Genomic DNA, 72,089 nt, shown 5'->3' on the forward strand with positions numbered 1-72,089 from the left:
CTTTCCTTTCAGTTTTGTGTTTCAATGTTTGTTTCTATGTTATTTTTTTTTTTTTAGTTTTGTTTTCTACTCCAAGAGGTGAAGGGAGCTAGGATCCTCATATCTCAGCTCAATTCACCGTTGGTTTAGCTATGAACAGGTTAAAAGAACCTAACATAAGTCCATGGTTATGAAAACCAAAAGGAGTAACCATAGGGTAGGTCGATGCTTATGATGATCAAAAGGAGCAATCACTATCATGGAGATAAAATGATATGTCACTCTGGTTATGAAGGTTACAAGTCAAGTAACCTTGGCACATACCTGGGCTTCACCATGATAGGTCTCATAAACTAAACATAAGCCCTTTAACATGAAGGAGGACTCCACTTAAATCATCTAATTGCGAGGACCCAAAAAGGATCAATTAGATTGAGTTGATCTTTTATTGAAGCAGTTACTACTCATGTCAACTAGAACCCCTTTGGTATAAGCCCCTGGCCTGGTCCTAAAGCCACAAGCACATATTCATAGCTCTATTGGTGAGTTGAGCCTAAGAGAAGGAATTTAAGTGAATTTTTACTTTTGGAGCTTATTTTCCTTTAGTTTTCTAGTCTTTAGGTTTCTCCCTCTCAAATTTTAGAAAGTTTAAAAAAAAATTATTTCTTCTATCCAACACTCACACCCCAAAAGTCTTGTACCTCTAGCATAGTTAATATAAAGTTCCCTATGGAAATGACCTAACCACTATACAACTATTAGTTATTTTTATTTTTTATTCAAGAGCTAAGAGTTACAATGACTAATCTAGTTTAATTTTGTCTTGTAAAACTTCATCACCAAATTTATTTTCAAATTTTTCTTTGAACTAGAGACAAACCATGTTGAACCACTAGTTAATGTCAATGTATTTGCCTAGCAACACTTCGATATGACTGGTCGTGATCCCTTTATGGCTAACTAAGCACCACTTAAACATGAGGCTAGGAAACCAATCGTACAGTAGAAAGTATGACAATTCCATCCCCAACAGGAAGAAATCATTCAACGAGAAGTAAAATGACTTCTACAAGCTGGGTTTATACAAGAAAAGTCAATACATAGAATGGCTAGCCAATATCGTGGTGGTCCTAAAGGAAAACAAGAAATGGAGGGTTTGCATAAACTACACGAATTTGAAAGAGGCTTGTCCAAAAGACTACTTCCCATTACCTAAAATCGATCACATTGTAGACACTACAATAGGGCAAAGAAGATTGCTTATCAACTAGATAATCAATTTAACATCATGCATATCACCCAATTGAATTTGAGTATTAATAAAGATGTTAGTAAACCAACTAAATCGGTCCAAAAAAATCTTGACAAGATGCCAATTGAGCCCGATACGATCCTAACCCAAAGCTTGGGGCGAGGATATTTTTGTAGGATTCTTTTTGTGTTCAATCTAATTTGAAGCTTGACCCCTTGGGTCTAGCCCGACCCTTTGCTTAAAATCCCCCAAATTCACCACCCCGCAAACACTATCACCGATTCACCACCTTAACACCATCAAGACATTAAGGCAAAGAATTGTTAAAAGTTATGTAGTGATACGAGTTGACGATGACAATGATAATAATGATGTGCAACCATATATACATATACCTGTGTTATTAAATACACTTTTGTTATTATAATTTAATTTTATGTATGCCATTTAATATTATAGTATAGAAATTTGTAATTGTAATTACAATTTCTAATCAAATTAATAGGGTATTGCAAATAATCAAAGTTATTGCATACTTCTAATATAATGCAAAAATATTTATCATAGATATGTTTATCTATCTTGGATTGTAAATCTCTTAGTTTATTTTTTTAATTTCCAAGAGATTTATTGAACAATATGTAAATGGAATTTAAAATTAAAAAATAAATAAAAATCACACTTACTTTAAGACCCAAAGCCTGACAAGTGACAAGGCTTGGGGCCAAATGCAGAATGGACCCAAGCCGACCCAAAATCATCTCTTCTGTCCGAAAACCCGCTCGAGCTGGCCCAAATCCGAAAATTCTGGTTTCAACTGAGCCCAACAGGTGGGGGTAAAATGGTCTTTTCTTACCTGGATTTCCATTTTCTTTGCCATCCCATTCAAAAGATTAATAGATTAATCTATAATTGCATAATGATAAAGATTTTTACCACTGCTCATACCACATATATGAGTAATGTTTAGGGTGAATAATAATATAAAAATTATAAAAATAAATAAACGAAACTCAAACAAGGGAATCCATCTCAACCAATATAGATAGATAGGACACCCAGTGAGACAGCACTCCAGGGAACCATACTAACAAAATGTCAACATTAAAATTTTATAAGCAACAATTTGATAGTTATCAGTAATATCATTCTCTGCAGTCTATCTTGCAAAATTGCATCACCAAAAGCTGCAAAAATCTAAAATAAGCAATACCCAAAGGCCATTATCGAAACAAGGAAAAAGTTTTGAGGTTCTTCACTTAAGCCGCGGCACCAGCACCCTTGCCTTTCTTCCTCTGAATCTTCCTCGTGTAGAACTCCAGCTCCTTGCCTTCCAAAATGTATCTACCAAAAGAAAGAGAATACACAAACCAAAGTAAAACATACTGAACAGGGAGTAACGAGGGCAATGCACTACAAATTTTTTGGCCTAGCTTAAGCTTACCCGTCGGCTCTGCCACATTGACCGGGACGAGAGGAAATGCAGGCCAGCAACCTACCAGAACTGAACTGCTCCTCAATGTGGGGATCAAGTTTACGATCCGCTTGACGCTTCTCAAGCTTCCTCAGGACATGGCTGCTCTTCTTAGTTTCCTCAACTGGAGCTTCTCCCTCCTGCTAGCCATTACCAAAAATATTATTATCAAATAAGAAAGTCAATTGGCAGCAAACGATTTCAGTACTTTGGGGGAATATAGAATAACTATACCATAAGCAAGTAGGGAAGAAACATTCAAGAATAAAGTTAGGCAGCAGAAAAATGAGAAGAGGAAATTACGTTATCATTGTCAATTTTTTTAGTTAGTCTAAAAACTAGGTCATTTAAACTTGATGAAATTGCTCAGAGTCCATTCACGATGCCAGTAAGATTGGAAATTCTAACAAACAAAACAAGTTTAGGTTAAATAACTAAATAAACAAAATAAAGCTGAGTTGCTCAAATATCAATAATCTCGGGGAGACAATGCAGGGCAAAAACAAATAATCAGTTATTGAATCCACATTAAACAGTGAGAGCAGATCAATATGGGGAAAGAAGAGAATGCACTGGAGTATAAGCCAGGTCATATTCAGGATATTTGTCCCATAAGAGACATCTTTTAAATTTCAGTATGAAACATTATCTAACAAAAAAAGCTTCGTACTCGTGGGAAAATTTTGGTGAGGAAGGAACTAGTGAGATACACAGGACAGCTAATAGAGTACAAAAAGGTAACAGATACATAATTACAAATTTATAAACCTAAATAATAACATAAGCAAGCATGCTCATGCAAACAAACTTCTGAAACAGTAAAGCTACTAAAGAAAGTGACAATACTCAGAAAGCTAAATTAAAGCTGTGATGTAGAATATCTAATGGGAATCGAAGAAAAATAAACTCATTCTCATTAATAAGTAAAACATCCACAGCCCACATTAAGTCAAAGTATCTAATCTATACTGATTTCAGGAGGTTTAGTTTTCAACTCAGATCAGTTTCAGGTAGACAGTGCCAGCTGAAGTGGGTCCATCTAAAATTCTTGACTGAACAATAACTAACCTGAAGCCTATTATTCACCAGCTCCAGGTTTCTATATTATAACAATTTTTTCAAAAGAAAAAAAAAATGTAACAACTTTCTACGAACATTTGCAAAGAGCAGTCAAAAGAAAACAGCACCTCCAATCATCATTAAAGTTTACGTATAGATAATGGCAATAGAAAATATTTTCAATTAATATCACCTCAGTAGTTTCCTTCTTAGCTGCTGCCTTCTTCTTCCTACCAATATCTACACCATAATGCTGGAGGTACCACTGCTTAAATGGGGCTGCATCCACCTGAACAATTGCACTCTTCACTAGAGTTTGCGTCCTGACAAGTTCATTGTTTGAAGCATTGTAAACGACATCAAGAATACGAGTTTTACGAGTGACAGCCTCGCTACCCCACGAGTAATTCCCAGTGTCCAATCTAAGGGCCCTCCATTTCACATTGCCTCCTCTAACACGTACTCTCCTTACTGTTTTGTTGCTTGAGAGCTTAGTGTTTGCTGGCTGGCGACCAAGTTCATACCTTCAAAATAAAGTGAGCAAATAAGCATGAAGCATAGAACTGAACTGAGAAATTACAACAAATCCGCAGCCCCAGCATTCACACATGCACAAGGTCCAGTTAAAATAGGTTCATCATCTTAACAACCCAATGGAAGTGAGCCTAATAAAAATTCCAAAGGCAATATAACCAAACCACATGTTCACCCTCATTAATAATCTTCTCTCTATTCACCCTTGTTTCTCTTTTTGTTTCTTGCAACTGATTAATACAAAATTTTTGGGTGGGCTTATCTAAGAGAGCAAATTCAACACAATCCATTCAAAATAACTCAAGCCATTTTCCAGAATCAATCTTTTTAGTAAAATATTCAACAGAGAGCTCTACATTTTGAAAATGTTGACTATTCCTGACCAGATACTGACAACTCTAACCTTCCAGTTCACAGTCATAATACGCTGACAAAAACTCACAATGATGGAGTAAACATTGAGTAAAGCAAGAAGATTGAATAGCAGATGACTTGGGAAAAGGGAACTAAACTGAGAAAGAAAAAAACAAGAGAACTATTGGAAACATACATACACAAACACACATTATTTAAAGCTTGCAAGCTTGAGATTCGAAAAGCTTAGGTGTTATTTGGATACACTTTTTTGCTTTCCGTTTTTGAAAACAAAAAATGATTGCTTTTCCTTTTTAAAAAACAAAAAATGATATTAAATCCTATATAAATGTAAGAATTCTTTGAGACTCACCATGGAAGATAATGAATTTTAAAAACCGCTTAAAAAATCGAGGTATTAAAAAAAATTACCACAAATTTTAAAAAAATTTAAATAATGTAAGGACATAAGGTAAGTCCATACTTTTTATATAAGAATTACTATAGTAAAATGATAGTAAATCCTATATAAATGTAAGAATTCTTTGAGACTCACTGTAAGAAGATAATTAAAAAATTTTAAGTAATTTAAGGACATAGGGTCAGTCCATACTTTTCATATAAGAATTACCACATTTTATATAGAAGTTACTATATTTTCTAATTTTAAAAACAGAAAACAAGAAACGTATCCAAACAAGCACTTAGTTCCCTTCTCCAATAAAATAGTTAAAAAATAAATTAAACTGTAAAACAAAAATATTGCCCACAAGCACTACTCTAATTTCGAAGGGACAAAATATAAAATCCCAGATGCCCCTATGTATAGTAAGATCAAAAATCATAAGCAGTTTGTTGATTATATTGCTTAATTTTATCCAGGAATTGATTCAGAAGGTAGCTGCCTTCCACAGGAGGAAGAGTCGAATAACTTAGCATTAGATAATACCACTTGCTGTAACTTGGCTTCAGAAGGTGGAAAACCATACCAGAAGCACTGACTAACAATGAAAAACAATTGTTCAATAGAACAGACTAAGACATTTTTCATTGAGCATGCAACATGCACAAACCTTCAGACAAAACAAACAATTAGCAATAGCCAAAAGAAATCAAATATTTTTTTCCTTTCAATCTATCAATAGAACCCCATATCCTGCAAATAAAATCCCTACAATGGGAAGTGTAGGGTCCAAGTTACGACATCTAAAGCATCCAAAAGATTTTCTAGGCGTGCTTTGAGATCCATTGGCCAAAAGGCTAGAAAAACCCCAAAACAGGGCTTGATGGTTGAAGAAACATCATCTGATGGCACTAATATAATGCTGTAGGGCATTATTTGAATCTGAATTTTCTACATCTGGTAATAAGAACATCTCCAAACAAATCACCCCTTACAGCAGTGTAGGATACAAGAAAGTGAATGGTTCCACTGAGTCTGGTATATCATCCTAAGCAAAAAACTAAACTGTAAACTGAGTTGTAACATAAAATGAATGTCATCTCTCATGTTGTCAAAGTACTGAAATATGGGATCTTATTATGGATGGATCAACTGTCATAATGACATTGGACACCCATACCAAAGAGACGGACCCAATGTTCTTTCACAGGTTCCATGATGAATTATGCATCTTTAACCTGTAATTTTCCAAAATTCGTAGTGCATCCATCTCTCAAATACTTAGAACGAAGGATGATAGCATACAAAAGGGCGTCAATATTTTCTAATTTGGATGGCCCAACCTTGGATCTAAAATCCATATAGACAGCATGAAGGTGGGGTTGTGTTGTATCCACAAATAAGACAACCAAAATGAAAACTTAACTTTATCATATTCATCTCCCACTTTATTTAAGTAAAAAAAACAAACAAACAAAAACCAAATATCTGTAGCTGAGAAAATGAAATAAATTCAAAGAAACTGTTACTCTCTATAATACATATATATATATATATATATAGATAGGAATCCAAAATGTAAATCTCACTGAAGATTTCATCCCTTAATGACATTTTACAAATATCAAAAAACAATGCACCGTTTGGTAGCTGGGAAATAAACAGAACTAAACAAATATCTCGGCACTATTTCTAGCCTAACTTTTAATCCCCTCATGACATTCTACAAATAAACAGAAACAATGACCATTTGGTAGCTATGCAGGAAAATCGAAGAAATCAAACACAACAAGATAAAAAATCTCCCTGCAACAATGCCCAGTTAGGAAGGAGAAAAAAAAAACATAATTCAATTTTCCATATGTTTCGAGAGTTTCCTGAGCAACCAAACAAAGGGGCTTACTTGCGCTTCTTCCTCCAAGCCTTCTTCTTGCCACCAGTGGCGCGCCTCTTGTGCATGGAATCACGAGAAATTCCTGGCGAGGAAATAAAAGAAAATCCATGAGAGAAGAGAGGATCGAAGACGGAGGAGAACTAGGGTTTAAGGTTCGTACCCATCTTTGCTGAGCGGCGAAGACACCCACGGCCACGGCTTCGGAGCTCTCTATTGTCCTCTCCTCATTTATATATGTATAAAACCCTACATCTCAATGAGGGTATATTAGTCATTTACTACAATTTTATTGCCAATTTATTTTTGTTTTGCTTATTTTTATTTATTTATTTTGCTAGATTTTAGCTAATGAGTCCATCACCAGAGAAAAAGGATATTTTGTTGATGTTCCATTACAAATTCGGCTAAATTTACATATATAATGGAAAATATAAAAAGAGTATACGACAAAAACTTGGATTTTTTTATAAAATTACAATGAATTTAAAATTAATTTTTTAAAGAAATCTTTAGTTAAAAATGTTGAAATAATCCCCAAATCAAAAATCTAACACATCCTACTTTTTTTGTGAAAAAATAACTCATTTTTTTATATAAATATCATTTTCTATTTCAAGTATTTGATCAGACCTTGGATTTACTCCCCAATGGTCACCAGTTCGAATCCTCTCAGGGTCACTAGAAGCTTAGCCGGTCGTTAACTTTAGGATCTCATGGGATTAGTCGAAATGCGCGTAAGTTGACCCTAACATCCACAGTTATCCAAAAAAAAAAAAAAAAGTTTTAAAAGAAAAGATATAACAAAAGTATTTTGTCCAAATGATCCCAAAAAATGATGGAATATTAAATTTCAAAAATTAGGTTTTGAGCAGGGATTGAAAAATCGGAAAATATCGCCGATATTTCGAAGAAATATCGGATATCGGGCAGCATCGAAACGATAATCGTCACCGATTATCGATCGACGGAAAAATCGGCAAAAAATCGGCAAAATCGTCGATATATCGGCGAAATATCGGTGAAGCACCGATTTATCGAAGAAAAATCGCGAGTGGACTGACGCGCGGAGCAATCGGAGGAGAATTTTAAAATATCGCCGATATTTCGGTATTTTTTACCGATTTTTCGGAAAATTTCCCGATATTTCCTACCAATCCAGCCCGCACACAGGATACAAAATCTGGCTCAAAAATCGTGGATTTAGGGTTCGTGAAATTTAAATCCAATGGCACAACAGCAAAGAGACCCTTAAAACAGATCCAGAAATCACAGGGAGCAAAAAAAAAGCAAATTTTTTGGTTTTCTTTGGGGGTTTTGAATGGATTTTCTCGGAAATCAAACGAGGATGAATTTTCCCGGAAATCGAATGGGGGATGGATTTTCTTGGAAATCAAACGGGGGTTGCAAAAAAAAATAATATCAACGTGATTAGATTAGTACCTGCGAGGATTGAGAGTGGCAGAGGAAGAAAGTCTCTCGGCTGGAGGGCAACTTCAGAAAAGGGGAGAGAAAAGGGGAATTCTCTCGGCTGGAGGGCAACTTCAAAAGTGGTGGCCTTTTTAATTTTTAGATTTAGTAAAGGTAAAAAAAAAAACCAAATCATGAACAATTTTCCTCTATCCATATAAATAATTATAAATTATCAAATTTTATTTTGATTATTAAATAAATTAATATTAATAAAAAAAGTTATTACTATATATTTTTAATAAAATTTTAAAAATTAAATCTCAAATAAAATATTTATATAAATTAATTTAATTTTCATTTAAAATATAATAAAACATGTTTTTAAGAAAAATATTTTAAAATTTTTTAAATAAATATTATCTTCAACAAATTAGGTCATCTTCATCTAACAATATAATGAAATCACATCGATCTCTTCCTTAATATAAGGACTATTGTAATATCATATGTATTATATTTATGTATAAATTATTTTTATTCAATAAAATCAAATATTTTTTAACTCAATTCTAACTCTATATACTTTCAAAATTCATATATATTATTTTTAAAATTCAAATATCCAATCTACCAATATATCTTCGTTTACGATATTTTTCTTCTTAATTATATATATGTCAATTACACTTACAAGATAACTTTAAAATGTGTATTTTTACTTATTTTATCATTTTTTAAAGTTTTTTTAAGCATTCCTATTAATTTTAAATAATTTTCACTTTATCGATATTTGTGAAAAAATATCCACCGATATTTCTCCGATATTTCCGATATATCCGTAAAATCGAAGTACCGATATATCCGTAAAAACCGATATTTCAATCCTTGGTTTTGAGAAACCTTTTAATCAAATAAACCTTTTTTAAAACTCAGCATATTGAAAAATATTTTCAATTTTATAACAACTTAAGAGATACCTTTCATAGTTTTTATTTCAATCACACATCAAAAATAAATAAATTTTGTAAAACGATAAAAAATATACCTCTAAGACAAAATTTATAAAAGATGTCTTTTCAAAAGATCCTTCAGTATAAATTCAATCATATGAAATCATAGAAAATGTCAAAAAATATAATAAATTTTCATTTTTATAGATCTCCAGGGCCTATTATTAAAAAGGAAAAATAAAGGAGAAAAATGCAGTTATCTACAAAACTGACTCCATAAATCAACACTAGCTGTTCAAAGCTTCTCTGCTGCTTTGTTTTCCTAAAGGCCTTTCCACTGAGAACTAAGATGTAAAACATAACAATAATCCTGAGAAACCCACGCCTGTTACAAAGGATGTATAGAATTAAACCATGGAAAACTATGAACGGAAATCTGAGAATTAGAAGGGCACATAATCTCTATATTATGTTAGGCCTCTCTTTTTTCCAGGTTCAACCGATAAAGAGTAGAACCAACACAAACTTTCATGTAGTTAGTCATTCACTTTCAGATTGGGAAAAGTATCTCTGGGCATCAAAGCGCTGATTCCTGGAGACTGACTGATGTGATCCAGGAGCCATTCCACCGGTCATGGGAGCGAAAGCTGCTAAAGAATATGAAGGTGTGAGAAATATGTCCACCACAAACCAGATTTCAGAAAGACTAACCATAAAAGGATGAGACCCTACTGAAAAAATATTCTTCAAAATAATTCTGGAAATTCAGTTTCTAAAAACAGTTTTATGTTGTTCTCATGTACAAAATTTTGTTTGAGAACTCAATTATAAGAATCGGTTTTCTCAGCCTAATTTCTGTGAAGATACTATGTACATATCTTGAATCCAAAGCTTGCAACCTTCTTTATGTTTCCATATTCAGTCTACAAAACAACACTAAAAATGCCTCAAATTTGCTCTTAAAAATCAACTTGTATCCATAAAAAATTCTCAAAAAATTGTTTTCAATAAAAATTTTGCTAAATGTGTTTTTTAAGTTGGAAAACTATTTTCTGTCATAAAAAATAGAAAATTGTTTCTTAAAAGCAGTTGTCAAATAGACCTGATTAACTAGAACAAAAGGCCATTAATCCACGGCATACTTAAAGGTCACAGGAAACGAAAAACTTCCAGAGTGTGTGTGTGTGTGTGTCCATTTCCATGGGGCTTCCAGACCATCCTTAAGGGTTCTTCCCCAAGGATAGGTGTGTGATGAATTCCTACTAATACAGGGTCTTACATGATGATCAATTAGAAAACAAAAAAATAAATCCCCAAAAAACATAAAATCAACCCCACACATCAAAACCAACCTTTTTCTCTCATTCTTCTCTCTCTGTCATATTCAAACTTATCTCGAATTTGGCTGACCCTTTCCCAGGAATCACCTTGGCTATTCCTTGCCAATTCCTGGCCCTGCATTCAAAATCCAGTCATGTTTAATAACCACTTATATATACATACACCACAATATAAAGATTTTTCCAAAATTTTATAATAAAAGGTAGTATGTGACCCAACCCTTTGTGCAATTGAATTTAGAAAACTAAGTTGATAGTAAACTAACAGAATCTGAGAAGGGTTCAGAGGTGCCAGCTAGCTGCTGGTAAAGTTACTTCATGTTTATACCAGAAACTTAGAATATAGTCACCACCTCCGTAAGGATTTGATGGGTTTTTATTGATTCAGAGGTGCATCACTTCATGTTAAGTAAGCATATTGTCAATTTTGAACCAAAAAATTATAAGGAATGACATGGAAATGTCAGAAACTGCAACTTCGGAAAAAAAGAATGCCCTACAACGTGCATATACATGTCCGATATGCACCCATATCCAAGTGTTTAACATAGCAAAAAAATGCTGAACTAGTGAGTATCATTTATCAATAAAGTTGCTATAGAGGCCTTGAAATTATGGAGAATTCACTCCCCATCTATGTTGCATGGGTTCAGATATAAGCATCGGATGCAGGCATGTGCCTAGGTGTCTGATCCTTCACAACTCAAATTTTAGGATACGAGGATTCAGTTAAAAAGCATCTAAAAAATAGGTATAGATAATCAAATATGGCATAATAAAAGAAAAATCAATTAAAAATAGATTAGAAGTGAATATATCCTTTTAAAAATCTTTTTTTTCCCTCTTATCCCCAAAATATTCTTACAAAAATTCACTCTTCAGCTAGCTCTTATTTTTCTCTAATGTGATTATTACTAAGAAAGTTGAAAGAATAAGGATATCAATGAAAAAAACAAATAGCCACACCTAAAGTAAAACAAAAGTATCCGAAACGGGTTTCATACCCACACCCATATCATGTCATGTCAACACTTGACGTTGGGTGAAATTTAAGGATCCAGGTATCATAGCCTTCCATACAACATAGAAATGGTGATATACATGTAAAAGTAGCCATAACATGCATTATTTCCTAGTTGCACTTGAATACAAAAGTGGCAACCTCACAAGTAACAATAATTCATTATCTCCTTAATTGTTTTACTGCTTCCCAATAATGCAACTACTAGAAAAGAAACATGCATTTGGCCAATTTCAAATACAGGGTCTCATGCGATTTCAACTTAGTTGGTCTATAAAATTTTGTTGTTTAACTCACATAAATTATAGGATTCCAACTAAATCAAAAGATAAAAATAAGAATATGCAATTGAAGTGAATATATACATTAGCTTAAATATGAATTTCAGCTTATATAAATCCAAATATACGCCCTGCTGATATCCCTAACAGCTGTTTATCAGAATAATTACAAAGCAATTTGTTCTCTTTGATAGGCAAATAAAGTGTTGTATACATGACTTCAGACGAAGCAAAGAAGAGTGAGAGAGAGATGTATGGAATTGAAGGAAACTTCAAGTAGCTAAGACATTTATTCTTAAGGAGGGGGGAGTTGGAGCCTGCATTTCTCTAGACCCTTCAATGATTGAGAGGTGGACAGATTCTTATTGAGTCTCGATGGGAAGAGTGTTCAGCGGGATGAGGAGGATAGGGTGCTTTGGACAGAGACTAAGTGCGGGAAATTTTCTGTTAAATCCCTCTACAAAGCCTTAGAACCAGGCTCTACAATTTCCTTCCCATCGAATATCATGTGGAAGTCTTGTGCGCAGCCCAAAGTGAGTCTTTTTGGGTGGGAAGCAACATGGGGAAGAGCTCTTACTTTCGATCAAATTCAGAAAAGAGGATGGTTGTTAGCCAATAGATGTTACATTTTCCAAATGCATGAAGAATCGATAGATCACATCCTTCTCCATTGTGCCAAGACAAGGACTTTATGGGAGATGTTTTTCACTCTCTTTGGGGTGCAGTGGGTGCTGCCTTCATCAGTTAGGGCAACACTTTTGGGATGGAATGGGTCCTTTATGGGAAAGAAGAAGAAGGGAGTTTGGAGGGTAGGCCCCTTATGCATTTTTTGGATGGTTTGAAATGCAAGGAACATAATTGCGTTTGAAGAAAATGTGTTGTCCATCCAAAGACTTAAAAGTTCTTTTGTTTGTTTTCTTTGGTTAGAGACAAAATTGTTCATAAAATATGGTCCTTCGACATTAGTTGGTTTCATTGATTGGTTGGGCTCTCATTGAGGGTGGGGTCTTTTTTTGTACCTCCTTGTTGACAGTTGTTTTTGTTCCAGCTAGGTGGGGGTTGGCGTATCTTTTTTGTTTACTTTGAGTCGCCGTTTTGGTGCCTCTTTTTAATATATTTTTAGTTCTCTTTACTTATCAAAAAAAATATATATATATCCTTAAGAAGGAGACATTTATCTTAAGAGGAAGTTAACCTTTTCTTCTTGGGAGATGGCTTTTCATGGCTAAATGAATGCTGCATTTTCAGAATGACCAAATCAAAGAGAAAGCATATAAATACTTATATATATTGCAACCTTAGGGGACTACATATTTGTATAGTGGAGATCTAATTGGGTGTTTGGTAAAACTTAATACTTATCACTTAATGACTTAAGTTGACTTTAAATTAAATTGTTCTTAAGTTGTTGACTTAAAACTTATTACTTATTTTTTACTTCAATTATTAAGGTTGTTTGGTAAAGTTAACTTAAAATTTATTCTAAATCATCAAACTGACATATTTACTTTCATTAATTTTAAATAATATTTATATTTTCACTAATCTTAAGAAATAAAATTCTTTGTTAAATACTCATATTTAAAGTATTATATATACATAAGATAACTAAAAAAATATTTACTATAAAAGATAAGTTATGAATGTAGAGTCGTAGTTGTAAAATATACTTTCACTAAACATGGGTAAATGAGGCAAAAGATATTTGACATTAAGAATAAGTTAACTATTTTGACTTAATACCTAAAGTTATTTTTTGACTTTAAGTTGTGATATTAAATGACTTCAATTAAGTCATTAAGTCATATTAAGACATTAAATTAATTTATCAAACACCCTTTAAGTTTTATAATAAGTTAAGTAATAGAGAACTTAAGTTGTATTGCAACATATTCATGGACACTTAGACTCTATTTGGTAACTTTTTTTTAAAATGGTTCTAAAAAACAATTCTTGAACATTGTTCTCTGATGTTTTGTAGAACAAATGTCAATTTGGGAACTAAAAATGTAAACTTGTTTACTATGTTTTTAAATATGTTTTAAAAATAACTTTTAATCATTTTCCATATTTGTATAATTATTTTTTAAAACAACCCTTAGAAAACAAGTAAAAACAATTAACAACAACTAAAAGATGTTACTATTTTTAAGAACAAAAAATTGTTTCTTGTTTTCTAATTGTCAAATGTGTTTTCTTGCTTTTTTGTTTGGGAGAACAGAAGATTATTTAAAAAAAAAATTACCAACAAGGCCTTAAAATCGGCCTTAGATGGGTCTAGTTGCTCATCTAGCAGTTAAGCTAGACTAGGATTCTAGAAAATTGCTTGTTCAGGATAAATTCACTAAGAATATTCTCTTGATGCAAATTTTCTGATCTATCTTTCAAGTATGTGTGTGTTTAGCTATAGATTATCAAAACTATCATGGTCAAAAACCTCTAGAAATCTCAATATGAATTAGTTCAGGTGATTAAATTAGGATCCTATCTTACTTACACTCAACCTGAAGTCGAAGTCTAAAAAATCGAAGACAACCGGAACTGTATGTAAGTCACTCAAATTGGTACCTTAATTTGTTTATCATGAGTCCACCTTCTCCTGGAACATAAAATAAAAAAAAAAAAAAAAAAAGACTCATTAGAATTTAGGTATCTAATGTCTCAAATCACATAATGTCATTAGAACACAAATAAAATCTTGGAGACCAGTAAAAAGAATAAGAAATCAACTGAATGTGTTTAAATGAAAATGGGACCAGAAAATAATTTAAAATGAGTAGAGATGTCCTCACACAAACATATTGGGTGAACATGGCATAGTCTGGCCATGAACCAGAAAAAAGAAAAGATTTTCTGAAAATGCAGAGAAAATCAAGTAATTGAAATAGATCCTTTAATCAATGTTCTTTTCTACATAAGAAAGTGCTAAAAACTCTGTTCTCTTTCTTTCTTTCTTTTTTTTTTTTTTTTTTTTTTTTTTTTTTTTGCTCTTTTGTAATTACAAATAGTTGCAAACTATCCAAGCACCCTTTGTCTATCAAATTCAAGGGAACTAATGATTCAAGAGAACATGAGATATATGTATATAATATTATAGAAATCAGCTGTGAAACCTGTATGGTGAAAAATCTAGATCATCATCTTCAGCAGATTCATAGTTTGCATGATCTTGGGCAAGTTTCTTGGAGTAGCCCTCATCCCAGTATAGCCTCTCCCAGTTTTCCCTAAGCTCCTGATATAGTTCCATATACCTTTTGCACCATGGCTCGTGCTCCTTTTGCAACAATAAGTAAAACCACATTAAGATCCAAACATGATAAAGCTCTATCAAAAGTCCAAACAAGAGATATAAGTCATACACATTTTTAAAACATTAAAGCTTGAAATGTATTTAGCATTTGAAACAAGTCCGGTATCCACCCAAGTCTAGAAAAGAGTGATCAATGGAAGTCAAGCATACACTTAATGCTTAAACCAATGAAAGGGATTCGGCATATCTCAAACTACCACTCCAAAGGTAACCCAAAATTTCAGGAGTCTAGCTATATCCCTATCCAGTGTGTACCATATGGGACAAATTTGTTCAAATGGATACTTTTAAGTCTTGTTCCATAGAAAGGAGTTCCCTAATACAATAAATAAATTTGTATCTGTACGACAAAGTAACATGCTTTTTACCATACATCCCATCCTCACTCCACTTTCCAATTCAAGGCAACAAGCAGATACACAAGAAAAAAGCAACTAAAAATCAACATTTCTCCGAGGCCTAAGGTGTAACCATTCCTTAGCTATGGTGCCTCTCCTACCAAGAAGTGTGCCTTATTAGAGAGATATGCTTTGTGTATTTTTTCCTAAACTTTTGTTATTGAAATTTTATACTGTACATTGAAATTTTATATAATTGCACTGGTTTTTTTTGTTGGATTCTTTTTTTAAATGCTTGAAATTTTTGCTGCTTAGATTGAATTTTGAATTATATTTTATAAAATTAACATGCACCCTAGGTTGTGCTCCACTTTACTTCGGTGCATATCTTTGCTTAGGCCTAAGGAGACATTTGTGCCTTAAGTGCGCTTGTGCCTTTCAAAACTACAAGGAAGCCTCCCACATGGGCTTCATGCATCATGATTCTTGACAATGCCACTGAAGAATTCAGGCATTAGATATGAAGCTCTCCTCAACCCATTTTTACTTTGTATGCCACTCTGTAGAAGATTCCTGAAAAGATATTATGTTCATTTCCTAACTTTCATGCCATTTTCCAGAAGCATTCGGCAAACAAAACAAGGGTGAAGAATGAATCATCCCCAAACATATGCCATCATGCCAGTTCCACTTACTATGACTCTTGCTTGTTGCCTGAACTTTGCCAAACGGTTGCAGAGAAAATTGATGGAAAAACAAAAGAAATTGAACCTTTTGTTTAATTTTGCTTTAGTTTCCAAAAAAATGAAATATCCAACTCAACTACACAGTGGAGCTTTCCGCTTTCTCAAGGACCAACCAGTGGAATCAATCAAACCCCTAGGGGGAAAAGAGCAATCACCTATTATTTGCCAAGAAGATGAGCAACTCAAAATTTATTATTCTCATTCCTCGTAAAGGAAGAAATGCTACCATAAAAGCCCTCTGTTAGGTTGCTGAGAAAGTCAAGAAAACGAAGAACGAAGAACAAAAATAGAATAAGAAAATTCAGCCTTCTAAAAAGCATTCCTCTAGTTACTGAAATCGAAACACTCAATCCAACTAAACCAAATTCAATTTAGTTTCTTCTCCAACACTTTCCCAGCAACCAAACAGCAGAATCAAATCCCTAGAACGAAAATATTAAGAAGACAAAAACAAAACAAAAAGCACTCACCGATTCCTTTAGAACGAGGCGAGTCCGGCGCATGAACTGCTCTCGGAGCTGTTTCCGGCGCTTGTTTGGGATGTTATCTCTGGGAATCACGAACCTCTCTCTCGGGGGCACGTTATCTCCAATCTCGTGCATTTCGCCGTCGACCACCCACCACTCCGACTTCTCGTCGACCTTCCTCATCGTCGAGGCCGGGAACTTCGACCTTCTCCGGGGGCGCACCGGTGAGCCGGAGTCGGTCCTCGCGAACCGGAGCTGGAGAAGAGCGGAGCGGAGACAAGGGGTTGAGGCCTGGAGTCGCCTTGAGAGACGGAGCATGGTGAGGGTTGGGAGTACAGTGGGATCACCCTTTGAAAATTGCTATTGACGAATCAAGCCAAAGAATCTCGGCTTGAAAAATATGAAAACCGTCTTAATGATTTCGGATTTTTGCTTCCTTCAATCCAAACCATAACGATTTAAGTGAATCCACAAACCATAATAATCTAAGTGAATCCACGAGAAAAAAATAATAATAATAATAATAATAATAATAATAAAGAAATATAAAATTTTTCTTTTCAAGAATTGAGGAAAAAGAAAGTTAAATTTAAAAAAATAAAAATAAAATGCTAAATACACTTAACCTTCTCCATCTTTAGCGTGTTTTACACTTTGTCTCCTCGTATTTAAAATCTAACATTTTACCTCTCAAACTTGTTAAAAAATAATATTTTACCCTTAATTATTCTATATAGGTCTATAATTATTTTCTAAAACAGCTCTCATAAAATAAGCGAAATAACTAAAAATGCTATTTGAAAATACATCATTTTTTTTTCTTAAATAGTTTCTATGCCTAATGTATTTTCTTATTTTTTTTATTACAAAAACTAGAAAATTTTTATTGAAAACAATTATCAAATAGACACTATAGATTTTTGTCTCGATTGGAATAGAAAAGTAAAGAATGTGTTATCTGGTAATTCAACTCCAATGTATCTCATAACCTTAGTATCACAAGCATATTCAACTCTAATGTATCTCATAACCTTAGTGAAATGTGTATGTAGAAAGTGAAAAAACCTTAGACACAATAATATGCACATCTCTGGAACCTTTATCCAATTGGTTTAACAAAGAGCAACAATTGGCTAAAAAGCCAACCGAGTCATTTCACGATTGAGAGCCATGACAATGTAAAATCAAATAAACAATAAAAATAAAAGCTCTACACAATGCCATCTAGCATTGAAAATCTAGACATTGAGAAGTTGTAGTCTTGTAGATACACTTTAGTCTCTCAAATTTTGTTTTATAATTTGTCTTCTTATATTTAAAACCTAATATTTTTTTCTCTTAAACTTGTTAAAAAACAACATTTTATTCCAAATTACGAACCCTTCATAAAATTAGAGACGAATTACACTTTTTTATATTTTGGTATGAAACATTTGTTCTAACTTAGGTAAAACCAACTTTAAATCGATAACTTTGAAGTTAAATTTTTTAAAATATTTTTAAATATGGTAGCTACTAGTTTTGATTTTCTTATTTTAAAAAGATGCTTGCTTAACTATTTATGATTTTTGTATGTAATTGTGAAATGTGACAACTTCGAATTTGAATGATAGGTGTTTAAATAAATAAATAAATAAATAAATATCAAGTTATTTAACAAGTTATTCAATATCAATGTTTTAACAAAAAAAATTACCAATTTACAGTTTAATGATTAGTTCGATGACCTTATAAATATATAATTTATATTTTATTAAAATTTAATTTTAAGAAACTAACTTTTATATATATATATATATACATGTATGTATATATATAATTTTTAATAATATTTTATTTTTTATATTTCATATGTCAAAATAAATAATAAAAGATAAATATAAATGTATTAATATATTAAATTTTATTAAATATAATATATATAATATTTAAGGATAATATATATATTTAAGATGAAAAGAAAATTATAATATTTAATTTTATCTACATATTTATATATTTTTTATTTTAAAATTTTTAAAACTAGTGTATTGATTAATTTATATTATTTTCATATTTATCATTAATAATTATTATAAAAATAAACGTGCATATAAATATTTATATTTGTTTAAATGATTTATATGAAAACAATTGAAAAAGAGGATTTATAAATATTTTATGTAATATTTATAAAAATGGTTGTGTCTATGGTCATATGTTCCTTTTGTCAACAACAGGTAATATCACACAAGTCATATGTGTGCTATGGTATAAATATCTTACCCATTTAATGTATGCAATTCTTTTCTAATATAACCAAAATCTATCTTACTTCAAAATATCACAAGTCATATGTGTGGTATAAATACCTTACCTATTTAATTAGTGGGGTATTGAGGATGAGCTTTTAGATTGACTGAATGTAAAGAACCTAACACATTTTTGGTCAAACAATAGTTGATCGATTCATAGGAACTAAACGGTTTGATAGTCCAATCATTGGTTCAAGTGGTTTGACAATGGTCCAACATATGAACTGTCCATTCAATCGATCAAATTTCAAAATATCACAAGCCATATATGTGGTATAAATACGTTATTCCATTTATTATACAAACAAGTGGCATAATGGGTTAAATCTTACACATTTAATGTTCATGCAAGTAGTGGCTTGTTGAGGAATGAGCTTTTGGATCAATTGAATGAAAAAAGCCTAATATGTTTTAGTCAAACAATAGTTGACCAGTTCATAGGGAATTGAATGATTTGACAATCCAATTGTTGGTTCAAGTGATTCAACAACGATCTAACATATGAACTATCTGTTCAATCAGTCTAATTTTGAAATATCACAAGCCATATGTGTGGTATAAATACTTTATCCCATTTAATGTACATGCAAACAATATAGTGGGTTGAACCTTACCCATTTAATGTTCATGCAAGTAGTGGGCCACAGAGGAGGGAGCTTTTGGATCAATTGAATAAAAAAAAAACCTAGCATGTTATTTTTCAAGTAATAGTTGATCAGTTCATAGAAAATCGGATAGTTCAATAGTCCAATCGTTGGTTCAAACGGTTTGACAATGATCCAACCCATGAACGGTCCATTTGATCGATTCAATTTCGAAATATCACAAGTCATATGTGCTATATAAATACCTTGTCCATTTACTGTACAAGCAAGTAGCATAGTAGGTTAGACCTTACCCATTTAATGTTCATGTAAGTAGTGGACTGCTAAGGGAGGAGCCTTTGGACCAATTGAATGAAAAAAAATCCAAAATGTTTTTGGTCTAAGGATTTTGGAGAGTAAAGTAATGTTGTTTTAATAAAATTAGGGGTAAAGTGTGAAATTTTGAATGTAAGGTGGTAAAGTGTAAAAAGAAAAAAAACCACCTCATCTTAGAACAACTTGCAACTTGATGTTTTCATTAAAAAAAAAATAATATGAAAAACCTTAAAAGCCCTCCTTGCAATGGTAAAAAGGGATAGTATTGTCTTATAGAATAAAATTTAAAATTTTTAAAAAGGAGAAGATTAAAATTATATTTGATTTCAAGAAAATATTATAGGAGAGAAAAATATTAAAGTAAAATAACCTTTTCATATTTAGATATTATAGAAAATACAAAAAAATCAACTATAATTATATATATATTAATCATTATATTAATATATAAATAAATAAAATAAATTCTAAAAATATACAAAATTAATATATTAACTTTAAAATTTAGATCTATTTTTTATAAAAATAAACCCAGTCGGCTTCAATTCTACAGCACTGGGAAGAGTCGACTCAAATCTCAAAGCCAACACCCAGCCAACGGCCTGCAAAAGAAAAACACACCGCCAAACCACTTCCCGCGCTTCCTCCCTTCACTTCTCGAAGAACTCCGAAGAAGAGAAAAAGGTTAGTATCGGAGAAAACCATGTGTGGAAGAGCTCGCTGTACTCTCAGACCAGACAACATCGCCCGAGCATGCAACCTCAATACCCTCCCAACTCAGAATATCCAAATGGACCGGTAGGACAAAACCCTAACTCTCCAAATCGCACCTTTTCGATTGACGGTCCATTCAGTAAAATCGATGTGTGTTTTTATTTTTTTTATTTTGTAAATATTTTTTTCAGGTATCGGCCGTCGTATAATGTGTCACCGGGGGCGAATCTGCCAGTGGTTCGGAGAGGGGGCGGGACTGAGGGCGAAGAGGCCATTGTTCATTGCATGAAGTGGGGGCTTGTTCCTAGCTTCACCAAGAAATCTGAGAAACCTGATCATTACAAGATGGTATGACCTTTTTCTCTTTGGTTATTTTTTTGAATTTTTTTATTTATGTTGATTGAATTGGTGTTGTGTAAAGTGGAAATGCTGAGTTTCGATTATAGAAAGGGGAGAAAAAGGCAGTTAATCAATATCAAGGGAAATCAAATATTATGAGAGTTATCTTTCAATGAACAGTTGTTGCATAAAGTGGAAAGTTAGCTCAAAATTTATCTTAAAAAGTTATTTTAAATTTTATGTACTCTCAAAATTTAGAGGACGATCCAATTTTATTTGTCTTGATGAATTGGTGTTATTTGAGATGGAAGTTTTGGATCATGGAAGGTATAAATAAAGGGGCAAAGAAAAAAGAAGGGAGAATTATGCTTTGGAGTGTGGAAAGAGGTGAGGTGTAATTGGGTAAAGGATACAAAACCTTTTAAATTGGTAGAAAGTTAAGACAAACTGCCATTCATTTATTTTATTTTATTTTGTTATTTTTTCAATTCTCTTTTTATTTTTATTTTTATTGTTATTGTTATTTATCTTTTCATATTACTCTTTATTATTATTATTAAAAATACTCTTTTAATTTAATGTTATTATTTGAATTTTTTTAGTATTTTCTTAACATAATCGTGAGATATGTAATATATATTTATAATTTTTATATTATTCATTATTATATTTAATATTAGTATTATTATTTGATGTATATTTGCTGATAATTACTTATTGTTAAAAACATATGACTAATATTTATATTAATATTTTAATACTAAAATTAAAAATAATAAAGTGCATAATAATAATAATAATAATAATAACAATATAATAATAATAATAATAATAATAATAATAATAATAAGAATAAGAAGAAGAAGAAGAAGAAGAATGAGAAGATGATGATGATGATGATGAAATAACTACAAAACAGAACAAAAGAAATGAGGAAAAAATTACAAAAAGCAATTTTGGCATCTTTTGATAGTTAAATGGTCAAGAATCCTTAAGAACAATTTAAGTAGAACTTTCATGTTGTGGGGTGAAATGTCAACCTTCTATATCCTTTTGACCAATTATATAAATCAGAAGACCCTAAATCATAATTCTTCCAAAAAGGAAAAAAAAACGGAAGAAATCTTTTTTTTTTTTAAAGAAAATCTTTTTTGGTTTAATTGAGAAAAAAATTATTTAAAAGCTAGGATCTTTGTGGAAGGTATAAAGTAAAATAAACTATAATTAAGATTATTTAGAACGTTATATTTTTCAAATTCTTGGAGAAATAAATTTGAGAGAGAATATGAGAAAATTTTGTTATGTATGAATTTATTTTTTATTTTCCTTCTTAACTTTTTTCTTTTCTTTTTTTTTTTCCTTCTATTTTCTTTCCTTTGGACTTCCACTCAAAATTTTCAAAACCCAACCATGGCTTTGGTATTATATATCAAATTAATTGCAATATTTCCATTTGAATAGCTTTTTGTTTACCTAAACTACATCAGATAAGAGGAGCCTTTTTTTTTTCCCTCTGATGCTGTTGTTTTAGGCGTTAATTTGTGCTAAATTAGTAATTAGTTAGTAGGCCAGTTCAGTTTATTCAAATAAAGTGGTATGCTTCCAACATCTCAATATGTTAATCATGATTGAGTTGGTCTTTTTCAAGTACATGTTTGCAATATGTTTTGGCACTACATTTTTTTTTGTTACATTGCTGTTAATGTTATTTGAAATAAAATTTGGTGTATATTTTGGTAGCTGTGGTAGTGCTGCATCATCCAAATCTGAAATATCCTTTTCTTGATCTATTCTACATTGTGTAAATTACTGCTTTTTTAAACACTATTATTTCAGACATTAGGATCAGAAAGTTAGAACGATTAATTCATGGGCATTGAAATTAGCGTCTTGATGACTGATCATTAATATGCCTTTTTAGCTGGCCTAGAATTACTTGATAAACCTTATACACCTATCTTATTTGAAATCACTTGTTTTGATCTCTGCACTCTGATGTCAAATTGTATATTAGCATTATGACATCTGTTCAGTATTCCAAATATGATAGTGTATATATCTTGGATGAATTGATGTTTCTTTACCTACAAATTTGCTGTATGATAGTATTGCATTCCACAAGTTCAAATATCCTATTGGTTCCCTTATGCCCCTTTCAATTTTGTAGGCACACCACTGTTCAAATATCCTATTTGTTCACTTATACCACTTTCATTGTAGGCCCATCCTCATAAGGGTCTGCCTTCTTTTGACTAATCTAACATTGATGCTAAATTTTTTTCTATCTTTTGAACTAATGACACATTTTATTTACTTGGCAATTACATTTTGTTTCTATGATTATATAACTATGAAATGCTTTACTTTTAGATTATTGTCAGTCTGTAAGATCTTGCAGTTTCATTGTAGGAAACCATTAACAACTTGATCTATGTTGCAAATTACAGTTCAATGCTCGGTCTGAGTCAGTATGTGAAAAGGCTTCTTTTCGGCGTTTAGTTCCTAAGAACCGGTGCCTTGTGGCGGTAGAAGGGTATGTTTAGCACAATGGTATAATGGAGTTATGTGCTGGTTCTCTGTGTTGCTGTTCTCCACCTTCCTAATATCTAATTTATTTGTTTATTTTTTTCATTCTTTTACAATGAAAGTGTTTTGATTTGATGCCCTTCTATCTCTCTGGAACAATCCAGTTATCCATCTTTTAAATTTTAGGAGTTGATGCCAATCAATTCTACCTAGTTCAAACAGGTTGTTGTTTTATTTGATTTCTGTAAAGGCCATTGCCGTGTTGGTCCATTCTTTAATCGAATGTTGAAGTCCTGTCAATCAATGGGACTGTTACCTTTGTATCATATGGATATGTCTGTGCACACCAGGGGATACCTTATGTAAGAATTTTGTCCCTGAGGTGCACTGTGTTGTTTTCTGGGCCATTTTTGCAAAGATCAAAGTGGAAGAGAGGTACATTTGAGTGGTAGTTTGTTATGTAGAATATGTTTGTGATTTGAAGGACACAAATGTTGATCTTCACACTCCATACCTTGCTCCAAGCTGAGATGTAGTTTGTTTTGTTGGTTGTAGAACATGTTAGTGATTTGAATGATTTTCTCTAATGTTGATCTTTAAACTTCATATCACTCCTACTAGACCATGGAAAATTTTTAGCATGAAATTTGTCTTAAGTGTATCCAAGATCATTAGGAACTTGGTTTTTGTCTATGTTGTGGTTTAAAAGTATTCAAAAAGATTGTTGCCTTTCTTTCTGTCAGAAAACTTCCAATGCGTGATATTTTGCTAAGTTTTTAAGGCTAGGTGCATGTGTGCATATTCGATTCATTCTTATCAGAAAGGGTGAATCACAGGTTGGAGGGATTTATTTTAGATGTTTTGCTGGTGAGAGGCTGAAACAATGGGACTTGATATTGGCACAAGCCAATTGCATATAGCAGCTTTCTTAACAATTTAACAGTTCAACTGGAAAGCACCTATTTGAGGCCACTAATGACCAATCATACTTCACAAATTTTTTAACATCTTTTTTGTACCTTAACTAGGGAGTCACAATGCTTAATTCAATTACTTCATACAGAATATAAGGACATGCAATGAGATTACTGGGAAATTTGTGTACCAATCATGCTAAATAGAAAAAGTTAGCAGATAAGCAACATGAGTATTTGGGGATTTGGTTGTAGTCAAATTTTTTGAGGATGTTGGACAGATTTGTACCAACAGATATCAGTCTTTTAACTTTGGGGGGTTAAGTTATTCCTACTTGTAGCTTAGTATTCTTGTTCATCTTCTGTTTTGGTCACTTATCCTTCTAGGGCTACTTCCTATTTTTGCTTTGTTACTCTATTTGGGTTGTACTTTAGTTTATTTATTAGTTTAGCCATATAATAAAAAAGGTGTGGGTGTTCTTACCCTTGATTTAGTTGACACATGACAATTTAAAAATGGTATATAATTTCTTGCATTGTAGATTTTGTCAATCTATAAGTTGTGCTCTTTTTTCTTATCAGGATTTGGGGTCATATCCCTCTCATTTGTAGAATATGGAACCCAACTTTAGTTAGAGAAGTCTTGAATGTCCATTTGAGAAATTCAGGCTTTCTTTTGATTTTTTTTCCTACTCCTTTTGCTTCTTTTGTATTCAGAAAGCAATCCTGATGATGGAAATTGTTCTTCCTTTTTTTCTCTATAGTGCAAGTTACATATTATTTTGATGCTAGAATTACATAGGAGTATCTTCTTATCTTCTATGAATTGCTTCCAACCTTTTATTTATGGTAGTTTTGCCTCATATCATGCCTTGCTCTACTCCATACATTTTTGCTGGGCCATCCATGGGTAAACAGAGAGTTTATACTTTAATGCCTTCTAGTCAGAAGTCTTTTCAACATTGAAATCACATGCATTCCAGAAGGAGAAAAGGCTATTTATTTATTTATTTTTCAACGTTGTTCCTTGAAATACCATTTGAGATGAATATCTTGCTTTGAAAAGTTTGTGTTTTCTGGCTGTATATTACATTTGTTTCCTCCTCAGTTATATAACAAGAATTAAATGTATTTTTCAGATTCTATGAGTGGAAAAAGGATGGCTCAAAAAAGCAACCTTACTACATTCATCTGAAGGATGGACGACCTCTTGTTTTTGCTGCTCTTTTTGATTCATGGGCAAATTCTGAAGGTAAGTCACCATTTTTGCATTGCTTTTAGTAGTAGTATGTGTCTGTAGTTTCTACTAAAATCTGCTTCTGTATTTTATGTTCATCTTTTTAGCTGCTCATATTCCCAGTTGCTGATTCTCATTTATGTTAGCTGTTCCATTTTTATTCATTCAAGTCTTGGTGATGATATGTTGTTAATGTGAGAAAAATCTGAAATTTGGTTTTGAACGAAAGGTAATATCATTTGCTGTTAATCTTCATTTGTTTTCTTTGCTTATTTTTATGTCTATTATGTGTTATTCAATACCAACAGTTCTTTGAAAGTGGATAGCTAATTCTTTTGATTAATTTGTTGCCATGTGACTAACACATACTTCCCACAGGAGAGATTCTCTATACTTGTACAATCCTGACGACTTCTTCATCATCTGCCTTACAATGGTTGCATGGTGAGTCATGTTTGTTTTGTTTTTCCATATAGCCTTCTGTAGTTAATTTTACCTGTCTGATAAATTTTATATGCTATGTGGTGCATTATCATTTTAACACATCTACAAGAGATCTGTTCACATCTATTGCAAAATGACTGGTATTATAGGGAGGGAAGTAAAAAACTTAAGTATGAAACTCTTCAAATTTTTTAGGTCTAATTGCAAATAATTGAATGTATCCCAACTTTTGGATATATTATTCTCTTCCATCTAGAATCTGCACAATAAAGTTTTCACAATCCGTTCAATTCTTGCAGCAACATATAGACTTGGGTTTACATTTTGGGCTTTCATATGTGAGACAACAAATGAAACTAACCGTTTGACTAGTTTTTAGTCATATTTTTCTTGGCCTGGGAGATTTCAAGTGGCTTTAAGATTACATGTAAGGCTGCAAAGGCAAACCTGAAGGTAATCTATGGTTGATGCAACTTTTACTCCATACTACATATAATTTTTCTTTTTCTCCAAAATAACTGGAGGTGGTCACATATGCAATGCTGTGAGTAACTTTTACTCCACAGCATTTGGGGTATATGTCAGTGGAAGAAAGAGCTAAAACTCTCATTCTTGAAAGAGCTAGGAGGTTGGAAGCAGTTGTTTAAATTTGAAAGATAATTTTTAAAAGTAAATAGAACTTAGTAGATAGGAAAAACCTGGAGAAGCATTACTTAATCCTTGAGAATGCTTGGTATAATTCTCATCACTATCGGAATTCAACGTATGAACAATTTATCACTAAATAACTAATGATCCTAACTACCTCATTTTTAAAAGTTTTGTAATATGGCTACCTTGATAGCATTTCATACCTATTCTGAAAAAAATTATTATGAAAGAGAGAAACAATTAATGGGTAAAGTTGTGAGTACTTTGTCAAATCCCTGGAAAGATTCACCTTTTACATTCCTAAGATAAATGATTATTGTGGAGTTCCAGTTCCAGGCTCAGCGAGTTGTTTCTCCTCTTTTGCTTCTGTAATCCACACATGCATGTGGTTTCCTACTGCTTTACTTGTTCCTCACACCTTCATCAAGTTTCCATGTGCCATGTCATTGTCATCATATTCCATGATCCTATTGCCAGTTCTTGCTTGGTAGCTAATTCCTGATTATATTATATTATTATTATTTAATGATGAATGATCCCTGCTAACAATCTACATTTAAAAAAGGGATTGCATCGTTTTGTTAGTCCATGAGTATCTGAAGCTGCTATATGCCTCTGACTATTGCTTTTAAGAAGTACCATGTTACAAGATGTTTCTTCTTTTGTTAAAGCTTGATTATCTGTTCATTCGATTTTATATCAGTCTTGAGGAAACATTAACTACCGAAGTAAACACAAGAATTTCTGCATTAATGTGTGACCAAACCCCAACTGCTGGGTTGTTAGAACTCAGTGTCTCCATAATAGTCTTACAACTGATAGAAGATCACAAATGTTTAATTGTGTAACGTATGTGATTGACATAGTGATGTAATTGATGATTTATGACTGCCATGTTCAAACTAATACTCACTTTTGTCAATTTGTAAAACTATTAACTCAATCTTCCAAAATTTGGATTAATATAGACAGAAGGAATAGGATTCATGCTACAACCTGAAGGTTGGAGTAAGTTACCACTGATTGGGAATGAAGAAATATTTTTCTTTAAGATAGGGATTGTATGGTATTATATTGGTTCTTTAAACTACAAATAGTATGATAATTATATTGATTTCTAGACGCAGAGGCATTTTACGGGGTTCGCTTATTGAAGTTTTCACTCCCTATTTAGTCTCATAAGAGTGGGGAAGAACAAGATATTTGTTTCATCAGACCTGCATAATACCATTGGTCTGAGTGTCATCAACCTTATAGAAATTTGAGCGGTTATTTAACCATCTTGTTATCATTCTTTCCACAGATAGGATGCCTGTTATTTTGGGTGACAAGGAGTCAACTGATGCGTGGCTAAATGGTTCTTCATCTTCCCAATTTAATACGGTCCTCAAACCATATGAAGATCCAGATTTGGTAAAAGCTTTCTGAACATCTACTGCATTATTATAACTAAATATTAGAAATTTGAATGTCTTGGCCTTTATTTTACTCTCCAGGTATGGTACCCGGTGACACAGGCAATGGGCAAGCCATCTTTCGAGGGACCAGAGTGCATCAAGGAGGTGCAGAAACTTTATTTTTCCTTTCAAGATAGTTTAATATTCTTTTGAGTCCACTTGGATCACTCAAGTCAGAGTTAATTTGACAAATATGAAAATCTAGATAGTTGATAATATCAGAAGAGTTGCTTGCATAATGCTCCAAAAGAATCCCGACTCTTCTCTCATATCCATGCACGTCAAGACACTAAATAAAAAAAAAATTAGGACTCTGAATGTGGCAAGGAGGGCATCATCTAGAAGTTGATGAACCAGTTTCAATGCATTATTGCAACATGAGATTGATGGGTAAAGTGTATAAATGGAGTTCAAAAAATCAAACTCCTAGATATGTACCAGCACCCGACACCTGCACCTGCACACAAGTCGAAGCAACATAGAATGACAATATTTCACTTAGTCCCTTCTTACTCTTAACAATGCATGTGGTTCAATTGCTTTATCTTGTTACCACTTCAATGGTTCTGTAAAGAAAATGTGAAACCATAGCTGCACGAAATTTTTCCATAATTATATCTTTAAAGTATAGCGTACCTTGATTCACTTTGCAAGAGGCCACATATGCTGATGACTCACCATGTTCTGCAGATTCAGTTAAAGAACGAGCAGAGGCCCATCTCAAAGTTTTTCTCAACAAAGGGAATAAAAAATGAACAGGGTTTGTCTAATGAACCCGTCAAGTCAAATCTGCCACAAAGCTTGAAAGAAGAACCCGCCATCGAGAACAGCACAGGACTTCCATCCTCTACTGTTAAAGGTGACCATGATTCAACATGTAGTCGTTCAATTCCTCAGGAGGAGTCTACATGGTTCACAAATCTGCCAAAGAGCTTGAAACAGGAACCTGAAACAGAAGACAAAACAGGACTTCCATTTCCAGGTGACCATGATTCAAAATGTGATGAAGAAGCTACAAAGCTCCCCATAAAGCGGGACTTCGAGGAGTTCTCTGCTGATTCAAAACCAAACACTGACACAGTTGAGAAGCCAAGTCCTGTGACAAAGAAGGGAAAACTTAATAAGAATGCAGGTGACAAACAACCAACACTGTTTTCTTACTTCGGAAAAAGCTAGAGCAGTATGATATGGACTACTTGTTTCTTGCGAGACTATATGTGATATGGACTTTTTGTTGAGACTAGGACACCTTTTTGTAAATGAAACCTTGTTTTTGTTGGATCATGTTAACTCAAATGTCTAAATGTGAATTCTTTTAACTCTTTCAGTATTCAAAAGTTATTTTATTTTTAATTCTATATTGTTTTATCACATCAATTAGTGATTTTTAATTTTGATATCTTAATTTGAAGAATTAAAATTCAAAATCAAAACTTTATATCAAGTGACAGTATTTACTTGAACATTTGAAAGTGGATGGAAATGAGCCTCTGGGCCATAGCTTAGTTGGGCTCGAGGACCACAGAATTGGATTTTACATTCGATTTAAATAAGAAAGAAAAATGCTAAATCGTATGAATTTTTCACCGATTTGCTTCTTGGATAGATGGATAGTACATAATTTTTTTATTTTTTATTTACTGTACCCATTCAAATCATAGGGAATAGTGGGGGTCGAAGAAAGGGAAGAGACCAACAATAAGCCTCCAATAACCTTCCACTGGAAACCATCTCCAGAATGACCCTCTTGAGCATCCTGAGGGGCCTCACCACCACCACCCCCCACTGCACCACCGGCCGGGCAGCAATGCTGAACCCTCTTCGACGATTCCCGAGCCTTATCGTGCCACCCTTTCGTCGCCTCGGTCGGCGTCTTGGCCTGCAAAACCCTACCAAAACAGTAGAGTTCGAGAGGAAAGATATGGACAATGCAGCTCTAGACTTGATGAGCATTGTTGAAGCTAGTGTTCCAGTTTGGTGTGTGTTGCTTGCTTTAGTGTTGGGCTTGTGACTTGGTTTATATTGTGATGGGCGACAGAGTTAATAATGATGGGCGTAATGAGAGCAATTATAACAAAGAATGATGGGTATGGAATGACAATGGAAGTGTAGGAATAAAATATGGGCATTGGAAGGGACTTTCATCCTCTTTACTTCTTTTGAGGGTGGTGGTTGTCATGATTGAAAGAGATGGCCTTTTTCTCTTCATATGCGTATGAGATTAAACAAGCTTAGGAAGTGGGATGTGGGGTCTCATAATGCTTTCTCAAAGGATGGGAAGAAAGTTTAGGGATTATTTGAATGCAACAAAGAGGGTTTTTTTTTTTTTTTTTAAATAAATATATTTTGTAGAGAGAACTATTTTTATTTGGAGATATTTGTTTTTAAAATGTAATATAAAAAAGTAAACATTGAAAAAGAGTAGAAGGAAATTAAAAAAAGTTAAGATAAATGAAAAAACAAGCTTAAATAAAAATTGCACCCTTTTAATTTTTTTAATTTTATATGAATAATTGAAATTAAATAATTTCTTTTCTTTTTAATAAAAAAAATAAAAAAATAAGAGAAGTTGATTTTTTTTTTGTTCCTTAAGATTCAAGCAAAGCCAAAGCCCTAGTAATGAATAAATTTCAAAAATATGTTCTAGAGTGTGTCATTTCAAAGAGTTTGGGCAAATCAAGTTGAGGAAAGGACTTAAACCAAGATCATTACTTCTGCTTTAGTTCTACTCGTGCAACTCTGCAAAGGGGTTTGCCAATTATTTTAAGATAACTATCTACTTTGATTAATTGATGGGCTTCTTGAGTTGGGCCCATTTCTTACCTTTACTTTGAATCACTTATCTTTACTTCCCTCTTCAAAATTTTAATTAATTCACAAGGTCCCATCCCAATTTCAATTCTATCTCTTGCATTGATGAACCAAATTATTGCTGCTTTGATACCAAGTGTCCAAGAGCTTATGAACATACATTGCACTAATTAAAGCATATTAGGTTTTTTTCTACTACTAAAGAGACAATTCTTGGTTTTATATCAATAATAATAATGTTTAATTAAAAGTGGACATCATTTTTTTTATATTTTATAATCATCTCATTACTTTCTCTTATTAGGAAATATTTTAAATTTCTATTTGATAAACATTTCTTTTGATAAAGATTGTAATCTAGATTATTTTATTTATTGGCATATCATTGTAAAATTGATTTTTCTTAATAAATGAGAAAGTTATTATGGGATATTTCATATTTGTGAGCTCAATAATTATATTCATATTTTCAATTATTTATGATAAGGTAAGAGAAAACTTATGACCTTGTGGATGGAGGGGGGTTCGAACTATGGTATTTCTATTAATACTTTAGTTTTTAAGACCAACTCTTTCAACCACTCAAACATCCATCCCATTTGCGTTTCGTCTGCCTTATCTATTTGTGCGTTGGCAAGTAAGGGCTTCTCTATTTATGTGATTTGCTACAGCTGCTTGTGCCTATTTGTAGACTCTATTGCTTGCCAATTAGTGAAGCCTTTTTGGTTGTGCGAATCACTATGCTTCGTTTATTTTTATATGATAATATGCACCTTGGTTGTTGCGCTCCCTGGAGATAATAAAAAGAGAGTGAAGAACAAATAATCCTAAAAAGGAGTGATTGAATCATTCTTTATAGTATAATAAAATAATTATCTCATATTTATATATGTATACATAATTAGCTAAATCACGTTAAAACCTTTTGTATTTTTTAATTTTTTATTTTTTACGATTTTGATGTTTTATATTAATACATAATATTAAATCACACTTTTACTAATGACATAGTGATAAATCCTATGCTTTCATATCATAGCCTTATTTATTTATGTATAAATCTTTTTTGTATTACTTTATTTCAATGATTAAGATGTAACAATACACAAATTGATAGAATCTTTAAAAACTATCTTCTTGTAAACTTCTTTCATCATTAGCAATATACAATATGATTGATTTCTATTTTTTCAAGGAGTATACAATATGATTGATTTTTTTTTTTTAAATTTTAATAAAGATCTACTTTCACATTTTTCTTCTTTCCATCATCATTTATCATACCCATTGAGATGACAAAAATATGTTAGAAGAAGCTAGAAAAGAAGAGGTCGTAAAGAACAGTAACAACCTTACATCTCATCCTCTTCAAAATTAGAGAGGACGACTAGCACCACTTCAAACCCATGAGTTGAAGGTGTTAACTAAAAGCTAATATATCAACTCAAGTAAGCTTTTTGGCATTCATACAAATCACTTTAGATTGACATTTAATATATTTTTTAGTATTTTGAAAAATCTTCTATAAATATTTTGAAATTATGAATAATAAATTCTAATGAAAGCATGATAAAGCTCTTGTCCTTTATTCCTAAAGTCAATTTTAAATCAATGAAACTTATTCTCTTACCCTATGGTTGGCTATTGGAAAATATGAGAAAAAAATGAAAAAAAGAAATAGAAAAGTAAAACAGAAAAAAAAAAATAGAGTTAATAAAATATTTTTATATACTTTTTAAAACTTATTTCACTTATTTTTTCTCTTCTATATTATTTTGTTCATTTTTTACTCAAGCAATCCTTAAGTGATCTTATTCATAAACCTACAAGCAAAAGTTAGGACAGGCCCACCCAAATTGACTAACCCTTCTTGGATGATGAAGTCAACCATAGTTTTGATTAGAGAACAAACAAACAATGGAGAGTTTATTTTTTCCTTACCTCTTCATGAACGACTTTCGTTTGTTTTATAGATTTATAAAAAATAAACCACACCAATGTTATGATCATTCGTTATTGAATTGATGTAGTATCATTAAAGAAAGGTGATGATTGTTAAGCTTGGAAGATGCTTTTGTCACTATTAAATGGTTCCATTGGTTACACCGTTTAAAGGGAGTTATTCGTTTTAGGGATTTCGATGGTAATAGTGTAACCCTTTATCACGATGATGATTCAAGTGATTAACTTATATAAAATGCATTATGATGATGATACGACCTATTCATGGTTGCATAAATAAGGGCTACCCTTGGTTGCTATATTGCCTCTTTCTTTTCTAGAATGAGGTTGTCTGAAGTTCTCTGGATGCCATGTGTCATTCATTTGTTCCATCATTACATCTCCCCCCTATTTTCTAAAGCGTTTAATTAGTAAGTGGAAAAATTGAAAGGTAAGGTGGCACATTTTTTTGATGTAGATGATCCATGCATCTTCCCAAGCATTGCGAGTAAGTTAACTCTGCTTAGTGCCTTTATAAGGTCTTTTATATGAATTTTCTTTCCCATTTTTTGAAAGTTTTTTCTTCTTTCTCTATGAATAAAAGGTATGACAATTGATTTAAGATCCATTATTGAGCACATGAAAATTCCTTTATTTGCCAAAGTTCATGATTTTTTCAAGAGGGAAGAGCTTTATCCACCTTAGGCCCATAAAGTGTATTAACCTAGTGGAACATTTGAATGTTAGGTTAAGCCTTCACCTTTTGTTGTTGCTGCAACATTTCTTATCTTTCGCTAAAGTGCCACTACATTATTTTAACTCTAGCACAATTAGTGTTCTGATGGCTATAGTTGTTGCAACATTTTTTATCTTTCGCTAAAGTGCCCCTACACCATTTTAACTCCAGTACAGTAAATGTTTTGATGGTTATAGTTGTCATGAACTTAACTCTTGATTATGAAATTGGAGTTGGGGAATTATTATTTTTGTACTAAGTATCATAACATCGACACTTGGTATATCACCTCTAGTGATACATCTCTGTGAAACTAAGGTTTGGTTAATCTTGATTTTGATGATAATAAAATAAGGTTTAGAATTAATGATTATATTTCAAGTGTGATTGACAAGACGATTTCCAAAATGGCAATCACAAAGACCAATCAAGCCAAGGAGAAATCATGAAGAAGAAGACCACATCAAAGAGAAGTGTTTTTCAAGACCCAAGCTTCATAAGATCTCTTTGTAAGGTTATTGGTGCACTAGGATTTTCATGCATTACATTCTTTACTTATGCACCAAAATCATTCAAAAGTTATTTTGTTTTAAATATCTTAAGAATTGGATGATTTCATGTTTTCAACTAAAACCTTGTGTTAAATATTTTTCAAACTTGTTTTAAAAGGTTTTAAACTTGTTTTAAAAGGTTTTAAGTTGAAAAAGGTTGGGTGTTGAGCCAAAAAATGGCTCAACCGGTTCAACCGACTGAGGAACCGGTCGACCGATTGTGCTCGTCCGGTCAAGGACCGGTCAAGGGAGGTAAAAAAGTTTCTCTCTCTCCCAGTGGCCTTCTCTTCCCGGTTGAGGTGATTCTCTTCCCAGACGAGGACCGGTTGAAGTTCGGTTGAGGCCTAACGGTCACCTACCAAGCATTTAATGCTAACGGCTAGTCAACCGGTCGACCCCTAGCTCGACCGGTCGAACCCCCAAATGACTAGTTTGACTTTTCTCTTCTATAAAAAGGCTCCAATCTTCATTGTTTAAAAAACTTAACCTTCCCAAACCTTTCTTGAATATATTTGAGCCTTGGAAGAGTGTTTTTGAGTGCACCATTGTTCTAAAACTTGCATATCCTTAGTACACATTTCAATCATAGTTTTTTTGTATCATTTGAGCTTAAAGTTCTTGTGCTAGGATTTTTGTGAGATCATTTATTTGTAAATATTTGAGAGGAAGTTTTTCAAGAGTGAGATATCTCTTGAGAAGTGTAAAGGGTGCTTGGAGCCAAAAGTCCAAGAGGGTAAATTGGAACCATAATCCAATTGTATTGCTTGAAGGCTTGGTTTGGAAGCCTTGAATTAGTGGAACCTCAAGCTTGGGATTGAAGCTAGAGGAGAGTGGATGTAGGTCAGGTTACGCCGAACCACTATAAACTCTTGTGTTTGCATTCTCTCTTCCCTATTCTTTAATTTATATGTAATTGTCTTCGTATTTCTTATTATATACTTGCATATAATTGTCTCTTACATTCACATAGTTTAAATTTGCAAAAAAAGACCATCACCCTATTCACGCCCCTCTAGGGTGATTACCATAGGTTGGATTAACCTAATTTTTCTAACAATCTTAATGCCTAGTTTTTAGGATTCCAAATTCTAGGAATAAATAGAGGACTAAGGGTTTTTTCTAGTTAATGGGGAATGAGAGTGGTTGACTTTGCCATGCAATGCTCCTTAGTGGCCCTTATAAAGCTGAAGATGGTATTGAAAACCGTTCCTTCCTTTTTAATTTTGCTTATTTTATAGTGTCATTGTTCATTCATTAAGCATTTTTTCTTTTTGGTGTAGAGCCCCAAGGATACCAAGTTTCACATTTGTTCAGATATTGGTTTTATAGTGCATTTAAGGCCATTAACTCTAAGGTGTTGTACTATTATTCAATGTTGAGGTCATCATTACGTTCAAAGTGTTGGGAAAATAATTCTTAAATCTAGATTAAAGGATGTATGCAACTAAGATCCTAGGCGTAACGGAAGATGCCTAATTTTCAAAATATCACTTTAAAGTGTTCTTAGAAAACATACCTTTGGATTTTGATGTTCCAAAATCTCTTTCTAAATTTGTACAAGGTCTCTGAATTAGGCTAATTGATTAATTAATAAATAATATTGAGTTAATTAATCAATTAAGACCCATTTTAGACTACATCAAGTAACTTAAGCCCTTAGTGGACTCAAGTCACTTAAACTCACTAGGGAACTCTATAAATACCCTCTTAGGGGTTAGAGTTTCCATAGCTTTTCCATCAAATTATCTAAGTTATAGTCTCCACCTTTTCTTCCCCTCCTTTCCAATCGGAAGTGTGCTAAGATCAAGGAGGTGTTTTAAGATCAAGGAAGAGCCATTGGACGAAAGATCTTTGGTCCATGAGACTTTTGACAACATTGATTTGATTATTCAACACATGGATTCAAGGTTTGGGAACATCCAAACTTAAAAGTTAGTTTTTTAACCCTAAAGATCAATTTTTCTGAAAAAATAGTATTACTTTCATTGCTTAGATCTAAGATGCCAACATTCTCAATATATGCTCTCTGAAATGCATATGCTCAATATAAAATGTCATCTAAAAAATCAATTATTGATGAGAGGGCTATGTGCCAATGTAAAGTCATCCTATAACTCCCAACTCATCCTAAACTATTTAATCTCTAACCAATCTCAAGTACCACCCATGTGTGAGCCATAAAGTATAGACCATGATGTCATCACCTCAGGGTGGTCTTAAGACCCAGGATGTAATGTAGGCTTGGGTAATAGGGTGAAGGAAATAAAGAGAAACTAGGCTCAATAGTCCCAATGATATAATCCTCATGCCTTTGACATACACAATGTAGCATATAAAGAAGCTCCAAGATAGTGGACGCTAAAAATACTCCATGATACAGATAATGAGGAAGGTGAACAAGTCGAATAGGCTATGATGCATATGATTGGATGAACAAGAAAATAAGTATCGATGAAAAGAATACTGTCCCAATCAAAGTACTACACAAGTATACGACCATGCACATGAATGAGTTGAGGCAATGGAAGAGGGTAAAAGTAAAACTCTGAAATGGGCTAAAAAAAATCAGAGAAATAATACAATGGTCAGAAGTAAAACAAACAATACTTATGGATAATAACTCGATATACAAACAAAAACCAAGGGCATGACTAAGATAAATGAGAGTACAACTCTTAATAAGGAATGTGATTGAGTATACGATCTATAAAAATATATCATAGATAGGGATGAAACCTATGACTCAATCAAAATCCGATGTACAAGTAAAAGTGGATATACACAATGGGAGGACCAAAACTATCACATAGGCTGCCTACAAAGATTGTCATCAATTTATTTATTTTCAGTAATCAAATCACTAAATCCAAGGAATCAAATATAGCTATCCCACAGTAACCTGGGGGCAAATCTCAATATATGTAAATTAATACAATAAAGTTAAACCATATGTGCAAGTAAGAACTCATGGTGACGAAATAATAAATGATGACTCAAATAGGTACAATTGATGATTAAAATATTGTGATATTTCGACGATATATCACCAAAATATCGTGTGTCGATGGAGTTGGAAACAATATTTAGGGCGGATATATCGACGGTCAACGCAAGGAGTTGACCAGGTCAAAACTAAAAAATGAGCTTATTTCTTTGTTGTTGGAAGGGCTTAAACCTCTCACAAAAAAGAAGCATACCACCAGGGCAAGTTTACTCTTTGATAAATATCTTGCACCACACATATATATATATATTAAAAGTATCATATCAATAAAATATTAAAAAAAATACTTTAAACAACAAATTGCTTATAATTATTTTATAATTAAATGAAAATTTTTCATTTAGTAGATTAGCAAAAATATAAAAATTATCATGATAATTTTCTTCATAGTGTTTTTAATATTAAAAAATTATACATTTATCATCATTTATTTTATATCATTTAATACAATTGAATTAAATGTATCCTAATTTTAATAGTAAATATATTTTAAAATTAGACATATTATAATCAAATGTCACAATATTATTATCGAATAATATTTGATCTAATTTAATAATCAATGTACACTTATATATATATTTTGATCAATTTTAGACCAATCGATAATTTTTGTTAAAATACTTGTCGATATATCCAATATATCCCCGATATATTCAATATATCCGTAAAATCGAATTACTGATATATATGTGATTATCGATATTTTTATCCTTGAGTACAACAAGCATCAAGAAAAGATACGAATGGAATATGATGAATACAAAAAATGAAAAAACTATTACGTTCACAAACTAGGTGATCCTATCTATACATAAGGTGTGCCATGAGGCTTCAAGCTAAGCTATGAGAAAAAAATGGACAAGTAGGGTGATGATGAAAAGGCTAAGTGTGTACAATTCAATTAGCTAGTAAGATTGTTGGCATCTTAGATCTAAGCAATGAAAACAATACTATTTTTTAAAAAAATCGATCTTTTAGGGTTAAAGTATTAACCTTTAGGTTTGGATGTTCCCAAACCTTAAATTCCAATTGTTGAAGACGACCTTAAAGTTGTTGGAAGTCTCATAAACCCACGATCTTCCACCCGATGACTAAAACTTGTTATTGGCAGACTTCTGGTAGGGAAGAAAGGAGGGTAAAGGCTATGCCTCTCCTTCTCTCTAGATGGTGAAAGACAAAAGTTATAGAAACCCTAACTCGTATGAGGTATTTATAGGTTTCCTAATTGGGCTTAAGTGACTTTAGTCTATATGGGCTTGAGTCACTTAATCTAACCCAAAATGGATCCTAATTGATTAATGAACCCAATAGGGTCTACTAATTAATTAATTAGCCCAATCTAGAATTAATGAACCCAATAGGGTCTACTAATTAATTAATTAGCCCAATCTAGAAGCTTTGTTCACTTACACCTGTGCAACCTTGCATAATTATCAAAATACCCTTATGCGTAAAAGTGAACCTAGAGCCAATTCGACCCTCATAATCCATGCCAACAAGATATATGAGCTTAGAGCGGGGACTATTGAGACCCATTGGAGTATTGATTCTCTCAGAATCCAATTCTGAAGTTGATTCAACATCCCATTATAGAGAATCAACTGAACTTCAGTATCCTATGTAAATAATAACAAGACACTACATATTCGAGTCTATGACTTGCTATCCATTGTGTTCAGTCTTCCCATGAACTAGTGTTTATAGTCTAACAAGGTAAAAGTTATCAACCTTTCAAGACTACCTTTACTATCCTTAAGTTACAGATCCTTCTATTGTGCATTCAACTGACATGTCTTAGCTCTCAAAGAGCCTATGTCAAGTTCTACTTGAGGAACTACTATGACCATAGTTTCCATGAACACACCTCCTTAGGATTACCTAAGATGAGACATTGTCTCAATCCCATGAGATATCATGATGCCTTTATTGAAAATACTTATTACTACTGTCTTTCATCAATAGTGACCCAATCCATAGGGAATATATGATCAACTTACGATCTCACCTGTAGGTCAAAGCCACTACTAACTTTTGCACAAGCTCAATATTCTCTTAAGGTTGAGAGACAACACAATAAAACAACTTGGTGAGGTCGTGACTACTTGATAATCTTAAGTCATAACTCATCGTAGATCCTGTCTAATGTGTAACCATATATACTAGGACACTCACCATGGGAAACCCCTCCCGATAGCTAAGACTAACCATCCTTCCAATTAGGAAGTGGTGCACTATAACCTTTAATGGGTTGTCTAGACCCATGAACCGATTGTGAACAAGTCATTTACTTGCAAGGAACCCATGATTTAGATCTTCTATACAACTCCTAATGCACATAAGTTACATACAATGCAAAAGATGCAAACAAGAATGCTCATAAAGTATAATACATGAAATAAGGATAGATAAAAGTGAAACCGGAACATCATTAAATAAATAACAAATTTCAAATTTATTACATCATGTTATACTTTTAAGGGTTCTATCCTAACAAAGGTGACATTCTATATGTTAGGGTGATCAGGTAAATAGACTCATGAAACGATGGTCATCCATATTTTGAGCACAACCTCAAAACATTGTGCTCTCAAACCCTCACATGGTCAACACTAAAGACTAGTACCTATCCAAATATGGCCATGGCAACTTTGGAATCATGTGAAAGGCCTCACTCCAAATACTCTGCATAAACTCAAAGATGATGCACTCAAACACAAAATAGTCAACAATCTCATCATGTAAACAACCCACTTTCACGTCATAAGCCACTCTCATTGTCTCATAAAAATTAACCTCTAGTTTAATCTCCTCAAACTCTATCTAGTCAGATAAAAAAATGATGGAAAGAACATATAATGGTACTATACAAGGCTAGAATGTGTAGTGATGTAAAGGTCATGCAGTGGCGTGAGAGTATGATACAATACAAGGCTCATAATAGGTAGATCCATGTCCAGAAGGTCAAGGTGCGAAAGAATAAGGTACTACTCTAATCACAAGACAAAATGTATCACAATCTTAAACTCCATAAGTTAATCCTCTCATCCTAGGTCAATAAGCTTAATATCCTTCATAATAGGTCAAACTCTATGAAAGTGATATGTGTCTCATATTGAAAGTCTAACATGTGCTAACAATTGGTATATGTATGTACTCAATGAAGAATGTCAAGTCTATAATGATTAATGTGCATGTCCTCAAGTAGAAAAAGATATTGATTGGTCAAAGCATTCTACAAGGATATAAACTATTACTACAAGACTAACATAGACTCAACAACCAAGACAACTAGCTCTAGTATGATAAAAAATAAACAGTCTTACCAACTCTAACAAATGTCCCAATATCTCAACCAAAATAATCTAGTTAGGTCTTTAAGACTCTAACATTGATTGACTAACATGATTCACCTAAGGAACCTATAGGTGACCTACGAAACACAAAACCCTAAACCTATCTAAAAAAGTCAAATAAACTTACCCCAAAATGCAACACCTAATGTACAACGACTTGAAAAAATTACAATACGCTTAAAATAAAACAAAATGAATTCTCTCTATATACAACAACCTAAGGATAATGGACTCCTAACGGGAAACACACTATACAAGATCAACGAATGTACACAACCTAGAAGAATAATTGACTTAGAATCTAATTGGTGAAGGAAGGATGAAGATGATAATACAACATGATCTATGTTGGTATGACTCGACACTCTGACCAACCTACCTTACACATGGATCCACGTAATTAGCCCCAAATTAATGACATAAGTCTACTAAGCAGAATCACCTATAGGGATATGATAAGCAACATTAAACACAATCCTAGAGATAGCTGTACAGAAAGGAAGTATGACTCTAACATAGAGCGAACTCTCCTACTTGAAATGAGACAAGCTTTGGTGGGCTCAGTCACTTAAGCCCAATATGGGAACCCTATAAATACCTCCTTAGGGGCTTAGGTTTTCATCACTTTTTGGTAAGAGTTGTCTTCCACTTTTAGAGAGAGAGAGAGAGAGCCTAGGATTCTTATCTTCCAAAGCCCATAATTCGAAGTGCCAAGATCATGGTTTGAGTCATTGGGTAGAAGATTTTGGGTGTATGAGACCTTCAGACACTTCGAGCTTCATTTTCATCGAACAGGATTGATTTGGGAACATCCAAATTGAAGATAAAATTTTCTAATGACTTTTCTCTAGATCTTAGATTCTTAAAAATTTTATTTTTGCTTTCGTTGCATATGATGTAGAAACTTAGGGTAGTTTGCATACACCTATTTGATCTAGGGTTTGGGAATGGAGAAATCCAGGGTTCCCAACACTATTTTGATTTGAGAGTATATGAACTTTGAATTATTTTATGCACTTCCTAATTTTTTTTCTCATAAATTTACTACTCTTTTGAAAAACATGGTTCCTTTTTTATTTTTTTCTTCAAGCTTTTCAAATAAAAAAATAAACTAGTTTTTGGATGCATATGACTTTTTGTACTCACAAACCAATATTTTTTACCTGCCCTTAATGTGGAACATAGCTCCCTCCATAATCATAATTCTTTTCTTCTAATTGTCTGATTCCAATTAATTCAATTGGAATTATGTTTTCTTTTCTATTAAATATTATTTTGTAAGATAAAAGCAAGGATAGTGTTAAGTATCAATATGACTCAAACTCAACGCTTTTTCATAAATTTGTGTTAAGTATTATGTCCAAGTCAAATTTGTATCAACCTATATAAACCCATTAAATAAACATATTATTTTTGGATTAATTTACATAACACAAATTTAATTCGTATTGACCTATTTAAGAATTATGTTGATTATAAATATAACTTAATTAATTCATATTTGGCTCATTTAAAATTTGATTTAAATAAATAGGTCAACAAAATTATAAGCGTATCAAGTTGAGCAGTTAATCATATTAACTCAAAGAGTTAACTCAACCTTATTATTTAATAATTAAGCCATATTTGAGTTCAAGATTTTAATTTGATTATTATTCGTATTACATTTGGATTAAACCATTTAATCAAATATCTGAGTTTTGATACCATGCAATCACCATATCCATGGATTTTGACATGAAATTTGTGAAGATGTATCTAATAGTCGATACTTCTTGATGTTTTTTAATGAATTTATAGGAACTTTTTCGATTTTTTTTTCAATTCACAGTACAGAAAATTATGAGTTAAATACAATATATATATATATATATATATATATATATATAGCTCCATGTCAGTGATTCTTTCGAGTTTCCAAAAACCCTATGCATGTTACAATGGGCTTTCCGGCCCAGCCCAGCCCGCACACTCGTGGCTAATAACTGTGGATGTGGGGTGTCTTTCCTGTCCTATTGGACCATGACCCAAAAGGGGTAGCCCTTCATAACTTATATATATAAGTATAAAAGTTAAATATAGACTTATAATAAATTGTCAATATTTTTAAATAAAATATTTTTATAAAAACCCATACTTTAATTCTGACAAAACTTGAATTTTCATCAATTTTTTAATCTCATTGATGTATTTTCATAATCGAAAAAGTGTATTTCTATACACTAAAATAAAAAAAAATTACAAAATAGAAACTCAAGTCTATAAATTACAAATTTTTAATAATTATTTAAAAATAAATAAAAGTATTATCTTTTATCCTATATTACCTTTTAATAATATAATTACTAGATTTGATTTGATTGACGAGTGTATTTTTTTCTGAAAATTTACTTTTTTTTTGGAAAACTTTTGCTAATTATTTTTTCATATTTCAATAGAATTCAACCACCAATCTTTTATAGAATTTTCAAGCTAAAATGTTCTTCCCACGTTTTTTTCTCACATAAAAAATAAATATTTATTTATTAATTTGGTTCCATTCATGAAAAGGTGGAACATATGAAACGTCCAGGTATTTTCTTGGTGCCCACATGACTTTATTTCACATCACAAACAAATATTAAATGTACTTTTTTTTTCCTTTTCACCCACTTGATGCAAAGTTGGACACCTCTTCCCTCCTAAACCCGCCTCGATCCCGACCTCCATCCAAATCAATGGCATTCCACTAATAAAGGAAAAAATAAAAATAAAAAAATATATAAATTCCATGGAAACCAAATAAAATCACCCCCATATCACACATCTGTCAGAAGGATTCTTTAACAAGCAAAAACAGTGACAAATAAATGCAAAAAAAGCAGCCAGCCATACTAGTCTCCATGCAATGAAAATCCAAAAGCTTTAATAGTACAAAGAACCCTAAAGAGAACAGTGCAGACATATTCCCAGACGAGAATATCCATCAATGGCTCTGAGAGCCTTCATTATTGAGATTGGTTTTAGAAACTGGGTACTTGATGGCATTGAGATCGACCTTGCGAAGTGCAGCTTTTCCAAGATCAATGCCACAGATATCAGAGAGCCTCACAAGGTATAGAAGAACATCCGAGAGCTCTTCCCCCAAGTGCTGCTTCTCCTCTTCTTTCCAGTCCGGCAGCCCCTTTGGCACCTCTCCTCTCCACTGAAATATCTCTGACAGCTCCCCTACTTCCCCCACCTGTGCTTCATTTCATCCCACATCATCAGAATCTCACAAAATGGAACAAAACCCAACATTTTTGTTAATCTTTTGATCTGTCAGAACAGTTTTGTGTTACGGACTTAGGCCTTTCCAAAACAGTTTTTGTGGTATATCAAAGCATGTGAAGAGAAAATGGAAAGAAACTGATCATAATGGAGATTCCCAAGCACAAGAATAAATCTAACCAGAAAACAGAGAGAATATGAAGGAAAATAAAGTATGTGGGTGGGAATCTCGGAAATCAGAATAACCAAAGAAGGAAAAAAAAATGGAATTATTTAAGGTGTGAAGGATGCTTTACCAGAGCCAAGAGGAGGTTCCTTGGGCTGTGAAACTGATCCCAGTCCCTCTCCTTGGCGAACTCCGCCATTTTCTTCTTGAGAAGGTCAAGGCTCACGCTCTCTCCCTCAGAAATCCCAGTCATCTTCTCACACGCAAGTCTAAATGACAACTACGAATGATGGTGTCATTGTGGAAAGCGCGATGCATTTTATCTATTTGAAGAGGGCCACGGGTAACCAGGAAGACCCGGTGGAGACTGGGGAGTGTGGGGTAGCGCTTCTCAGGATGAGAAGGACAGCTGTCGGTGGGAGAGGGCTTGCGGGGCCCTCTTATTGTTCTCCACTTTTGTGGGATGTTATAATAATTGTTGGGACTCTCTCCTACTAACCCTCTACTGTGGTCCGACCTGTGACCAAGCCATCCTGTCTTGTCGGCAGACTCGGCACCACTCCTCACTGAAAAAAAAATTACAAAAAAAGAAATTATTATTTCGTGAAGGTATTTCAGAGCTATACGCAACCATGTATAGCGTGGGCCTTTGAAAAACATTTATTTGACTTTCCCTAGTCTGCATTGTCACTTCATTAAAAAAAGGTATATTTGTTTGGTTTCATGATAGAATAGGATATTATTTTTAATATATTTTTTAAATTAAAAATAAATTGACTCCAACCTAATAATCTAATAAGATACGTTGTATATTTTTTAAAATAAAAAGTATATTATATCATAAAAATGTTGAAAAATTATTAATGTGGTATGTTAATTAATTGTAAATCATTAGCTATCATTTTCGTTTGGTCCGTGATCAGATAAGCTTTTTTATTGGGTTTATGTATCTCAAAACCACTTGATTTTATTTTATTTTTATGATGAGGTAAAAATAAAAATAAAAATTGGTTGAGTTCATCGTTTTTAGATAATTTATTTATATCTCATTATTAAGTGAAATAAGAATTTTTTTTTCTCTAAAAAAGAAATGTTTAAATGTGGAAAACTAAAATTTCATTCCAAGGCGTCACAATCTATTCAAGTATGCTTCTAATTTATTTTTCTTGATGATTTAACATGATTTTAATTTTGGATTATAACATGATCTTGTTGTATATGTGATATTAAAAGTAGATATAGAGGTTTTAGAGTATGAAATTAACATGAAAAATGTCATGTTCCTTTATTATTTTCTTTTTATAATAAAGAAAATAATTTGTTTCTCTTAAAAATTAGAATTCATAAATAGATTTGTGTATTGTGGGATTGTCAACTATTCAGTTATACGAGTGATCTAGTTGCCTACATTCTATTTGGAAGAAATCCAAGTAAGTAATATAAAAATAAAAGTGTTTGGCAAGTTGTTTTTAAAAATAAAAAATAAAAAATATGTTTCGATAAATTATTTTTAAAAATATTTTTTTTTGTTTTGATTTTATAACAACATTGCAAATTCAATTTATATAATATAATTAAATTTAATTCAAGTTTATTAAAAATGAAAATAGTTTTATAATTATAAATAAATTTAAAAATAAATATTTTTTTAAGTAAACTGTAAATAATAATATTATTATTATTATAAGAAAAATTCAATTTATATAGAATAAATTAAATTTAATTCAAGTCTTATTAAAAAATAAAAATAGTTTTTAATTACAATTAGATTAAAAAATAAATAGTTTTTAGTAAAACATGAATGATTGATATATATTATAATAAACTCATAAATTATATTTTTAATAAAAAAAATATATTGTTTTATTATATGTTAGAAACATAAGGATATTAACATTTTCATTTTTTTATTGGGTTCAAAATGAATAATAACAATTTAAAATAATAATTTTTAATAATATTTTATTTAAAATAAATAATGAATAAAGTTAACATCTAAATGAGTTAAGTTTTTTCATTTCATATACACATCTTGTATTGAATTATGAATATAATATTTTAAAATATTTTGATTTAATTTGCAATTAATTATAATTTTTTTAATTCAAAATTATTCTTAAAATTTAAAAATTCATTAAGGAATTTAAATTATTAATTTTGTCTTACTTAATTTATAATTTATTTATCTAAATTCAAAAAATATCTTCAAATTGATAAATGGTAGTTTTTTCCATTCATACTTTCATTCGTTCATGTACAGAGAATATATAGAGGGTAATCACCATTCTAAGAATGGGAAAGAATGATACAAGGAAAGAATGATATAAGGAAATAACAACTAATATCCTAATATCTTAACTTTCCTAATATCTCAATATTCCTAATATCTCAATATTCTTAATATCTCAACTTTCCTAATATTTAAACATTCCTAATATCTCAATACTAAATAATATAAGGAAAGAATGATATACGGAAAGCATTCCTAATATCTCAACACTCCCCCTCAAGTTGGTGCATAGATGTCACACATGCCCAACTTGTCTAAAATTTTTGAGAACACTTGACTTGAGACAGCTTTGGTGAGGATATCGGCCAATTGATCTTCTGATCGAATCTTAGGCAATTCCACAATCTTATCATCCAATTTTTCCTTAATGAAGAATCTATCCACCTCGACATGCTTTGTACGATCATGTTGTACTGGATTATGAGCAATGTCATATGCGGCTTTATTGTCACAAAACAATCGGATTGGTTGCCTAGATAGGTAACCTAAATCCTGTAAGAGAAGTCTTAGCCATAATGGCTCACAAAGTCCTAGAGCCATATCTCTAAATTCTGCTTCTGCACTTGAACGAGCGACGACATTCTGCTTTTTACTTTTCCATGTCACAAGATTACCACCTACAAAGGTAAAGTAACCAGATGTAGATCGCCTATCATCCACTGCACCGGCCCAATCAGCATCAGTATATACTTCTATACTTTGATGATTAACATTTTTAGCGAACAAAATTCCCTTCCCAGGAGCATTTTTCAAATACCTCAAAATACGCATAACTGCATTCATATGTTGCTCTTCAGGATTATGCATGTATTGACTCACTACACTCAATGCATAAGCAAGACCTGGTCTTGTATGAGCTAAGTACATTAATCTCCCCACAAGTCTCTGGTATCTTCCCTTATCGGTTGATACTTGATTAGGCTCAACACATAATTTCAGACCTTCTTCTATTGGTGTATTAACAAGTTGACATCCCGACATTCCAGTCTCCTGTAAAAGATCTAAGGCATACTTTCTTTGAGACAGAAAAATTCCTTCACTTGATCGAGAAACTTCAATCCCAAGAAAGTATTTCAGAGGACCTAGATCTTTCATTTCGAATTCTCTAAATAGATAATTTTGCAGAGCTTTTCTTTATTCGGGATCATTTCTTGTAACTACCATGTCATCCACATATACGAAGAGTGCGGTAATCTTACCATGTTGCTTTTTCAAGAACAAAGTATGATCTGAATTACTTTGACGATAGCCAAAAGCTCTCATTGACTTTGTGAACCTTCCAAACCATGCTCTCAGGGATTGCTTCAACCCATATAATGACTTCTTCAATTTGCACACCTTCTGACATTGCTTTTCTGACACCATGCATCCTGGTGGAAGATCCATATATACTTCTTCAGATAACTCGCCATGCAGAAAGACATTTTTCACATCAAACTGTTGTAATGGCCAATCTAGGTTTGCAGCTAAAGACAATAATACTCGAACTGTGTTGATCTTAGCTACAGGTGCAAATGTCTCTGTGTAGTCAATTCCATAAGTTTGAGTGTACCCTTTTGCTACCAGTCTTGCTTTAAATCGTTCAATACTACCATCTGCCTTGTACTTCACAGTATAGATCCAACAACACCCAACTGGCTTCTTTCCTAGTGGACATTCTATGAGTTCCCATGTTTCATTCTTCTGCAATGATTTCATCTCTTCATTCATGGCTGCTTTCCACCTTGGATCAGCTAAGGCTTCTTGCACACTGTTAGGAATAACTACAGTAGATAATTGATTTACAAATGACTCATTTGATTCAGACAAACGATGGTTAGACACATAGTTGCTCATGGGATATTTGACTTTGGTAGACAATTCAGGTTCATATGTGGGTTTAGGAATACCTCTATTATGATGGTGTGGTAACCGTTTCATGAATGGATCAGGTTCCAAATTAAGAACACCTTCAACAGACGACGATTGGTTTGGTATTTCAGTGAAGACATCTTCGGACCCAAATTGTTGACCACTCATATCCAACTCACCTGCTTCTTGGTTCACTAGTTCAGATTGTCCAGATTCATTCTCCTTAGAGATATGATAATCATAATCGAGAGTCTGAATTTCCTTATGGTACTCCCCCTGAAGTTCAGACTCAGATGAAAAATACATCGAATCTTCATGAAACACCACATCCATTGTAATATACATTTGTCGAGTTGGAGGATGGTAACATCGATATCCCTTTTTGTGCAATGCATATCCAACAAACACACATTGCAATGCATGGGAAGTTAATTTGGTGCGTTGGTGTTTGTGTAGATGCACAAATGCCACACAACCAAAAACACGAGGAGGTAGATTTGGGACAGTTGGGGCAACTACGGCATTAGTAAGAGCTTGGAGAGGTGTTTGGAAGTTAATTGAGCTGGAAGGTACCCGATTGATCAAGTATGCGGCAGATGTGATTGCTTCTCCCCAATAAAATATCGGTGTTTTTGCTGCTATCAAGGAAGCACGAACAACCTCTAACAAGTGCCGATTTTTCCGTTCAGCGACTCCATTTTGCTGGGGTGTATTGGAACAAGTAGTCTGATGAATGATGCCATGTCCTTCCAAATACTTTTGAAGATTAGAACTTTGATATTCTCCACCATTATCACTACGCAGAACCCGAACCTTTGCATTGTACTGAGTTTCAATCATTTTATGAAAATTTTGAAACAACAAGTTCACTTCATCTTTGGTCTTCATCAAGCATAACCATGTCATTCTGGTACAATCATCAATAAAAGTAACAAACCAACGTGAGCCACTCAAAGTTGGGACTTTGGATGGGCCCCAAACATCAGAATGTATAACCATAAAAGGAAACGGACTTTTGTTCAAAATTAACGGAAACGAAACACGATGACTTTTAGCTAATTCACAAATATCACAACGGAAACCAGAAATATCACTCTTTGCAAACAAACTAGGAAACAATTTTTTTAAATAACCAAAGGAAGCATGTCCCAGACGTCGATGCCACAACCAAATTTCAGACTTTTTCTTCTCCCCCTCAGATCCATCTGCCATCAAGGCTTGTTGCAACTTATTTGAATCCTTTGACTGCAAGTCCAAGTAATAGAGTTTTCCCCGCTTAATACCTGATTCGACTCTTGGTAGCTTAGCTTTAAAGGCATATCAACAAAATTTATACCTTGAATACTATTACTAAAGTAGCCAAGCTACTATAGCATAGTGGTTCTAGGATCGTTCACTGGGAAGGGTTTTCGCAAACACAAGTGATATTCAAATTAGGAAAATAGGTGATTTTCTTATGGATGTTAGCTTTAAAAGAAGATGTAAATGTTTTAGAAAGATTTAAACTAATTTAAGCTAACATTAAAGACTAAAATGAAAGGGTGTAAAAACAAGTTTCTCAAAGATAGGATAGCTATGCTCTAGCTTTTATGCAAATTGGAAATCTTAGGATAGGCTCCTCGTGTTGGGGTTGCAACTATGGTGATGCTTGCTTCCCGAACCGGTATGGATTTAGCAAATCAAGTTTTAATCCTTTAAAATGGCAAAATAGATGGTAATGAATTTCATCAATGGTTATTCACCTTAGACTTCCTTTGAATGGCTCGTAAGAGATAACTAATGGTCTAAATCCAAAAGCTTACCAAATATTGGCAACTCAAAGTCATTCCAAGTGATAAACTCACCTTTCAATGGCCATTGAAATTGGTTCTAACGGATTAATGCAAAACTTGGAATTGAAAACCTCACCTTCCAATAGCTCATAGGAGATAACTAATGGATAGAAATCCAAAAGCTTATCAAGTATTGGCCGTTGGAAGTTGTCCAAAGGAAATAAAAACCAAACTTTGCATTAATGAACCTTTAATGAAAAACGACTACCTTACCTTCCGGGTGCGAGAAATTTCCATGGGATTGCATCCAAGCCATCACATAACATCCATACTTTGAGAAACTAAAAGTTTTAGCCAATCATCCTCTGAGGAAAAGCCCTTAGAGGCTGTTTGGCTACTAAGAAAATAGAAACGGGAGAGTTCTGTAAATATTCTCTAAGTGTCAAACGTAATATGTATTCTATATATATCCTATATATTCCAAGAGGTGATTTCCACCCCTTATATAGTCTTTACAAAAGCAAAAGCTTGTGATTGGTTAGTTACAAGAATAAGAAAGGAAATTACATCACAAAATACAAAGGAAAATATCTAAAGTGGAGTCAGCAAAAGCAGAGGAAAATTTGCAACACGCATGGGTTATGCGAATTTTGAAGGTGTTATGCGAAATTTTCGCATAACCTGGAGCAGTTGGCTTCCGAAGTCCATATCTTCCTCATTTAAACTCCAAATCGTGCACGGTTTGAAGCGTTGGATTCTTGACTTCCAGAGCTTTGAAATGGTATATAGTATGTAAAAAATGGACTTCGGAAAGTGCTCCAAAAGTGCGAAAGAAGACTGCAGCTACTGTCCTCTGTTTTCCTCTTCTCCATTGTTCTTTCCTTGCATACTTTGAATGACTTTGGCAAAGGGCTATGAAGCTCCAAAGCTTGGTTCTTCATGAATTTGAGCTTCCAAAAGCTTTGCCATAACTTGTCCAAGTAGCTCCTCCATCATTTGGCATGCTTGAATTGATTCATAAGCTGATAAAAACATGTAAACTTGCCACAAAATGGTTAAAACCAATTACTAAGGACCTTAATGAATTAATTGGGTTAAATGAATATGATTACTACTCAAAGGTGCTTAAAACCATTATAATTAGGTCTACAAAATAGCACTTTTTGGTAGTAATCACACCCCCCAACCGACTCATTGCTAGTCCCTTAGCAATGGAGGAGATAAAAACTAAGTAAACTATAATAATATACATAAAAGGGATCATGCAAATCACTCCAAAAAATGATATGAGTGGCATGATGGACATCCATGGATCAATAAAGATGTGAAACTCAACCTATAATAAGAGTTGTCAAAGCATTCACTTGATCATAGAGTACAAAGAATGGATATTATGCAAGTTTAAGCATCAAAAGAATTTCCACTCTCAAAAAATCTAAATCAAATTCTTCCACTAAAAGCTAAGTGTTAATGTGATTAGCTTCCGAGTATAGTATGGATAACTATCATCTCTCCCCAACCTAAGTCTTTCTTTAAGCTTAACAAAATTAACCATCTCTTGATAGGCTAGGAACACACCTCTTATTCACAATTCTTTTCACTTACTAAACTTAACCAATTCACCCATGTAACAAGCAGAGGATCGGTGACTCCCAACCAATAAAGGCTTAGGGCACCAGGCTTTAAAGGCTTTCGCCACCCCTTCGGACCATGCTCAGGTTTCAAGGCAAGCAAAGAAGTTTATTCTATATATATTTTTTTTTTTTTTTTTTTTTTTTTTTTTTTTTTTTTTTTCAAAGACTCATTGGTTTTTATGAGGTGTCCCAACACTATTAAAGAGAGGTTAAAGGTGTCAAATTATGATTTCTCAAGCTTAGAGGGTGAGATAGTTTCACATCTTATAACCGCAATCTAATGTATGTGTGTGCGAATAGCTTAAGGTGGAAGATATAAGTTTGCATGCAATGGGAGTTTCAACAATTCATCAACTTTTAGAAGAGCATAATACAAACTCTAAGACTCATGTAATCAAGTTGAAACTCGACTTCTCTCATTTAATTTTGAGAGTTAATCCTTAATATCCATGGAGTTTAAAGCAAAAATTTTAAAATTTAAACAAAAAGTAGCTAATTTAACTAAGTATGATAAAAATTTAAACTAATACTTACTTCCTCATCTCTCCCCCCAACCGAGATGAACATTGTCCTCAATGTTTGAATCGAAATTAAGGAGGAAGGAAGTGGTACCTCATGTGATGTGGACTTGGAGTTTGAGAAGGTTGAACCACCTGTTTCAAAATTCAAAAATTGAATGAGAGAGGAATTTATACTAAATATTTACAAAAATGATGAGTGGGCCCCACTTTGAGCAGATGAGGACAAGGCTCAAAGGGTCCATGTCATGATGGTATACTGATATAAGTTGCAATGACATTTGAATGTAGCTTGCAGGGGTGTTAAAATTGGAGATTTTTGGCTAAAACAGGGTAAGTTTAAAAATTCGCACAAAGGATGTGTTGTGCGAAAATTTCGCACAAGGGGGGGTGTTGTGCGAATTTTTCGCACAAGCACTATTCACCCGCCCTTTTGCAATTTTGGATTCTTTCAAATGGTCATAACTTTTTCGTTTCAAATCCAGATCGCACACCGTTTGAAGCACTGGACTCCTGACTTCCTAAGCTTCAAAAAGAGATATGGTATGCATAATTTGAGCTCCAGAAAGTGCTCCAAAAACGTGTCCAACAGTAGCAAAATGGGGTGCGGTTGCAACATTCCCGTTTAGCTTTGCACAGTCATCTTCAAACGGCTATAACTTCTTCGTTTCAACTCCAAATCAAGCACCGTTTGAACCTATGAACTCCTGACTTCCCAAGCTTTGAAACGAGATATCGTACGCATAATTTGAGTTTCAGGAAGTGATCTAAATGTGCCCAACAGTTGCCGAAATGGGGTGGTGCGAATTGCTCTGTTTTGGCTTTTCTCCCCTGTTTTCCCTTGTTTTCACCATAACTTCGATTTTTGCAAGCATCATACCTGCATGAACACTTCAAAACTCATCTTAAAAACATATTAAAACTAAATTAAAGCTAAGAATTCAAACTAAAACATGCATAAATTTAAAGAAAGCATAGAATTTAAATGAAGCTGATAGCATGTACCCCAAAAAGAAGATGAACTATTTAGCTCATCCTCACTCACACACCCACTTCATGCTGAATTCCCCCTGGATCCCAAACAAAATTGGCATCCTTCCCATTTGGTCCAAGGGAATTCGTTTCTCTTCTCTTCCCTGGAGAAGTGGATGCATTAAAGGGTTCAGGTGACCCTTTATCATCTTGAACCTTATGATTTTCAATGGAAGGTTGGTCCATAGAGTTGTCATAGCAATCCCCCACCAAAGTGTCGATCTTCAACACTTTCCTTGACCTTTTTGCATTGGTTCCTTGAAGGTTATGGTGGGGTTGAGGAGGAAGCTTCCTTTTCCCCCTTGCTATGTCGAGATTGGTGAGCTTCTCAATGGAGTCTTGAACTTTTTCTATCCTTAGTGATAGATCATTATAAACCCCCTCCATTCTTATATTCATTGAACTCTCCATATTATCAATCTTTTCATTAAGATGAGAGTTGATCTTTTGTTGCTTACCTACAAAGTCCTCCATGACTTTGCTTATCTTCAAAATGGCTTGCTCCAATGAAGATGTACTCATTGATGGTTGAGGATGAGGTTGGGTTATAAGGTTGGGATGGTTTATATACTCAAATGAAGTTGGCATGGCTTGTGGTTGTGCTTTAGTATGCACATTCCTCAATTCAAACTGTTCTATCCTTCTAGCCATAGATGCTAGCTTTGCCTTCATGCTCATGTCTTCATTCAAAGCATACTTACTACCCCATTGACTTTGTTGAACTTGCCTTTTCCCTAATTCAATCTGATCCCTCATGGATAGGTATGCAAATTTGTCCTTCTCATGATCATAATGAGAGCTTTGATCTTCATGTGGAATTTCCATTTCTAAAAAAAATGATATTCAACTAAGGCTCTTTTCTTCAACTTGTACCAGGGTTCCCTCTTGGTCTCGAATCCAACAAAGAATGCACAAATTGAAATTAAAACAAAAATAAAAGAAAAGAGAATAAAAAATTTAACTAAATAAAAACTAAACTAAAAAAAATTATAAGAAAACTCACCAAACTTGTGATGAAGATCACAAGTTACCCTTAACGGTTGCTTCACTGTGCTTGTGGCACCTTCCCCGGCAACGATGCCATTTGATTCGACTCTTGGTAGCTTAGCTTTAAAGGCGTATCAACAAAATTTATACCTTGAATACTATTACTAAAGTAGCCAAGCTACTATAGCATAGTGGTTCTAGGATCGTTCACTGGGAAGGGTTTTCGCAAACACAAGTGATATTCAAATTAGGAAAATAGGTGATTTTCTTATGGATGTTAGCTTTAAAAGAAGATGTAAATGTTTTAGAAAGATTTAAACTAATTTAAGCTAACATTAAAGACTAAAATGAAAGGGTGTAAAAACAAGTTTCTCAAAGATAGGATAACTATGCTCTAGCTTTTATGCAAATTGGAAATCTTAGGATAGGCTCCTCGCGTTGGGGTTGCAACTATGGTGATGCTTGCTTCCCGAACCGGTATGGATTTAGCAAATCAAGTTTTAATCCTTTAAAATGGCAAAATAGATGGTAGTGAATTTCATCAATGGTTATTCACCTTAGACTTCCTTTGAATGGCTCGTAAGAGATAACTAATGGTCTAAAGCCAAAAGCTTACCAAATATTGGCAACTCAAAGTCATTCCAAGTGATAAACTCACCTTTCAATGGCCATTGAAATTGGTTCTAACGGATTAATGCAAAACTTGGAATTGAAAACCTCACCTTCCAATAGCTCGTAGGAGATAACTAATGGATAGAAATCCAAAAGCTTATCAAGTATTGGCTGTTGGAAGTTTTCCAAAGGAAATAAAAACCAAACTTTGCATTAATGAACCTTTAATGAAAAACGACTACCTTACCTTCCGGGTGCGAGAAATTTCCATGGGATTGCATCTAAGCCATCACATAACATCCATACTTTGAGAAACTAAAAGTTTTAGCCAATCATCCTCTGAGGAAAAGCCCTTAGAGGCTGTTTGGATACTAAGAAAATAGAAACGGGAGAGCTCTGTAAATATTCTCTAAGTGTCAAACGTAATATGTATTCTATATATATCCTATATATTCCAAGAGGTGATTTCCACCCCTTATATAGTCTTTACAAAAGCAAAAGCTTGTGATTGGTTAGTTACAAGAATAAGAAAGGAAATTACATCACAAAATACAAAGGAAAATATCTAAAGTGGAGTCGGAAAAAGCAGAGGAAAATTCGCAACACGCATGGGTTATGCGAATTTTGAAGGTGTTATGCGAAATTTTCGCATAACCTGGAGCAGTTGGCTTCCTAAGTCCATATCTTCCTCATTTAAACTCCAAATCGTGCACGGTTTGAAGCGTTGGATTCTTGACTTCCAGATCTTTGAAATGGTATATAGTATGTAAAAAATGGACTTCGGGAAGTTCTCCAAAAGTGCGAAAGAAGACTGCAGCTGCTGTCCTCTGTTTTCCTCTTCTCCATTGTTCTTTCCTTGCATACTTTGAACGACTTTGGCAAAGGGCTATGAAGCTCCAAAGCTTGGTTCTTCATGAATTTGAGCTTCCAAAAGCTTTGCCATAACTTGTCCAAGTAGCTCCTCCATCATTTGGCATGCTTGAATTGATTCATAAGTTGATAAAAACATGTAAACTTGCCACAAAATGGTTAAAACCAATTACTAAGGACCTTAATGAATTAATTGGGTTAAATGAATATGATTACTACTCAAAGGTGCTTAAAACCATTATAATTAGGTCTACAAAATAGCACTTTTTGGTAGTAATCAATACCACAACCAATCGTCTGTCTTGTTTGGATGTCCTTAATCACACAAAATTCAGGCCAAAAAATGACAATACAAGATAAGGCTGCGGTGATTTGAGAAACTGACAAAAGATTGTAATCTAAAGATGGAACAACTAAGACAAAATCCAAATTCAAAGTATCAGTAAGAGTTAAGGATCCTTCCCCAGTGACTGGGGTTGTGTTACCATTGGCTGTGGAAACAATTTTTTGTGAGGAAGGTCTAAGGGGTGAAACCTGTTTAGAATCAAAAGTCATATGATCTGTAGCACCAGAATCAATTATCCATGCACTATTAATAATAGGTGTAAAATTATTTAAAAACTTACCACCATGATCTGTAGCGGCTACCAATGTAGAGGCTTTCTCAGCAACATTAGCCTCTGTTTTTATTTCGGCAACAGTTGCAATCGAGGTTTTCTTGAAATCCTTCTTCCGTTGATCACGATTATTGTCATTAATAACAAAGTGTTGATAGCCTAAACATGATCTAAAGGTCCAAGGTTCAAACCCTCGGTTCCTCATTGTTTTCCTGGTCATACCAAGAGTCGTTGCTTTGAAATTGTGGGATATCCAGATTGGTGGGATCAATCTTATTGCATTGAGTGCATTTGAAGGTTGACTTATCAACATTAGGGCTTGTCTTAGGATGGATGATCGCTGTCGGACTACCATAGCGACAAAATATCCAGGATTTCAATTCCATGGCTCTAATACCATCTTCAAATTGATAAATGGTAGTTTTTTCCATTCATACTTTCATTCGTTCATGTACAGAGAATATATAGAGGGTAATCACCATTCTAAGAATGGGAAGAAATGATACAAGGAAAGAATGATATAAGGAAATAACAATTAATATCCTAATATCTCAACTTTCCTAATATCTCAATATTCCTAATATCTCAATATTCTTAATATCTCAACTTTCCTAATATTTAAACATTCCTAATATCTCAACAAAATATAGTTGTATATATATGAGAAACAGTAAAGTCATAACTTATAATATATCAGTTTTGATCCATTATTTCTTTTAATGATTAGATCTATTTTTTTATATTCCAAATTATTTTTAAAAATTGTTAAATCTAATAATAAATACAATACAAAATGTCACTTGATTTTAAGTTCATTTTTACAATGAGAAAATTTATAAAAATATAATTATGTGTAAAAAATAATAATGGGAAAATTGTGTTTTGGGTCTATTTGGGTCCAAAAATTAAGTTTTGATATATATAAGTTCACCATTTAAGCCCAAGACCTAGAGAAAGTGTGAAAATTGAAAAGAAGAATATAAATTTTTTATCTTTAAAAAAAAAAACTTTTGCTCACTATGAAAAAAACAAAAAGTAGAAAAATATTCATTTAAATTTTATTTCTTTTGTAAACCTCAATAAAATTTAATATAATTTAGTAATTTGAAAAAAAAATACATCATTTTCCAAAAAAATAAAAATAAATTATTATTATTATTATTATTGAAAAATCAAACATCTTGGAAAATATATATTTAAAATCGTGTATATAAAAAATAAATAAAAATATGACAAATTTATTTTTATAAATGATATATTTTTAAAAAAATTTGTTTTCTTAAAATAATAAATTTTCAAATAATTATTAAAAAAAATTTAAGATAAAAAAGTTTGTCAAACATTATGGTAGAAAATAATTTTGAAGGGTATATTGGTTTTTTCATATTTGATATCATCCCTATCAATTATGTAACTTATATGGACCAAAACTTAATTTTTGGATCCAACTGAATCCAAAACACAATTATCCCATTAAGTTATTCCAAGTTGCAATTAATATTATAGATTATTACATTTCCCTTAAAATAATTCTGATTAAATAGTCTGACTAAACTTGTTGCATTGAGAATTTGAGAGTGTGACCATTTCAATGTTTGAAATGGATTCACAGTGTTTGATGACTTGACAAAATAATTCATTCATATTTAAACCTGTTGTGAAATTTAATCCAAAATTTCATTTTTCTTACAAGTAAAAAAAAAAAAATATATAATATTTATAATAGGAGAGAGACTTCCATAACTAAGGTAGCGTTCCTAAGAGGATTTATAATTTATTTATTTTTGTCAAAAATTCAGGATGTGATTTTTTTCTAATTTCTACATTCTTTTTATTATTATACCAAGCATGACTGTTGAGGTATCAAAAATTTCAAACAATCGTTAAATTCATTAATTCATTATTGTTCTTCCCATTCCAAGGGACACCTTATTAAAGTAATTTTATTTATTGTAAAAAAATTATGATAAAAACAACATGATGTGTTAAATGAAGAGTTTGATAATTTTATAGTGGAAGCATGGAGTTTTATTAGTTCTTTTTAGAAATTTAAACAAAAATGTTTATGTATTATAAAAAGAAAGGAATAATAAATATGTTGAAATTAAAGAAAACAAATATTATTTAAGAAAAAGGAATTTTGTTACAATTTTTTTCTAACTTTTTCTCCTTTCCCTTTCTCGTAAAATTTGGCGTTGTCCTTATCCATGATTTTCAACACGGTTTTTTGAGTTCTTTTATTTTTTGTAACGTTATCTGTTAGGTGAGATTACAATAAAATAAGTCGAATGCTCCTTTATCATTTTATATATTCATATTGCTTTCCTTTTAATCTCATCTTCATGCATGTATGTTCAAATTTTGATCGCTTTCAAGATGAGCTGTGAAATTATAAATTTTGGTCACAGTGGAGGGTAGTTATTGGATGTATGTGAAACTATAAATTAAGTTAGGGAAAATTGTGTTTTGGGTCTGGCCCATAAATTAAGTTTTGATCCATATAAGTTAACCATTTAAGTCCAAGACCTAAAGAAAGTGTGAAAATTGAAAAAAATGATATAAATTTTTTATCTTTAAAAAAATAACCTTTGCTCACTATGAAAAAAAAAAAAAGAGAGTAGAAAAATATTAATTTAAATTTTATTTCCTTTGTAAACCTTAATAAAATTTAATATAATTTAGTTATTTGGAAAAAAATACACCATTTTTCAAAAAAAATAAAAATAAATTATTATTATTATTATTATTATTATTATTATTATTATTATTATTGAAAAATCAAACATCTTGGAAAATATATATTTAAAATTGTGTATATAAAAATAACTAAAAATAACTAAAAATATGACAAATTTATTTTTATAAATGATATATTTTTAAAAAAATTTGTTTTCTCAAAATAATAAATTTTCAAAATAATTATTAAAAAAAAATTAAGATAAAAAAGTTTGTCAAACATTATGGTAAAAAATAATTTTGAAGGGCATATTGGTCTCTTCATATTTGATATCCTTCCTATCAATTATATAACTTATATGGACCAAAACTTAATTTTTAGGTTCAATTGGATCCAAAACACAATTATCCCAATAATAATAAAGCTATTATAAACCAATTTTTATCTATAAATTTTTGGAATTAATGGGTTTATTATTTGAGTTTTAAATTATTTTTAAAAATGACTAAATTTATTAATGAATCCATCACATTAAGTCTTGTTTAATTTGGAATTATTGTTTGAGTTTTATGTTATTTTTAAAAATTATTAGACTTGTTAATGAATCCAATGTATTAAGTTTTGTTTAATTTGGAATTCATTTGTTTAGTGAAAAAAAATTGGGAAATAATGATTCTATGTAAAGAGAAACATTAAAGTCATTTTAGACCAATTTTTTTCATAAATTTTTGGTATCAATTGGTTCACTATTTGAAGAGGGAGAGAGAGAGAGAGAGAGAGAGAGAATAATGATTCTATGTAAAAGAAAAACAATAGAGTCGTTTTAGATTAATTTTTGTCCATAGATTTTTAGTATTAATTGATTCATTGCCCAAGTTTTAAGTTATTTAAAAAAAGTATTAGACTCGTTAATGAATCTAATGCATTAAATCTTGTATAATTTAGAGTTTATTTGCTTAATAAAAAATTTGTAAAAGTAAATTTTGGTTTATAACTTTCTAATGTTATCGAGTTCTATGACTTTTTAATATTAATTAGATTGGCTTTTGAGGAATGTTTTAAAAACCGAATTAATTATTGAACAGGAAAAGTTATTAGTTCATAGTTTAATGGTTGGACCGGTAATTGAACTGATGTCATGAATATATAATTTATATACTATTAAAATAAAAAATAATTATAAAAAAAATTTAAAATATATAAATAAAGTTAAAATCAATAATATTTGTTAAATAAAATATTATCAAATTAAATCATGCATAAGTATAAAAGTATTAATATTTTAAATTTTATTAAATGAAATATGTATAATATTTAACTATGAATATATTGAAAATGAAAGAAAAATCAATTATTTAATTTTAAATAATTTTATAATGTTAAAAAATATTATATTGTTGTAAAATAAAAGAATAAGGAGAAGAAAAGACTAGAGAATAAACAAAGATGATCAAAGAAAAGTAGAATAGAATGTAGGAAGAGAACGAAATGAATTTTCATTAGAGGTATCTTTCCCCTTTATAAGGGGTTACAAAAACATATACATCTATATGGATGATCATTCACAAGTTCCCATAATTCGATCAATTATCATATTTTATAACACTCCCATTTGGATGATTATAAGAATATGCTTCATTAAAACCTTACTAGGAAAAACCCTAGTAAAGGAAAAAAAGTACAATATTCTTTTGAATTACTACTAGTGTCTCGTTAAAAACCTTGCCAGTAAAACCCAGTGAGATAAAACCTAGACGAAGGAAAAAAAGAGTACAATGTAGTGATATTCTTATCAATTAGCTTTCCCTCATGTTGACATGGTTATATTTTCTCTAGTAGCACAACATAGAGATCTTTGAATCAACATATTCTGATGAGTTTCTTGAGTATTGCAGTTGACAATGCCTTTGTGAATAGATCTACTAAATGTCACTTGATCTTACTCGTCGAATAACAATTTCATCACTTTTTTTGGAGTTAATGAAAGTAAAAGACTTGGGCAATATATGTTTGATTCTATCACTCTTAACGTATCATTCGTTAATATGTGCAATGCATACAACATTATTAACTTGGTAGCATTACCTCTAATGGAGGGTAGTCCACATGTTTTCATTATTTGCTTGATTGATCTCCACGATATTGTCGTGCCATCATAGATAAATACATACCTCATTTGAGATTGAGTTTTGTGGGGATCTAAAAGATAGTCAATATCTACATATTTAAATAATTAAATAATTTAGAATAACATAGACCCATGTTATCATAGTACATGATTGACTTTATTCCAATATCTTTGAGTTGGTACAAAACTATATCTCGCAAGTTAACAAGGAATGCAATATTTGATCGTGTGTAATTTGTGAGATACATCAGTGCATCAATAACACTATAATATGGTACTTTTGGACCAAGTAGTTTTTCATTATCTTCTTTAAGATGGAAGAGATCTTTTTTTCACTTCAAGTGAACGAATTATCATCGAAGAACTTAATGGATGTGATTTACCAATATGAAAATGCTTCAAGACTTTCTTTGTACATGTTGACTAATAAACTAATATTTCGTTTGAAAAGTACTTAATCGAGGAAAATTTTTTGTTTTCCAAGATCTTTCATTTCACATTCACTTTTCAAATAGTAAACTATTCTTGTAAACTCTTTAGGAGTTCCAACAAAATTCAAATATTTCACATATATTATAACAATTACAAATATTCGACATAATGAATATGCATAGGTAAATGGGGTAATACACATATACTTCTTGTTTTAAATATTCATTGAAGTGATTGTACCACATGTCTTTGGACTGTTTAATTGATACAAGGATCTTTGTAGCTTAATTGAGTATATGCTACAATGTTTTGAATTAGTTGCTTCAGACATTTGAAATCCTTCAAGGATTTTCATAGATATGTCACCATCTAAAGATCCATATAAATATGCAGTAATTACTTCCATGAGACACAATCTAGTCATTCTGAGATTGCTAAACATATTAGACATCTAAATATGGTTGTATTCATCATAGGAGAATATGTTTCCTTGTAGTCAATGCTAGGTCTCTGCAAGAAACCTTGATCTATGAGTCTCGCTTTATATCTCGTGATTTCATTTTTCTCATTGCACTTTCTTATAAATACTCATTTATATCCAATAAGTTTGACAACTTCAGGCGTCTGGACTACAAGTCCAAATACTTCTCATTTTTCTAATGAGTTTAATTTTGTCGAGATATATTCTATCCATTTTGGCCAATCTTTTCTATGTTGGCATTCATTCATAGTTTTTGGTTTTGGATCCTCATCATTTCTTATGATGCCAATAGACACTTGGAAAGAAAATATATTGTCAATGACAAGAGTATTTCAATATCATTTTTCTCCATATATAAATAGATAATTGAGATCTCATCATTATCAGGTACTTGTATATTTTTAGGAGCTAATTGTAAAACATATGCCTCTCATAGGGCTACTTGTTTAAACTATGCCTCTTCAGGGGCTGCTTGAGATAGATAAGTCATTTTAATAATTCATTTTATATGCAACTTCTTCAAAAGTGCCACCTTTCATATATCTTTCCTTGTGTTTTCCTCTTTTAAGCAAAGTTTTCAAAGGCGTATCTCAGGCGCGCCTTGAAGCACGCCTTAGGGCGAGGTGAGGCAAAAACACCTTGACGCGTAAATAATAAAACGCAATGCCAGAAAGGCGTACGCCTTTTCCAATGAGGCGTGTCTAAGGCGTGCTTTGATCGTGCCTTTTACGCTCCGAGAAGAAGGCACATGTGTTGTAGAAGCTGATGTGGCCATGAAGAAATTAAAAAAAAAAACCCTAACTAATCCCTAAAGCAAAACCCGAGTCCCGATTAAAAGCAAACAGATATTGGGAGAAAAATGGCAAAAAGAAACCCTACCTGAAGCGGCGACGGAGTGCTCAACCTCAGGCGGCGACCAATCGCAGAGCATCTTCTCCGGTGACAACCAATCGTAGAGCATCTTCTCCGGCGGCGATCCCTCTCTTTCATCTCCAGGTATGTCGCGAACTCGCGATCTCCCTTTCTTCGTCTCCGATGCTTCCCCCTCTCGGCTCCATCTCTTCACTTTTTTCTCCATTTTCCATGGTTTTCTCCATCTTCCATGGCAGTCAACAGATTGACACAGAGGCTGGCTCTCTCTTTGCAGTTGGTCGGTCTCCCACTTCATCATTTATTTTATTTTTTTTATTTTTAATCAATTGCCTCTTCATCCAATATATATGCATATAACTATATATATTTAAATCATTTGACCCCTCAGCCAATAATTTTGACCATGCTCTCAGTCTCAGCCAGCCGTTTCTTAAATTGGTTGTTTAAAATTATTTTATATTTCTGGTTTAATTTTATTTTTCACCCAAACCATTTTTATTTTCTAAATATTCCAGTAAATTGGCTACTTAAAATTATTTTTTATTTCTAGTTTAATTTTATTTTTCACCCAAATTTTCTTTATTTCATTATTAAATTCCAATTAAAATTTATGTGTATAATTTTTAAATTCTTCTAAAAAAAATATTGGTTTTTTAAAATTAAAACCAATTAAATTTTGTATTTCATTTTTAAATTCCTTTCAATTATGTCTTGTTATTATTTTTTAGTCAATTATATTGTTTTATAGAAATTTGAATATTATTATTGGTGTTTTTTTTTAGAATGAGTTCTTCCGATTCAAAAAATTCAAGAAAAGATTTTGTGTGGAAGTATGTTATTGAAGTTTCCGGTGAGCAATATTTAAGATGTAAATTTTGCAATCAAAGATGCATGAGAGGGGTGAATAGACTCAAGCATCACTTAGCCGGAACTCATCATAGTATGAAACCATGCAACAAAGTTAGTGAAAATGCTAGATTGGAATGCAAAGAGGCATTGCCCAATTTTAAGGATAAAAAAACGAAAAGAAATTAATTGCTCCAAGAAATTGGTATGGGTCAAACTTCAATGCATGAGAGTGCCTTGTCTAAAACAATAAGGACATTAGGGAGTGAGAGTGGGAGTGGGGAACCTATTCCTAGGGGACCCATGGATAAATTTACCATTTCACAACTTAGACAAACTACTTTGAATTCAAAGTAGAAAAATTGGTAGGTTTATGTATTCAAAAGGTCTCCCATTCAACACTGTGAATGATCCTTATTGGTCTCCTATGATAGATGCTGTTGCAAATTTTGGCCCCGGGTTTAAGCCTCCATCTATGCATGAATTGAGGACATGGATTCTTAAAGAAGAGGTGAATGACCTAAGTATCATTATGGAAGATCAATAAAAATCTTGGAAACAATATGGATGTTCAATTATGTCAGATGGTTGGACAGATGGAAAGAGTAGGTGTCTTATCAATTTTTTGGTGAATAGTCCTGCTGGCACTTGGTTTATGAAATCAATTGATGCTTCTGATACAATAAAAAATGGGGAATTGATGTTCAAATATCTTGATGAGGTGGTTGAAGAAATTGGAGAGGATAATGTTGTGCAAGTCATCACTGATAATGTCTCTAATTATGTGAATGCTGGAATGAGGCTTATGGAAAAAAAAGAGAAAATTGTGGTGGACTCCTTGTGCTGCTCATTGTATTGATTTGATGTAGGAGGATATTGGAAAGCTAAATGTTCATGCTACTACACTATCTCGAGCTAGACAAGTAGTGAAGTTCATATATGGGCATCCTTGGGTTCTTAGCTTGATGAGAACATTTACAAAAAATCATGAACTTCTTCGTCCAACAATCACACAATTTGCTACTGCATTTCTTACTCTCCAAAGTCTTTATAAGCAAAAGCAAGCTCTTATAGCAATGTTTTCCTCAGAAAAATGGTGTTCAAGCACATGGGCTAAAAAGGTAGAAGGTGTGAAAACTTGAAGTATAGTGTTGTTTGATCCAAATTTTTGGCCTCATGTTGCTTTTTGCATAAAGACCACTATTCCATTAGTTAGTGTCTTGAGAGAGGTTGATTCAGAGGAAAGACTAGCCATGGGTTATATTTATGAGTTGATGAATTCAGCTAAGGAGAAAATTGCAATTAATTGTCGAGGTATGGAGAGAAAATATGGCCTAATTTGGAGAAAAATTGATGCAAGATGGATTCCGCAACTTCATCGATCTTTACATGCAGCAGGTTATTATCTTAATCCTCAATTGCGGTATGGAGATAAGTTCTCTAATGCCGATGAGGTGAGGAAGGGATTATTTGAATGCATGGATAGGATGTTGGATTATCAAGAACATTTAAAAACTGACATTCAGTTGGACTCATATGACCAAGCAATGGGTGAATTTGGGAGTCGTATTGCAATTGATTCTCGAACATTAAGAAGTCCTACAAGTTGGTGGATGCGTTTTGGGGGTTCAACATCGAAGTTGCAAAAGTTTTCTATTTGAGTCCTTAGCCTTACTTGTAGTGCTTCGGGATGTGAAAGAAATTGAAGCACATTTGAGTCGGTAATACATCTATTTTTGTAAATTTTTATACATATATTTCTATTTCAATGTTAGAGAACCTTATTTCATTTTAACACATAAATTTGTTTCTTTTATTATTTGTAGATCCATACAAAAAAAAAAAAGACTTGAACATCAAAGGTTGAATGTTCTAGTGTATGTAAGATACAACACTAGATTGAGAGAGCGAAGTCTACAAAGGAAACAAAATGTTGATCCAATTTTGGTAGAGGAGATTGATTCAGATGATGAATGGATTGCGAAGAAAGAAGATCCCCTTCTCCTCCTTGATCTTTTTTGGATTCAAGATAATGAGTTATTCAGTGTTGATGCCATTAGAGCTGTGTCATCCAACTCCCAAGAGACTAAAACATCATTGGATCACATGGTTTCTTCACATTCCTACAAAAGGAAACATAATGAAGTACCAAGTAAGTACTCAAAAATTGAAGTCATAAATTTGATTAAATTTAATAAAAAAACTTATAATATTTACACTTAATTAATTCTTTATGCTAGGTACAAGTGGAGGCAAAGGCAAAGAGAAAGAGTTGAATTTGACATCAATTGATGAAGATGAAGATTTACATGAAATGGGGATACATGATAGTGGACACTTTCCTACTATTGATACATTGGATGAGGATGATGATGACCTTAGAGATGATGATTTAAGTTGAAACAATTGACTCTAGTTGTTATTTCATGACTTAGTTATGGATTTTTTGTAAAAGTTTAGAACTATTATTATGGTTGACTTTATTTTCTATTTCATGACTTAGTTATGGCTTTTTGTTAAAGTTTGAAACTATTAGTATAGTTGAATCTAGAATCTATTTTATGACTTTGTTATGGTTTTTTTTTTTTTTTTTTTTTGTGAAAATAGGGTACTAGTATGCTTTTTTTTATTTTTATTTTTTATGATTCTAATGAATTGTTTTCATGTTTTTAGTTATGCTATTTTATTTTACATATTTAAAAATATTAATTAATTATATAATGTGAGACTCAAAAAGCTTACACCTCAACACCTCGAGGATTACGCCTCGCCTCACGAACACAAAAACGCCTCGTCTTTAGCTTTCGCCTTTAAAAACTTTGCTTTTAAGGAATGTGTTTGCCTCTTCAGGATCTACCACGCTTCAAACGTGCTTTAGACTCATTATTTAATTGTCCTTCAGGGACATCAACCTATTATTTAATTGTCCTTCAAGGACATCAATGCATTATTTAATTGTCTTTTACGGATATCAACTCATTATTTAATCATCTTTTAGAGACATCAACACATTATTTAATTGTCATTTAGGGACATCAATTCGTACTGGAATATTCTAGGTCAATGAAAATGATTTTGTCACTTTCTTTGCATCAATGAAAACATTTGATAGTTGATTTGCAAGTTCTTGCAAATAAATAATCTTTTGAACTTCTAGTTCACATTGATTAATACGTGGATCAAGATAAGTCAAAGCCAATACATTCCAAATAATTTCACGTCGTTCTTTTGGGACTGGCTCTTCTCCCTCTAACGATGGGAAAATTGTTTCATTAAAATGATAATATGCACAACATGTCATTCTATCTTTCAAGAATATAAGTAGACTAGTCACTAGATAAAAACTTATGGTTTTTTTAATGTACATTCATATGACTTTACAATGAATTAATGTATCATTGTTTATCCTAAGGGACCAAGTAGGTCTTATAAGATTTTTCTAGATCTAGTATAGTATAAAGTGTCATTCACATGGAATCAAATACTACTAGTGACATAGTATAAACTCTTTTAGAGCCTTTAATCAGGTTTCTATCATATGATATAATATTAACATTGTTTGTCATCAATGTTGTGCAATTAATGAGACAAGAGTTTCATTAAAATAACAAGTCATAAAACATGTCATAAAGACTTCACCTTTATAGAGTTGAAGAAATATTATCATAGAGAAAGAGTTAAAATCAATGGAAAAATACTAGTCATCGATGATGACTTACCTTAATAAGCTGTGTAAAAGTAATGAAAGCATGTATAACACAAAACAAATATAAAAAAGATAATTTAAAGTTATATATTTCTTAAATATCTCACACATTTGATTTTGTAAGTGTGAAACAATTTATACATGAAATAACTAGGAAGTGTTTCAATAATCAAATAAATTGTAGTGATAGATCAATAATTTTATTCAAAATATTATTATGATCTAAATCAATGTGCAAAAATTAATTCGTAAATCAAAGTTTCAAGAGAATATATTATGATTTAAAGCATCTTGTTGTCTCAAAACTTTAATTAAAATACCATAAATTCATCTAAACATATATGTAAAGATATAACATAATATATTAAGAACAATAATTGAACCTATTGTAATTTCAAAATTATTTTTGGATAATGAAATTATTGCATTAATAAAAATACCATATGTGGCAATATGCAATAATATATATTATTTTATATAACTCAAAATTTTCAGTCATAAAAACGTGTGTTAAAGAAAATTGACATGCAAAATCAATTTATTAATCATATGACCAAGTCATATATTTCAAATGTATAAAAAAAATAATCAAAATTTTCAACACATAATTTCATTATTAAATTCTCAATAAGTAAATCCAAATAAAAAAAAATGCTATCCAGAAGCTTCAAGATATAAGTACATATGCTATCCAAAAATCTCAACTTTCTATATAAAACAAGCATATTTTACATAAGATATCGGAAAATCTCAATTATTATATCAAAAGATTATTATATATTAAACAACTAGAATAAAATAATATTCTAAAGTATCACCTTTTAACACAAGAATATTAAATATAAATATCATACTTTCGTGCAATCTAAAATTCCACATCTATATGTAAATCTTTCTACTAATCACAATATAACCTCTAACAATAGGACTTCATTAAAAAAATATCAAGCACTTACGTATTTGTATAGCTTGATATACAAAATATTGATCTTTTGATAATATATAAATATTATTTATATGCTTATTATCATAGCTTCAGGTTATAATATATTTTACTATAACTTTTGGTTATATAAATTTCATAAAGTTGTACAAAAATAATTTTGTTCTCTATAGCTTCTAACTATAAAAAAGTACATATTAATAACTTTGACATAAGCTTTGATTAGCACAAAGAATATTAATTTCCTCATTTTCATAACTTCGGGTTATGAATAATAATATTTATATAACTTATGGTTATATTCATATAACTTATGACTATACGAGTTTTAACAATTATAAATTTACTAATTTTTTCTTCATAGCTTCAGGCTATGAATAATTAAAATGCGAATAATTTTATAATAACATTAAACAATTGACAATTATGTTGTGATATAACTTCTGGTTGTACAACAAAATTAAAATTTTTTATGGATCTTCTGGCTACATAATTGTTCATTGACAATTTTGTTTTCTATAACTTCTAGTTATATAAGAGAATTAAAAATTGTGTGTACAACTTTTGACTATGAAACAATTATTAATAAAAATTATTTCAATAATTCCTAGTTATGAAAAATGCGTGAATACAAAATAAAAATTAAAAACCAATATTTTTCATAACTTCGAGTTATGATTGTTTTGTCAAAATAAGAAAATATGCAAATTTATACATAGTTTCAGGTTATGAACTATTTTTTATGTAAATTTGTGCATAGCTTCAAGTTATGAACTATTCATGTATAACTTCTAATTACACAATATAATTAAAAGAAATTAAAGAAATTAAAATTTAATATATTTCATAGCTTTAGACTATGATTATTTTGTCATAACAAGAAAATATTTAAATTTGTACATAGTTTCAAGCTATGAACTATTTTTTTTTATATAAATTTGTGCATAGCTTCAAGTTATGAACTATTCATTATGTAGATTTGTGCATAGTTTCATGCTATGAACTATTCATTTTATAACTTCTAGCCATATAATATTATTTTGTATAACTTCCAGTTATACTATATAATTAAAAACAAATAATTATGAGTTATATATATAACTTCTGACCATGTATTTGTAATTTTATAATTTGTATATAGCTTTGGGTTATGAACTATTCATTATATAACTTCTGACCATATAATGTTGTTTTTTTTTTATAATTTTCAGTTATATAATATAGTTAACAAGTAATTAGGGATCTTATGAATAACTTCTAGTTATGTTTTTGTAATTTTGTAATTTACCCCATAACATCCGGTTATGAAGATTGTACATATTTTTCATAACTCTTAGTTATAAAAAAATTTCTATATAACTTCTAGTTATTAAATAATTAAAATTTGTAATCATATGAAATATGATTCACATAGCTTCTGGCTATGATATAAATTAAATAAAAATAAAAATAATATAATGCATACTATTTATATTTCATTCAATGAGAATACGACTGCATACTTATAAGAAATTTTGTTGATGAATTTTTCTCTTTTTCTATATACTCAGAGCATCATACTTATAATGTGTTGTAAAATAAAAGAATAACAAGAAGAAAAAACAAGAGAATAATCAAAGATATTCAAAGAAAAGTATGATAGAATGTAGAAAGAAAACAAAATGAATTTTATTGGAGGTATCTCCATTTTAGAAGAAGTTACAAAAAGATATACATCAATATAGATGATCATCCACAAGCTCCTATAATTCGATAAATTATCATATTTTATAACATATGTTATTTTTATTCAATAGCATATTTTTTTTTAAAAAAAGAATATATTTTATTTTGTTTGTCATACTAAGCATAAAAAATGTTTAGTGGAGTGGTGTCCATTTTATCTCCTCCACTTAAGGTTTGGAGTTCAAATCATTGTAGGTGGATTTTTATTTTTTTTCACTTTCCTTTTAAACTTAATATCATCAATCAAAAACCAAACAAGTGGCAATATAGGGTGGGCTTTTAACCTATAAAACAAGTGGTGACAATATGTGTTGGGCTTTTGCCAAAAATATATTAAATGAAAGAAAAATGGGTTTATTTAAATAATAAAAAAATGTGGGGGTTCTAGTTCATGTGGTTCACTGTCCGACCATCGATTTGAGCGGTTTGTGATTGGTTCAATAAAGGGAACCAAACCAAAGTACATGCAATTTAAAGAAAGATCATATTTGAAGTTTTCAGTATCGATATTATATCATGAAAAAAGAAATGGAATGAAATCATATTCAATTTTATTTGATTTATATATATATTTTAAAATTTTCTACATTTTCCTTTTGTTTTTTAAAAATGGGTGAAAACAAATTCTACTTGTTCTTAAAAAATTGTTCTCTATTTCACATTATTTTTAAAAATTGTTTTCAGATAACAAGACCCAAACAATATTGAGAATAATTGTTTTATGTTTAAAAAAAAAAAAAAGAAAACTGTTTTAAATCACACCACCAAACAAACTCTTACTTTTCCATAGGCACTATGTATGTAGCTATGGAATATGAAATTAAATGAGTCATGATGGTTAAATTTTTATTTTTCTTGCTTTACTTTTATTAGGAAATGTTTTCTAATTATTTTTTTCTGTACCTTAAATGCAATTTTCCTCCTTAGTGACCTTATCCAAAAATAATTTTTGCCTAGGTAATTTCATCTATGGAGATCTTCTAAGGTGATGCAATTTTCTTCCCTAGTGACTTCATCATAGAAGAAATTCTTGTCTAGATAGTTTTTTGAAAGGCAATTTTCTAGGTAACTTTTTCTTTGAAGTTTACCATATAATATAATTTTCTACTTTTAGCAAACACAACCTAATTTTTTATGAATGACATTTGTTTTTAAAACCTCAACCATTAAGGCAATTTCTAACATCGAACATCAATAAGGCAATTTTTCCCCATCTACAAGACAATTGTTTACTTTAACTATCAACAAAGAAAGTTTCTATTTTAACTATCTACTCAATGAATTCTTTTGTCTTTTATTTTTCCCATCTACAAGACAATTGTTTACTTTAACTATCAACAAAGCAAGTTTATGCTTTAACCATCTACTAAGTGAATTTTTTTTGTCTTTTATTTTTCCCATTTACAAGACAGTTGTTTACTTTAACTATCAACAAAGAAATTTTCTTGAAATCTATTCTTCTTCTTCTTCTTCTTTTTTATTGTAGTCGTCTACCAATTTGCTAAACTATTCCACAAGGTTACATGTGCCTTTCTTTCAAATTGATAGTAGGAATAATCTTTAGAAGGAAAGTGATAGTATGTGTTAGGGTAAAGTCTAAAAAAGCATGATATATAACAGAATTAGATTCATTGATAAATTTATTTATTTATGATTATAATTTTCTTTTATTATCTCCTTTTCATTAGTTAGTTATCTGAATATTCACACTCGTATCACTTGCATTATACATAACTTGAGTGCTTTAAGAGTTGCATAAAAGATCCAAGTCATGGGTTCCTTGTAAGATAATAAGTTATTCATATTGGGTTCATGGATTTAGGTTATCCAATAGAGACTAGAATACTAAATCCTAATCGGAGAGACGACTTGTTTTGATCATTTGGATGGTTTTTCTACGGTGAGTGCACTAGTGTATCTAGTTACACATTTGATAGGACATACGATGAATTATGACATAAGTTATCGAGTAG

The 72,089-nt window shown here is 31.8% G+C and overlaps 4 protein-coding genes across 4 annotated transcripts; 1 reads left to right on the forward strand and 3 right to left on the reverse strand.

Moving 5' to 3' along the window:
- Positions 1–2,319: 2,319 nt before the first annotated feature.
- Positions 2,320–7,213, reverse strand: LOC100854440 (small ribosomal subunit protein eS8). Its single transcript, XM_059738237.1, has 5 exons — positions 7,110–7,213; positions 6,959–7,031; positions 3,958–4,288; positions 2,676–2,845; positions 2,320–2,575 (listed from the first exon to the last, which is right to left on the reverse strand). Exons 1-5 carry the CDS (start codon positions 7,111–7,113, stop codon positions 2,491–2,493), a joined length of 663 nt encoding a protein of 220 aa, XP_059594220.1. The 5' UTR covers positions 7,114–7,213; the 3' UTR covers positions 2,320–2,490.
- A 2,269-nt stretch (positions 7,214–9,482) lies between these two features.
- Positions 9,483–17,320, reverse strand: LOC100243464 (uncharacterized). The gene is made up of 5 exons (XM_059738238.1): positions 16,816–17,320; positions 15,065–15,225; positions 14,520–14,550; positions 10,662–10,764; positions 9,483–9,956 (listed from the first exon to the last, which is right to left on the reverse strand). Exons 1-5 carry the CDS (start codon positions 17,128–17,130, stop codon positions 9,850–9,852), a joined length of 717 nt encoding a protein of 238 aa, XP_059594221.1. The 5' UTR covers positions 17,131–17,320; the 3' UTR covers positions 9,483–9,849.
- Positions 17,321–20,545: 3,225 nt separating this feature from the next.
- LOC100248598 (uncharacterized) lies at positions 20,546–29,661 on the forward strand. Its single transcript, XM_003635196.3, has 8 exons — positions 20,546–20,824; positions 20,932–21,088; positions 23,527–23,612; positions 25,659–25,771; positions 26,135–26,200; positions 28,155–28,264; positions 28,348–28,413; positions 28,999–29,661. The coding sequence occupies exons 1-8, from the start codon at positions 20,730–20,732 to the stop codon at positions 29,482–29,484; spliced, it is 1,179 nt and encodes a 392-aa protein (XP_003635244.1). The 5' UTR covers positions 20,546–20,729; the 3' UTR covers positions 29,485–29,661.
- A 13,819-nt stretch (positions 29,662–43,480) lies between these two features.
- Positions 43,481–44,413, reverse strand: LOC100263025 (uncharacterized). Its single transcript, XM_002266445.5, has 2 exons — positions 44,253–44,413; positions 43,481–43,927 (listed from the first exon to the last, which is right to left on the reverse strand). The coding sequence occupies exons 1-2, from the start codon at positions 44,373–44,375 to the stop codon at positions 43,673–43,675; spliced, it is 378 nt and encodes a 125-aa protein (XP_002266481.2). The 5' UTR covers positions 44,376–44,413; the 3' UTR covers positions 43,481–43,672.
- Positions 44,414–72,089: the final 27,676 nt, after the last annotated feature.

The sequence above is a fragment of the Vitis vinifera genome, chromosome 7, assembly GCF_030704535.1.
Source record: "Vitis vinifera cultivar Pinot Noir 40024 chromosome 7, ASM3070453v1".
Taxonomy (NCBI): domain Eukaryota; kingdom Viridiplantae; phylum Streptophyta; class Magnoliopsida; order Vitales; family Vitaceae; genus Vitis; species Vitis vinifera.

Bases quoted from the DNA above. Each gene is read 5' to 3' on its own strand.
- LOC100854440 (XM_059738237.1), bottom strand. The intron at 2,846-3,957 runs GTGATATTAATT...AATGGCTAGCAG, and splicing joins CTAAGAAGGAAACTACTGAG to GAGGGAGAAGCTCCAGTTGA. The intron at 2,576-2,675 runs GTAAGCTTAAGC...TTCTTTTGGTAG, and splicing joins CAATGTGGCAGAGCCGACGG to ATACATTTTGGAAGGCAAGG.
- LOC100243464 (XM_059738238.1), bottom strand. From the start codon at position 17,130: ATGCTCCGTCTCTCAAGGCGACTCCAGGCCTCAACCCCTTGTCTCCGC. The intron at 14,551-15,064 runs GTTTCACAGCTG...TTTATGTTCCAG, and splicing joins CTAGATTTTTCACCATACAG to GAGAAGGTGGACTCATGATA. The intron at 10,765-14,519 runs GTACCAATTTGA...TTTTGAATGCAG, and splicing joins CTCATGATAAACAAATTAAG to GGCCAGGAATTGGCAAGGAA.
- LOC100248598 (XM_003635196.3), top strand. From the start codon at position 20,730: ATGTGTGGAAGAGCTCGCTGTACTCTCAGACCAGACAACATCGCCCGA. The intron at 20,825-20,931 runs GTAGGACAAAAC...TATTTTTTTCAG, and splicing joins CAGAATATCCAAATGGACCG to GTATCGGCCGTCGTATAATG. The intron at 23,613-25,658 runs GTATGTTTAGCA...TGTATTTTTCAG, and splicing joins TGCCTTGTGGCGGTAGAAGG to ATTCTATGAGTGGAAAAAGG.
- LOC100263025 (XM_002266445.5), bottom strand. From the start codon at position 44,375: ATGACTGGGATTTCTGAGGGAGAGAGCGTGAGCCTTGACCTTCTCAAG. The intron at 43,928-44,252 runs GTAAAGCATCCT...AATGAAGCACAG, and splicing joins GGAACCTCCTCTTGGCTCTG to GTGGGGGAAGTAGGGGAGCT.